This window comes from Zeugodacus cucurbitae, chromosome Y, assembly GCF_028554725.1.
Source record: "Zeugodacus cucurbitae isolate PBARC_wt_2022May chromosome Y, idZeuCucr1.2, whole genome shotgun sequence".
NCBI classification, from domain to species: Eukaryota; Metazoa; Arthropoda; class Insecta; order Diptera; family Tephritidae; genus Zeugodacus; species Zeugodacus cucurbitae.
The window spans coordinates 8,033,834-8,105,922 of record NC_071673.1 but is presented as its reverse complement, the minus strand read 5'-3'; the positions used below and the strand labels follow the sequence as shown (position 1 = coordinate 8,105,922).

Genomic DNA, 72,089 nt, shown 5'->3' with positions numbered 1-72,089 from the left:
TCCGGATTTCAAATCCACTCGTTATCCTGATCATTTATATATATATAACCCCATATCTAGCTCTTTTATTTTTTGGTGACACAAACAACCGTTATGTGAACAAAACTATTATACTCTGTGCAACATGTTGCGAGAGTATAAAAACTTGCTATCCTCGGATACTAAAATAAGTTTTTATCGTGAAAGAGATGCAGAATTACGGCATTATTTTTCCAAAGAAACGGCATTACGTTTTATTTAGATATCAAAAACTTGTTGATAAAAATGGGCTTGAAGCGATACGAACTAAACGACTGGCGTTTATTCATTGACAGCTCAAAACGTAGCCTTATGTGCTGAACACATAGAAGACGACAAGCGACGAGCGACATCTGTCAAATATTAAAATACACGCGTTCTTATGGGCACAGATTTTTTGACAACAGCACGACTTCACGACAAAAGGGTTGAAGTCTTCGCTGTCGCCAAATTAGAAATGTTTCTAATTTTGCCGACGACAATGGCCGCTGTAGAGCTGCCACTAATATGTGAAATGTAAAATTATTCAAAGTTCTAATAAGTATGACGTTATTTTGCCAGCAGAAACCTAAAATAACTTTGATATATCATTTATAATAACAATCGATTATTTAAAACAAATAAATCGACCATTTTTACATTTTTTGCACAAATAACTTCACTTTAACCTAAATATGTAAATTCTATTGAAGTGAAAGATTTTAATACGGCAACAATGAAATTGCTGTTTGATATGTCGCTGCCGTCTTCAAAATGTTCAAGACGCTACTTCAAAGCGACATTTGTGATCAGCCGTCGTCAATATAAGTATAAAACTCCACTTCCTCCATAGTCACCTAGAGAGGTTTCCGGAAAATTTAGGAGATATGAGCGAAGAGCAGGGAGAGCGTATGCATCAAGACTTACGCGTCAATGAAGAGCGCTATCAGGGTTTCTGGAATACATATATGATGTCTGACTATTGTTAACTTAATGATTAATTATATTTATACTCTCGCAACAAAGTTGCTAGAGAGTATTATAGTTTTGTTCAGTGTTCAGTGTTAGTGTTATAATAGGGCAACGGAGGACTGAAGTCTGTTTCCGCCAAACTTTTCTGTCGCAAAAAATAAGGCCATTTCAGTATTCCATTGGCCTAGTAACATCAACTATAGCTAATTTTCAATAGCAATAGATGCTATTGGCATATAGCGGTGGTATTTTCCTGGATACATGGGACGAGTACTGGGGAAGATTCAACACTATTCTCACTTCTTGATGGTTACTGTTGTTGTTGTAATATGTTTTTATATTTTCATCCATCACATTCAAACAAATTTTTGGGGTTTTTATCTACTTATTGTAATATTTTAGAAACATCCCAAAATGAAAGCTTTGAAAGTTTGCGTCCAGATCAATTAGTAGCAATTAGATCTGCGCTTTTCGAAACATGAATATATGCCAGAATATTCCCAGAAGAACACTTGTTGACTTTATTTTGAAAAAATGTTCCGTTCATTTCTCATGAATTCGTTCTGCGAATTGTGCTTGCATTTTGCAAAGTGGTTTCGTAAGTGGCAAACTCACCTGAGGGTCCGTAGAAAACTTTTTTTTATTAAAAGAAAACGCAATTGAACTTATTTTACTCACAAAGTTATGATTTGATTTTATTTATAATTCTTTCTTATTACTTTATTATTTACCACTTTTACGAAAGATCGTATACACCATTCGGCGGCGGAAAAGTTTGAAAAAAGGTATGGTAGTAGAACAGAGATGCTGTGTTAAGCGTACACACGTGTGTCTTTATCTTGACTCGTACGAGAATAATAACAAAGAAAAAATGGATCGTATTGGCCGTCCCTTTTGTTAAAATTGTTGGGCTGGTTGGGTTTATGGTGTAGTATCCTCGGGTGTGGTGATGAGTGGTGAGCGTGGTAGTTGGGCCATGGCAGTGTTGTGCGTTTGGGATGATTTTGTCTGTCAATGTGGGGTGTTGAAACGTTGTGTGGTTGTGTTATGCTGAGGGAGGTTGGTGCTCATTTAGACATCCCGGGCCCCCTTGGCAAGTAGTTAGCCTAGTAACCGTTGTAATTGTTGCAATGTGTCCACCACGCTACTAAGCCCAGTGGGGTGGCGAGACCGCGGCCTAGTTTGACGGCGTCGAGTGGGTGTATTACGTTGTTGGCGTCGAATACGTGTCCGTGGTTCCAGTGGTGGATCAGCTCTTCCAGCGGTACCTTCCGTAGATGTCTTTTAAATAATCTTCTTTCCATCGAATACTGAATTCATGATGGAAAATTTTAATGCTTTCCCATCTGTTTAATTAGGAAAGCCACGCCACGTCTATCTCAGGTGTGACCAATATGGGCGCTCCTTTAAGAAAATGCCCAGGAGTGAGGGCTGTAAAGTCTGATGAATCTTGCGAGAGGCCGTGAGTTGAGAACGGCTTCAATGCGAATAAGCAATGTCGTAAATTCTTCATAATTAAATTTGTAGAGCGCTTGGAGGAATAAACTGCCAATTGATGCCTTGTTGAGCATATTTCTGTACAATGTCAGGTGAGACTTGTTTTATGAAGTCCACAAACTGTTTTTCTGTGGCTCTTTATTACGTGTCACCAAGTGGCTGATCCGACTAGTTCCAGAATTTGAGACGTTCGATTAGAAATATATGTATGTTTATCACGCGTTTGGTGGTTTTTCTAACCAGGCCAGAACTATTTCAGAATCGGACCAGAGATATAATTTGTATTTGGCCATGTTTAAGTGGATCTGCACCATGGAACCTAATTTAGCTAATTTATGATATCGTCCACATATGTTTGTGCGTTTAACACTTGTGTTGACAGAGGAAATTCTGAATTTGTGTCTTCTGCCAATTCGTGAAGTGTACGAATGGCTAAGTATAGTGCACAGTTTATGCTAAAGGTAACTGTTTAATTTAAAATTCGGAAAATAATTCTTGATCATCTTTATGTATGACTAATGGCCGATACCTTTTTTCGACGTCCCCATTGAGTACGTATTTGTATATACGCCAATTTATTATGAGGAGCATTAAATCTGGTTGGAGTGTGGGTCCCGTGAATAGAATATCATCGAGGTAATTCTCTGAGCTAGTGGCCCTTGAGGCATTGAAAACAACTCTAACCCTTGTAGTTTTATTGTCTGGCTTCACTACTGCATGATGTGGCAAGTAGAATGAGTGGTATTTGCCGTTAATGATTTTTTCGCATGGGCATACTTCCTCTATGTGATCAAAATGGATATATTCTTTTAAGACCCAATCATATTCTTGTTTGAGCTCACCTTTTCTAAGTTGGTTTTTTTCCATGCTAGTCGTACGCCGTACCGACCATTTTCTGATCTAGTAGTTGTAGCTTTGTAAAAGTCTTCACAATACAGATCTTCTGGTGTTGTAATTGAAATGGGAGAGAGTTCTTCTAACTCCCAAAATTTACTTAATTGTGTATTAAGGTATTCATTGGATATTTCTTCAACTTCAGTTGTCAAGGTGATAACTGTTTCGGTAACTGGTCCACTTAGTATCCAACCCTATAGTATTTTGTGCTAGAAAGGTGTTTGAAATTTTTTCAACACCTTCTATTATAATTTGTGGTATAAGGTCGCTGCCTAATAGAATATCAATTGGAGCTGGGGTGTTGCAGTTGGGATCTATTAGATTCAGATGTGAAACCTTATCCAAATGCTTGTTCTTTATTTGGTAGCTAGGAAGCATGTTTGTAAGTTGCGGTAAGACTATAGCTTCTGCATGAATGCGCTAGTGGTATAAATAAAATAATGTCGCAGATTTTATTTGAGTTTTGGACTACTTTTCCGCCCATTCCCGAAATTTGGATATTGGAATGTTTTGTTGGCAATTTTATCCGATTTTAAACTTTTGCTGATATAAAGAATTTTTGAGAGCCTTGGTCTATTAGTGCTCTTAGTTTGAATATATCACTTTTATGTTCAATGGCGCTTGAATTTTTGCTTATTTAGAGCAACATGGTTTTTCGTCCCTTATTTTGGGATTTGTGATTTCGGGATTATCTGATGTGGTTGTAGCGACTAACCCCGTAGTTTTGTGAAACTGATTTTGCTTCATATTTTGAATATTGGTAATGTGAAGCAGTGAGTGATGTCTTAGTTGACAATATACACAATTGAATTTACTTTCACATATGATAGTTCAACAGACAGTTTATGCAAAGTTTGCGTTGACGGACAACATTGTTTCTATCTGAAACGGATAATTTTTTGAATCTCTCGCAAGATCTTACTTTATGACCTCCCTTACAGAGTTCACACAACGATTGCCGTTGAATACTTTGATTGGAAACGAATGTGTGACTTTTATTGACGTGCTATTTGCATATTATTGCTGGCTTGAGGTTTAAGCAAGGTTTTACTTGACTCATTTTGATGACTTGTTAGATCTATATTTTGTCTGTCCATTCGCTAAGCTATCTCGTATTGAGCAGTGAGGAAAGTTTTCATTTGCTGCCATGTGGGCATTACTCTTCTATCCGCTAGAGATTGTTCCATCGTAGTAACGCAGCATCAGGGAGTTTTTCTGCACAAATAGTTACTATCATATGGTCCCACGATTCTACGGGGGCGTTTTGTGTTTTTAATACTGACAATTAGTCACTGTCGAGTAAAATTTTTGAAATTCCTGGCTGGTTTCTTGTTTAATTTTCGGGTAATGCAATATAGTTTTTATAGGGTTTTCTATCATTACTCTTTGTTTTCATATCTTTCGACTAGTGCTTCCTAAGCCAGCTTAAAATTTTCGCCATTTAAAGCGAGTTGCTTGACGATAATGCCTGCTTCCCCTTGTGTTTTGAATCTTAGTTGGAATAGCTTTTGGGCTTCTGCGAGTTTAGGATGGTTTATATAAAGGGCTGTGAACATGTCCCGGAAGGACGACATCCATTAAAAACTTCAGTATCACAAGCTGGTACATTCATATACATGCCTTTATCTAGGTCTTCTTTTGTTGTTGTGAGTACTCTGGGAGGGAGAGTAGTGGCGCTAATTGCCCTTAATACATCTAATTGTTCGCTTATCACTCCCATTATTAGTTCGTTCGGATCACGGTAGTTAACATATTTGGCTGTCGCCGAAGTTTTTATGTTTTCTGGGAGTTCAGCGTCGTCAGTATCAATTACAGTATCGTACGCTGCCAGAAGTCGTAACCATAATTCGTTAACACTTTCGAGTTTTACCTTTAAAACCGATTCCGTGATGTCAGCAATAGGGGAAGCTTTGAATCTTGTGCAATAGTTTATAAAAGTATCACTTTCAGTGATGAATCTTGATATTAAATGATGTTTTGATCTTTTTTGTTTTATACTCTGCTTTGAGCGTGTAGCTTCTGCAGGTGTGCCTTGTTTAACGTCATCAGCCACTTTTGGAACTTATAAAAATTGAGTAGCTTTGCAGCCCTATTCTCATGCCCTCACAAAAATCACCACACTCACTACTGTGAGGTTTTTGGATTTTGTGATGATTACCTTATGCTGGAGAAAATTCAAAAGCTCAAATGCTCAAAATTTTCTCAAATATCTGTGACGTGTGAAATCAGCCATCACAATACAAAAATATTTGTATTTGTTTTGGTTTTTAGCAATATTTGGAAACAAATGTGTAAATATTTGGGTGCTATAACGAGCATGGAGGAATTGTTCTTTGAAAAAAAGGCCTCTATAAAATTTCAGTTATCGAATAATTGTGTTTAACCGAATCTGGAGCAATATGGACGTACCTTGCATTTTCATTTGTTGAGCTATTTGCTGCCAAACACATCTACGATCCGATAAGGACGCATTGTTTTTGTAAAGCAAAGGACACTGACGCACAGCCTCTATAAGACGATGATTTACATTCATATTATTTTTATACTCTAGCAACAAAGTTGCTACGAGAGTATTATAGTTTTGTCCACATAACGGTTGGTTAGAAGTCCTAAAACTAAACGAGTTAGATATAGGGTTATGTATATCAAAATAATCAGGGTCACGAAAAAATTTCAAATCCGGATGTCTGTCTGTCCGTCCGTCCGTGCAAGCTGAGTAAAAATTGAGATATCTTGATGAAACTTGAAAAACGTATTTCTTGGCACCATAAGAAGGCTAAGTTCGAAAATGGGCGTAATCGGACCACTGCCACGCCCACAAAATGTCGAAAACCGAAAACACATAAAGTGCTATAACTAAGCCAGAAATAAAGCTATTGAAATAAAATTTGGTATGAAGAATCTTGCAAACTAATTAAGCTATATCAAGGAAACTTTCTAGAGTCGTTTCTTTTAGGTACTACTTATACAGTCCAAAAATGAAGGAAATCGGGTCATAACCACGCCCACCTCCCATACAAAGGTTATGTTGAAAATTACTAAAAATGCTTTAATTCAGTAAGGAAAACCACCAGAAACCTTAAATTTCATTGTAAAGATGGTACACAAGAGCTGCTCAAAAAATTTTAAATAGGCGCGGTTCCGCCCACTTATGGGTCAAAAACCATATCTTCCTTACTTGTTTTATAATTCTTTTGTTTTTTAACTTTCTACTGTAAATACGCAATTGTGATGTTTTTCATTTGTTTACAAATTTTACAGCAATTTGTATTTATTTTGAATTTATTTCTGTTGAAACAACTGTTTGACAGCAAAATGCTTTTCACCTCAATTGGTGACTTTTTTAAGCTTTTTTCTTATGAGGTTCGAGCCAGAATAGACTCAGAAAATATACGTCACAAGAAACCTCACAATTTTTTCCAAAACCTTACAAATTATTTGGAATCTGTGTTCATTTAGAAAGTGTTAAATTTTAAAACATTGGAAACATTAAATTGGAATCTGTGTTCATTTAGAAAGTGTTAAATTTTAAAATATATGTTTCAGTGAAAACTGATATGGATAAATGGCCGAAAACTGTTTTTAGTATATAAGGTTTTTTTTTTCGATCAAATTAATAAAATGCGCGCAATTTTTTAATAGCGGCCGGTTTTTATTTATTCACGTTTTATTATTGTTTGTTGATTTGGTATAATTAATTTTATTGAAGTTATACTTCTTATACGAGTTCGGAACAGTTGCGCAATTGTTGCATTATTACATTATGCATAAACATACATACATACATGTACATGTATGTACATTAAATACTTACTTTGCCTACCCACGAGTTCTTCTGCTTTAAATAATAGTTCGACAGGCCTTTAATTTTTTTAAAAAGTAAGTTAATTTTTAATTCGATTAGTTTCTGGTTTATACGTTGTTTCTATACTTTGAATTTTGGTTTACATTTTACTTTAATTTATAATTTCACTTTAATCCACTTTTATAATTCGGTACGATTTTAAATTTATTTAAACGATGGTTGTTCTCGGGGGGAACTCGGCGGGATACTCACTCACGTTGATCGATGCTGCGACGGGACGGAAATCTCGATGAAAAAAGGGGCGTTTTCTTCGCGTGAGGATCCTTTTAAAGTTTGTTGCGTGGTGAATATGCGTGGGTGGTGTGATGTGTTTGATGATTGTATTGTGTATTTAGTTGGTGGATGGTATGGTGAGTATGGTAGAATAGACTGTAGGGATGCCACATGATCACTTGTTCTAACTCATGTGAACATCCCGGCATCCCTAGGCGAATTAATTGCCTAGAAGACGCTGCAACTGTTGTAATGTGTCGACGACGGCGCTCAATCCCGTTGATCGTCTAAGCTGCCGATGACGAAGAGGCCCATATGACATCGGAAGTGGCCGAGAACGTGATGAATAGATTTGCTTATTACGATGAACTGGATCTCTTCGCCGCTGGGCAAATTCGTTCTTTGGTCTGCGCCTAATGCTCGAGGGAATCGAAGGTGTGTTAGCTCGTCTAGGGAAGCGATGGAATAGTGTATGATGTGGCCTTTGGCAGTACTGACATGAGCCGTCGATGAGACCCTCGATAGTGGCGTGAGTGTCTTCCAGGCAATTCATGCAATGCCCGTGTGCTCTGGCAATCTGCTGCCGTTGCGTGGGCTTCATGCTCTTAAAGGTTGAGCATCTCTTCAGTGCGTGGGCTCGATGGCACAAACTGCATCGGGAAGGTCCCAGTTCGATAAATGGCTGCTCTTCATTGGTATCCACTGCTACTGTGGCGGACGACATTACGGATGTGCTGGTATGAATGTGTTGGCTGGACATCCTCGTTCCTCTTTGAGTTCTTGGAGCGGCCACGGGTGTAGCTGATATCCTTGGGGCGTTAACAGTGGATCTCACTAGTTTTGGAGTATTAGCGATATCTTCTCCGTCCATTGCTATGGGAATAAGGATATATGTTAAAAACGTGGCTTTGTTCTTAATTTTGGTTATGATATTTGTTTGTGGTTATTAGTATATCATACATAGTCCTATTTACATATTTTCATTCAGTTTTATTTGCATTTAATTTCGTCGGTTTACTTGCGATTACGGTTTTGAGTTACACGAGTATGTTAGCTTTTGAGTTTATTTATGCGCTTGATGTCGCGGTTTTGGTGTTATCGGTTCTTCAGTGTTAGGAAGAAAACACAATTTAACGAGTGGTCGCGTTAATATGCCGGTTTGCGTTCTTACATATGATTACCTGCCGTTTTCTTCAAATGGGACTTAAAGCTTTTCACTGCTGATTCCCAGAGTCCGCCCATGTGTGGAGAACATGGGGGTATAAATTGCCAATCGATCCCTTGGGGTGCATATTTATTGATAATCTCAGGGGAGACTTCTTTCAAGAAGTTTATAAACTCCTTCTCTATGGTTCTTTGGGCTCCGACAAAGGTTTTTCCATTGTCGCTCATTATCTTTGAAGGAAATCCGCGTCGTCCGACAAAGCGTGCAAATGCTGCAAGAAAAGCCGCAGTAGTCAGATCTGAACATAGCTCGAGGTGTACTGCCTTTGTCGTAAAGTATACAAAAACAGCCACATACCCTTTTCTGAAAGAGGACGACCTTAACATTGAGGTCTTTATCGGGAAAGGTCCAGCAAAATCAACCCCAGTGATGGTAAAGGGTAGAGCATAATTGCAGCGTTCGGGTAGTAAGGCTGCCATTATCTGAGTACGCATCTTGTGTTTGTACATAGTACACTGTTTACACGTGAAGATCGTTCTTTTTATACTCTCGCAACCTGTTGCACAGAGTATCATAGTTTTGTTCACATAACGGTTGCTTGTGTCACCAAGAAATAAAAGAGTTAGATATGGGGTTATCCATATTAATATTATAAATGCGAAAGTAACTCTATCTGTCTGTTACTCTTTCACGCCTAAACGGCTGAACGGATTTTGATGAAATTTGGTACGGTGATAGATGATAACCTAGAAATGGTCATAGGCTATAAATAATCACGACATGGTTTTTAGGGGGTAGGCAGTAGGCAGATAACTAAATTGAGTTAGTGATTTTTAGTCGTTTTTGTTGGGACTTTTGCTCTTTCACGTCTAAACGGCTGAACGAATTTTGACGAAATTTAGTAAGGTAATTGATGCAATTATCCGCTTGAAGAACAATAAGGCGGCGGGGGCCGATGGATTACCGGCCGAGCTATTCAAATACGGCGGCGAAGAGCTGATAAGGTGTATGCATCAGCTTCTTTGCAGAATATGGTAGGAAGAAAGCATGCCTGACGATTGGAATCTCAGTGTACTCTGCCCCATACACAAAAAGGGAGACCCCACATTTTGCGCCAATGAATTTGGTATCCCCGCAAAACTAATACGGCTGTGTAAGCTGACGTTGAGCAACACCAAAAGCTCCGTCAGGATCGGGAAGGACCTCTCCGAGCCGTTCGATACCAGACGAGGTTTCAGACAAGGTGACTCACTCTCGTGTGATTTCTTTAATCTGATGCTGGAGAAAATAATACGAGCTGCAGAGCTAAATAGAGAAGGTACAATCTTCTATAAGAGTGTACAGCTTCTGGCGTACGCCGATGATATCGATATCATCGGAAACAACACCCGCGCCGTTAGTTCTGCTTTTTCAAGACAGGATAAGGAAGCGAAGCGTATGGGTCTGGTGGTGAACGAGGACAAGACGAAATATCTCCTGTCATTAAACAAACAGTCAGCGCATTCGCGTCTTGGCTCCCACGTCACTTGCAAATAATTAAATATATACGGATAACTTGAGTAAAAATTGAGATATCTTGATGAAACTTGGAACACATGTTCCTTGGGACCATGAAAGGGTTGCTTTCGAAAATGAGCAAAATTGGACCACTGCCACGCCCACAGAATGGCGAAAACCTAAAACACATAAAGTGTCATAACTTAGACTTTATGACTTAGAGAAAGTTATAAAAGTAAAATTTGGAAGAAAGGATCGCCCTAGCAAGGGGCATATGCGGATGTAACTTTTTTGGGAAAGTGGGCGTGGCCCACCCCAAATCGGTTTTTTGTATATATCTCGCAAACCAATAAAGCTATATAAACCAAACTTTCTGCAGTCTTTTTTTTAGCCATTTATTAATACAGTTCAAAAATGAAAGAAATCGGATAATAACTGCGCCCACCTCCCATACAAAGGTTAGGTTGAAAATTACTTAAAGTGAGTTAACTCACTAACTAAAAACGTCAGAAACACTAAATTTTACATAGGAAATGATAGATAGAAGGTGCACTTAGATTTTTTTTACAAAATGGAAAATGGGCGTGGCATCGCCCACTTATGGGTCAATAACCATATCTCAGGAAGTATTCGACAGATTTCAATGAAATTCGGTATATAATATTTTCTTGACATCCTGATGACACGTATGAAAAATGAGTGAAATCGGTTCACAACCACGACAACTTCCCATATAACTCAATTTTGAATTCCATCTGATTCCTTCACGTTATAATATATACATACGGAACCAATGAAGATAGCGGAATAAAACTTTATACAAATACTGTATATGATCTGTGGCATCACTTGTAAAAAAATTGTCGAAAATGGACTATTACTTTTCAAGACCCCGGATATCGAAAATTAAGTAATCAGTGGGTAAGGGAAATTTTTGACCGAAAATATCGGTAAATCTCTCAGATATTTTAATTTAATTTAGAGGGAATGGTTGTCTTATAATAGTGTGTATCTGTATCAAAAATCGTTAAAATCGTGTCATAACTTCTCTCAGGTCTCATAAACCTAATTATAGATTTTTCAAAACTTTTTACTTTTTTCAGCACGATTTTGTTAAATGCCTAAAACTCCTAATGTAACGATGTCCGCTCATCTAGTATATATATAAATGATCAGGATGACGAGTGGAGTTGAAATCCGGATGTCTGTTCGTCCGTCTGTCCGTCTGTCCGTGCAAGCTGTTCCTTGGCACCCTGATGAGGTTGCTTTCGAAAATGGGCAAAATCGGTCCACTGCCACGCCCACAAAATGGCGAAAACCATACATAAAGTGTCATACTAAGCCATAAATAAAGTTATAATAGTAAAATTTGGAATAAAGGATCGCACCAGGAAGGGGCATATTTGGATGTAATTTTTTTGGGGAAGTGGGCGTGGTCCCGCCCCCAAATCGGTTATTTATAAATATCTCGCAAATCAATGAAGCTATATAAACCAAACTTTCTGCAGTAGTTTTTTTTAGCCACTTCTTAATACAGTCCAAAAACGAAAGAAATCGGATAATAACCACGCCCACCTCCCATACAAAGGTTAGGTTACAAATTACTAAAAGTGGGTTAACTCATTAACGAAAAACGTCAGAAACACTAAATTTCACATAAGAAATGGCAGATGGAAGCTGCACTCAGATTTTTTTACAAAATGGAAAATGGGCGTGGCGTCGCCCACTTATGGGTCAAAAACAATATCTCAGGAACTACTCGACCGATTTCAATGAGACTTGGTTTGTAATAGTTTCCTTACCTCCCAAAAATATGTTGTGAAAATTGGCCAAATCGCTTCACAACCACGCCTACTTTCTATATACCAGAACTTAGAAGATGATCTGAATCGTTTACTTTACAATATATAAAGTAAGCACTTGTGAAGATATCGGTGCAAAACTTTGCACAAATACTATGTTAATAGTGTGGCAGCCCCCTTCTAAAAATCGTCGAAATCGGACCATAAGTTTTCAAGGCCCCATATATCGAACACGAGGACCTCGGTGCTTCTAGTCTAATATTATGGTTTCCAACTTTCAATGGACTTTATCTATACTAATATTATAAAGCTGAAGAGTTTGTTTGTTTGTTTGTTTGAACGCGTTAATCTCCGAAACTATTGGTTCGAATTGAATAATTCTTTTTGTGTTGGATATAGGCTATATAGCATCACGCTGCGACCAAAGCGAAGAAACAGTGGTAAATGTGTAAAAACTGGGGGAAATTATTTATCTTTGAGGGCTTCCGTTCCTTGCGCTGCGAAAGCGGAGCCGGAGGGGGTGTAGTTATTTTATAATAATTAATTTTTTTTTTATTCTAAATAATTATATTTTTTCTCTTTCTTTCTCATTTCAGGTAATAATTTAACTGAATTTAGATGCATTTACTTACGAATAAACTAACTATGGAATATTGTGTTTAAAATCACATGAGATCACATCGGATGAGGTGTGACATACATATATATATATGTACGTATGTATATAAATACAAGTACTTTGGCAGTTATAAATGAGGTACATTAAACGTAACAGAGACAAGCTCAATTTTGGAGTTAGCACCGCATCAGATCTGTATCTTAAGGTGTCAGAATATATTTAACTAAATTACTGACTTATTGAAGTGCGCCGTAAATGAGGTTAAGTGCTTTCTGTTGTCTGTCAATATTATATTTTCCAAGTTAAATAAATATATATTTTTTTTGTTATTCAGTATTATATTTTTAGAAGTGAGGGTTGCTTAGACACTTGAAGTTCACATTTTTTAATAGAAAAAATCCAAAATTCACACGAAAACCGTGCTAAAACGCTTTCGCAACTAAATAATGCCAAGTTTAATAACTATAGAAATCGGCAATGCTCTTGGCCACAAATCGCAAATCACGCAGATTGCAATAATTTTCTAATTAAGCAGAAAATGCGCACGCGGCGCTTAAAGCGAAATTCAGACACAGCAAATGCATTAGAAATATACGAAAACAAGTAAGGAAGGGCTAAGTTCGGGTGTAACCGAACATTTTATACTCTCGCAATTTATTTATTTAAATTTATTTATATTATATATGGAGGATGGGATCATGTGTAGAAGTTCACGCAAGTGAGGAAAGTTTTTGATTGCCACTCACTTGGGAGTGGCCAGAAACGATTCTTCTCCACATGGTTCAAGCAGCTCACGACTTCCGGTTTTAGACCAAGTATCCTCTGGGTAGCCAACAGACATCCGTTTGAAGGCGAGCTAAAGTGAGAAGGCGAAGCCCGCTTATGCGGTTGTGCGTAGGGTTTGGGACCCACCACATAAAAACACCCCCCAATGAAAAATCTACGAAAGCCTCGGATGAGACACCCCCCTTTTGATGACGACCCCTGCAAACGTTTTAAGGATAATGATATAAGGGCATGCACCTGGAATGTCCGGACCCTTAATTGGGAAGGTGCCTCTGCCCAGCTGGTTGATGTCCTCATACGACTTAAGGCTGACATCACCGCCATCCAAGAAGTGCGATGGTCGGGACAAGGACGGAAGAAGGTGGGTCCTTGTGACATCTACTACAGCGGCCATATAAAGGAGCGCAAATTTGGTGTTGGATTTGTGGTGGGAGAGAGACTCCGTCGCAGAGTCCTGGCATTCACCCCGGTGGATGAACGTCTAGCCACAATCCGCATCAAAGCGAGGTTCTTCAACATATCGCTGATTTGCGCCCACGCCCCAACGGAAGAGAAGGACGATGTGACCAAAGATGCTTTCTATGAGCGCCTAGAACGCACCTATGAGCGCTGCCCCCGCCACGATGTAAAAGTCGTGCTTGGTGATTTTAACGCCAGGGTGGGTAAAGAAGGTGTCTTTGGCACAACAGTCGGAAAATTCAGCCTCCATGACGAAACATCGCCAAACGGCCTGAGGCTGATCGACTTCGCTGGGGCCCGAAATATGGTCGTCTGTAGTACCAGATTCCAGCATAAGAAAATACATCAAGCTACTTGGCTGTCTCCTGATCGAAACACGCGGAACCAAATCGATCACGTTGTGATAGACGGAAGACATGTCTCCTGTGTTTTAGACGTGCGTACGCTCCGAGGACCAAATATAGACTCGGACCATTATCTGGTCGCAGCGAAGATACGCACCCGCCTCTGTGCAGCAAAGAATGCCCGTCAACAAACACAAGGAAGGTTCGACGTCGAAAAGCTGCAATCGCAACAGACAGCCACGAAATACTCTACTCGACTTGCACTCCTGCTCTCTGAGAGCACTCATCAGCATCTCGGTATAAGGGAACTGTGGAACGGCATCTCAAACTCACTGCGTACCGCTGCAGCCGAAACAATTGGTTTTCGGCAACGACAAAAAACAAGCTGGTACGATGAGGAGTGCCGTCTCGCAGCGGAGAGAAAACAGACTGCCTACCTCGCAACATTGCAAACGACCACAACACGTGCGGGATGGGATAGATACCGAGAGCTGAAGAGGGAAGCGAGACGCATTTGCAGACAAAAAAGAAAGAGGCCGCGTGAGTACGAATAGCTTGAGAAGCTGGCAGACAGAGGGAATGCTCGAAAATTTTATGAAAAAATGAAGCGACTTAACGAAGGTTTCAAGACCGGAGCATCCTCATGTAGAGACCAAGGTGGTAATCTGGTAACCGATGTCCAGGGCATACTGGGATTATGGAGGGAACACTTCTCCGACCTGCTGAATGGCAGTGAGAGTACAACACCAGGAGATGGCGAACCCGATCCCCCAATCGATGACGATGGAACAGATGTTCCATTACCCGACCATGAAGAAATTCGAATAGCAATTACCCGCTTGAAGAACAACAAAGCAGCGGGGGCCGATAGATTACCGGCAGAACTATTCAAATACGGCGGCGAAGAACTGATAAGGTGCATGCATCAGCTTCTTTGCAGAATATGGTCGGAAGAAAGCATGCCTGACGATTGGAATCTCAGTGTGCTCTGCCCAATCCATAAAAAGGGAGATCCCACAATCTGCGCCAATTACCGTGGGATCAGCCTCCTAAATATCGCATACAAGGTTCTATCGAGCGTATTGTGTGAAAGACTAAAGCCCACCGTCAACAAACTGATTGGACCTTATCAGTGTGGCTTTAGACCTGGAAAATCGACAACTGACCAGATATTCACCATGCGCCAAATCTTGGAAAAGACCCGAGAAAAGAGGATCGACACACACCACCTTTTTGTCGATTTTAAAGCTGCTTTCGACAGCACGAAAAGGAGTTGCCTTTACGCCGCGATGTCTGAATTTGGTATCCCCGCAAAACTAATACGGCTGTGTAAATTGACGTTGAGCAACACCAAAAGCTCCGTCATGATTGGGAAGGACCTCTCCGAGCCGTTCGATACCAAACGAGGTTTCAGACAAGGTGACTCACTATCGTGCGACTTCTTTAACCTGATGCTGGAAAAAATTATAAGAGCTGCAGAGCTAAACCGAGAAGGTACAATCTTCTACAAGAGTGTACAGCTTCTGGCGTACGCCGATGATATCGATATCATCGGAAGCAACAACCGCGCCGTTTGTTCTGCTTTTTCCCGCATGGATAAGGAGGCGAAGGGAATGGGTCTGGAGGTGAATGAGGACAAGACGAAATATCTCCTGTCATCAAACAAACAGTCGGCGCATTCGCGTCTTGGCTCCCACGTCACTGTTGACAGTCATAACTTCGAGGTCGTAGATAATTTCGTATACCTGGGAACCAGCATCAACAACACGAACAATGTCAGCCTCGAAATCCAGCGCAGAATAACTCTTGCCAACAGGTGCTACTTTGGACTGAGTAGGCAATTGAACAGTAAAGTCCTCTCTCGACGAACCAAAATCAAGCTCTACAAGTCACTTATGATTCCCGTCCTGCTTTACGGTGCAGAAGCTTGGACGATGTCAACATCAGATGAGACGACACTAGGAGTTTTCGAGAGGAAAATTTTGCGCAAGATTTATGGTCCTCATTGACATAGTTCAGCGAATAAAAAGACAGCGGCTACGCTGGCTAGGTCATGTTGTCCGAATGGACAAAACACTCCAGCCCTGAAAGTGTTCGATGCAGTACCCGCCGGAGGAAGCCGAGGAAGGGGAAGGCCTCCACTCCGTTGGAGGGACCAGGTGGAGAGCGACCTGGTTACACTTGGGATCTCCAACTGGCGCCGAACTGCAAAGGAGAGAGACAGGTGGCGCACTATCGTAGATTCGGCTATAACCGGCTAAACGGTTGCAACGCCAATCACATACATACATATAATACACAATTTGACCCACATATTCGTCATATATATTGTATAAAGTCCATTGAAAGTTGGAAACCATAATATTAGGTTAGAAACACCGAGGTCCTCGTGTTCGATATATGGGGCCTTAAAAATCTATGGTCCGATTTCGGCGATTTTTAGAATGGGGCTGCCACACTATTAACATAGTATTTGTGCAGAGTTCTGCACCGATATCTTCACTAGTACAATATATATAACGAATATGTAGGTCAAATTGTGTATTATATAATATTAATTAAGTTAAATAAATAAATTGCGAGAGTATAAAATGTTCGGTTACACCCGAACTTAGCCCTTCCTTACTTGTTATTTGTGGCTTTAATCGCGGTATATAATATTCTTGTCGGACCATTTGTTGCATCAAGCGATGCTCACCGTGCATTGTAAGCTGGTGGAGATATATTAGGAATACATAAGTAAAACGGGATTTTTCTGGAATAATGATGGGATATCGTTCGTTGTAACTAAGGCTGGAGTTCGCTAGTCTTCCATTTGCCCTGATTAATCCCTTAGCGTCCAAGAATGGGTTTAAGACGAGAAGAGAGCTTCCCTTTTCGAGAGGTTGTCTATCGAGCAACTTAGATTTCTCTCGATTGAAATGGTGAGTTTGGGTGTATGTGATGATACTGACTTTGGCATGTTGCAAGTCGGAATGCGTTAGTTGCACGCAAGGGTCATTTGGTACTCCTTTTATTTTTTGTTTAAGTCTTTGGGTAAATTTGCGCATATAAGCGACTACCCTTAGTGCTCTAGGAAATGATGAAAATCCTCTTCGGGAGTGATATAAAAATTTTCAATTCTCCGACTTTCTGGCGGTTTATATTCCGAGCAGGAGACTTTGGCCAGAATTCTTGTGATTCTGTTAGCCATGTAGGACCGTTCCACCAGAGTGTAGTGCTGGTGAGGTGAAGTGGTTTACTACCTATTGTCCCAAGATCCGCTGGGTTATCTGCACTTGCAACATGTTGCCATTTGGCTGGGCCAACTAAATCTAAGATTTGTGATATGCGATTAGATACATAGGTCTTCCATGTATATGGTGGTTTTTCTAACCATGCTAAAACTATTTCTGAGTCTGACCAAAGATACATTTTGTGATTGTTAAATTTGAGATGGGTTTGAACTATTGAAATTAATTTTGCTAACAGAAGAGCACCATTCAGTTCGAGCCGTGGCAGGCTTAGTGTCTTCAAAGGTGCAACTTTGGCTTTGGCTACCAAGAGATGTGAATTTATTTTGTTATCGTACTGAGTTCGTACGTAGACCGTTGCGCAATATGCCTTTTCAGAGGCGTCACAGAAACCGTGTAATTCTACATTAATGTCAGGGGTGAAGTTAACCCATCGAGGGATTCGAATTTCTGATATGGTGTGTAGGTTGTTAGCAAATTGAACCCATTTAGTTAAACGTACAGGTTTTACCTGTTCATCCCATTCAGTGCCATCTTGCCACAATTCTTGAATGAGGATTTTTGCTTGAATCATTATTGGCGAAAGCCATCCTGCGGGGTCGAAAAGTTTTGCCACCGAGGAAAGTATTTGGCGTTTTGTAATGGCGGACATTGCAGATATTGACTCAATTGTATATGAGAATTGATCTGTTATCGCATTCCATTGAATCCCTAGAGTTTTGGTTGTGCTAGCCTTTTCAAATTTAAGAAAGTCTGTATCTAATAAGTCTTCCTTTTTTATATCTTTTATTATTTCGGGGTGATTTGATGTGATTTTAAAGGAAAACCTGCTGATTTCAGTGCTTCGATCACTTGCGATAGTGATTCGCGTGCTAATGGAATACTGTGGCTACCTGAATGTATATCGTCCACGTATGTTTGTGTTTGCAACACAGAAGATGCTAAAGGCAAGTTTTGTGTACATGTTTTTGCAACTTCATGTAACGTTCTAATGGCCAAATAGGGTGCGCAACTTATGTCAAAGGTTATTGTTTGGAGTTTGTAGTCCTTAATTGGACTATTGTTTTATTTGCGGAGGACTATGCGTTGAAAATCTTGGGCATCTTCGTGTATTAGAATTTGTGTATAAATTTTTTCTACATCCCCATTGAAAACGAATTTAAACATGCGCCAATTTAGAATTAGCAAAATGAGATCAGGTTGTAACGTTGGCCCAATGTATAGTACATCATTGAGTGATTTGCCTGAGCTAGCACTCTTCGAGGCATTGAAAACTTCTCGTACTTTTGTTGTAATTTTAATTGGTCTAATTACCCCGGGATGTGGCAGATAAAAAGATAGATATCTACCTTTATATACTTTTTATATGGTACAGTCTCTTCCATATGATTGAGATCGAGATATTCGTCCATCACATTGTCATATGTGGATTTAAGCTCGCTTTTCTTTATCAGGCTTTTTTCCAGGCTTAGAAATTGCTGGACTGCTGATATTCTAGAGTGGCCTAGAGCTGTGGTTTCTGGAAAAGTTGGTTTGAATAGTAGTCGCACAACATAACGACCATGTTCGTTTCTTGTTGTTGTGGACTTGTAGTAGGCTTCGCATGCTTGGTCTTCTTCTGAAGGTTGGATAGTCTGAGGTAATTCTTCTACTTCTTAACTTATGACCTCCTTTACAGAGTTCACACAACGATTGCCGTTGATTATTTTGATTTGACACGAAGGAATGACTTTTATTAACGTGTCTGTTGTATTGAATATTATTGGTGGCTTGAGGTTTGAACGAGGTTTTACTCGATTCATTTTGAAGACTTGATATAGTCATATTTTGGCTGCCCATTCGCTCAGCTATCTCGTACTGAGCAGCGAGGAATTTTTTCATTTGCTCCCATGTGGGCATTGCTCTTCTATCGTCAAGTGATTATTCCCATCGTAGTAACGCAGCCTAAGGGAATTTTTCTGCACAGAATATTCTACTGGGGAATTTTGTGTTTTTAACACTGACAGGCAATTAGTCACTGTCGAGTAAAATTTTTGAAATTCCTGGCTGGTTTCTTGTTTAATTTTTGGGTAATTTAATATAGTTTTTATGGGGTTTTCTATCATTACCCTTTTAATTTCATACCTTTGAACTAGTGCTTCCCAAGCCAGCTTAAAATTTTCGCCATTTATATCGAATTGCTTGACGATAATGCCTGCTTCCCCTTGTGTCTTGTACCTTAGTTGGAATAGCTTTTGTGCTTCTGCAAGTCTAGTATGGTTTATGTAAAGGGCTGTGAACATGTCCCGGAAAGACGGCCATTGGTCATAACATCCAGTAAAAACTTCAGTATCACAAGTTGGTACATTTAGATACATGCCTTTATCTAGGTTTTCTTTTAGTGTTGTAACTCCTCTTGGTGGAGGAGTAGTGGCTATAATTGGCCTACATAAATTAATGTGATCTATTATCAATCCTTTTGTGTTTTCATATTGTCCGCGACAATTTTCAAACTCGGCTGACGCCGAAGATTTTATATTTTCTGGGAGTTCAGCGTCCTCAGTTTCAAGTACTGTATTGTACGCTGTCAAGACGCGTTTCCAAATTTCGTCAACACTTTGTATTTTTAAATTTAAAACTGTTTCGGTATAATCGCGTAGGGGAGAAGTCGAAGCCTGTGTGCAGTATCTAATGAAACTGTCGGTCTCTATAATGAACCTTGACACTAAATTGTCTTTGGTTCGTTTTTGTTTTGCTCCCTGCTTTGAGCGTGTAGCTTCTGCAGGAGTGCCTTGTGATTTATCCTCATCAGCCATTTTTGGAATTTCTAATAACTGAGGTGTTCTTGGTTTAACCTCTTTAGTCTTACCTGATTGCATTTAATAATATTATATCTTAATATATAAAAATCACGTGTCACGTTGTTTGTTTTCGATGGACTCCTAAACTACTGAACCGATTTTAATGAAATTTTTAACACTGTGTGCAGTTTGGTCCAACTTGAAAGATAGGATAGTTTATAACTCTCCTTATAGTCGCATTATTTATTTATTGCAAATTATTTGTTTATTATTAGCAAAGAGCTATCCACCAGTTGGTGGCGCTAAGTGCGCTATGTTACAGTAGATGGCGCTACATTTCTTTCTAAATTTTCATGGATTTAGGCTGTCATAACAAAAGCTGCTACTTGCTAAACATTAAATGAAAATGCCTTGTTTGAAGTTTATAAAAAAATTAGGTATAGAATTTTGTATGGCTAATGCCCGGTTTCACAGTCCATTCTTAAGTTGTGCCTAAATAAAATCTTAGCTAAGTATTGTTGCAAACTGAGTAGTCGTTTGCGTTTCATAATCAATGCTTAATTTCTATAAAATATTATTATGATATATGGCAACGTTATAGGCAACATATGTTTTACAAATGTCATTCATAAAAATATGTTTGAAATATTTAAATTATAACAGACAATACATAAATTTGCGAGGAAAATTGTATCAAAAATTGATGAAAACAACAAAAGAACCCCAAATTTCATCACTAGCGAGTCGGAGCACCTATGGGAACTGAAGGAAAAGTATAAGCTGTTATTGAGTGCAAACGAACGGACACTTGCCCTACGCTACGAAAGATGTCGCTGAAAATTCAAAGCAAATTCAAAACAAAAATCACCTGTTATTTAAGCATTGCTTAAGCCTCCCATTTTCAGTGCTTAAGCATAACCTAAGTATGAACTATAAAACACTAGTTTCCTGTTTTATCTTAAGCACAACATAAGTATGGAGTAAAGTTATATATAAATGTCCATTTGTGGGTTAGATTTGGATAATCCATGTTTTTCCCATGTGCAATTATATGTTGCATTCTCACGTGTGGGAAAACCATCAAATCTATTTGTGTTAGCTCGAGACAGGTTAACCAAAAATATTGTGCACCAATTAGTGCTAAGTTAAATTAAAATGTTTATAATTCAAAAAAATAAATACTACTATTAAGAATTAAGAATTATCTTTCCTAAGATTATAAATTTAAATGTTACATGTTATCAACTAACAATTTTGTAATTAACTTATTTGTTAAAAACTTGAATATAAAATCAAAAATTAACTATTTTATGAAAATAATTTTAAAAATTTTGACCTCAAGTTCAAATCTCAATCCCGTGGATTTTTATACCAGATATGTATATACTAAGGTTTCCGTCTTTATTCATAAATAATAATTTCACTGTAGTGAATAGTTTACTACAACACAGCAAATCTAAAAGTGAAGAAATGTTCATTCTGAGAATTCGAATGATTCAAACCGATTTATCGTTTAAGTTCAAAATTTTACAGTTTCATATGTACATACATAGGTATGTATGTGTCATGTTAGGGTGTTGGAGAGCCATCTTCTTTATTTGTTTACACGCTACACAACAAAACAAAGAACGAACTTCACCAAAAATATTCATATTGATCAGAGACGTTATTCCCTGAATATATTAACATTCCATACAAATAAATGGCCTTGAACAGAGTTCAAAAAGCGTTTTAACTATTTCAAATAAAAATTGGGCGGGGCGAAGGTCGCCGGGTCAGCTAGTATATATATATATATATATATTTTTTTTTTTTCGAAAAGTGTTTGTTGAGAAATTTTAATTTGTCTCGATGTTCAAAGGAATTTTATTATTGATATATTAAATATTATTATTATGAATAAACCGATTTTACGTATTTTTAAATTCAATTTCAGTTTTTTTTTTGTTTTTTATAACATTAACGCTGAATGTTGTATATTTTGTTTGAATAAGTGTACGCTTTGTAGCGGGCTGAAGAGATTTTGCAACGAAAATTTAAATAAATGATAACATGTATATACATATGTATTTGTTAACCTGTATAAATAAGTAATGTAGGTTGTAAGTATGTGAATACACAAAGAAAATTTTTATAAATAAGCAATGAATATATATGTATGTATTTATTTATGTATATAATTAAATATTCATGTCTATGTTGAAGGAAGTTTAAATAAGTGAGAAATATGTATATATATAAATGTATTGTATTATTCTACATACATATATGTAGGTAATCAATTACTGTACGATGGTAATGCTGAAAATGTGAAATATATCTTTATTTATTATGTTTGTGCATTGTATAACATAAGGTTGACATAGGTTGGATTATGTACGTGGTATTATAAATTTATATACAGTTGATCTCCTTTTTACACGGTTTATTTTTGCACGGTTTTTTTTTACACGGTGTTTTTGAACGCTTCCTAGTTACCATTTTTACACGGTTTTAATTTTTTTACACGGATTTTTTATTTTAATTGTATACTTTTTTGCAATAAAATCAAAATTCCTTACGTCAACACGTCACAAATCTATTGCTGTAATAGAATTTAATAAATTCTAAATTAGGTTTAAACTAAAAAATACAAATCTTAGATTCGAAAGCCAGTGAAAATGTTGCAACAATTTCAATACGTAAACAAAAAAATTAAGCTGTATGAAGAAGTAAGAAAAAAGAAGACACAGCGATTAATGACGAAACTTTGAAATGTATTATTCTCCCTCGTTGCTTGTTGGTGTTGTTTCTGTTAACTCCTGTAAATCTTGTCTCTCCTGTGCCGTAGGTTTTTTGTTTCTGTTTTTCGCGACCGTGATGTTTGCCGAAGTTAAATTGATTTCGCGCCCGCTTGTTTTATTTTATTGTTTTCCCACTTGTATGCATATATAGATATCTTGTGCAAACTGTATGTAATATGTTGTATGTATTTTTTTTTTTTGTTATGTTTATGTTCACTCACTTCACTTTGGATAGCACGTGTATGTAATTTATGATTTGGTTTTTTTTTTCGAAGAAACACTTTTTTAGGTTCACTCACTTCTCTTTGGTAAGTTTGGATTGCACGAGTATGTAATTTTTTTTTTCGAACATACACCTTTTCACATATTTATGTAATTATGCATGTAATAAAAATAATTTTTTTTTTTTGTTATAACTGTTTCACATAACTTATATCATATTATACACGTGTTTTAACTTGTAACGTATTATGTCACTTTTAGACTACATAAAATTTTTACCATAAATGCCTTTCAAGAGTTTCTGGTTTATACGTTGTTTCTATACTTTGAATTTTAGTTTACATTTTACTTTAATTTATAATTTTATTTTAATCCACTTTTCTAATTCGGTACGATTTTAAATTTATTTAAACGATGGTTGTTCTCGGGTGGAACTCGGCGGGATACTCACTCACGTTGATCGATGCTGCGAAGGGACGGAAATCTCGATGAAAAAAGGGGCGTTTTCTTCCCGTGAGGATCCTTTTAAAGTTTGTTGCGTGGTGAATATGCGTGGGTGGTGTGATGTGTTTGATGAGTGTATTGTGGATTTAGTTGGTGGATGGTATGGTGAGTATGGTAGAATAGACTGTAGGGATGCCACATGATCACTTGTTCTAACTCATGTGAACAAACATGTTTATATGTCATTGAACAAACGCACATACTTACATTTGTATATGCGTGCACGTAAATTTGTCAACCACCAAAAATCAAAAGTAATGTACTACAAAAACAACAAGCGCAAAAAATTTATGTCGATATGTTTGCATGCTCATAAATATTTACAACAAGCCGTTTTTCTACCAACAACGCAATGTAGCGTCGCGCAGCCGGCCATCAATTTTTCGACACATCCAGCTTTACAGAGTCCAGTGTGGTTATTAGCCACACATTCTATATTCTACATTCTCTTTCTGGTTGAAACACTCTGCGTTGGCCGATGAAAAGGTAAGACTTCACAGCATCATTTCTGTGGACACTGTTTATTTACTAATTAATTCGTCTTCTATATAATATTGACCTATTTGTAGTATTAGTACACAGTGAATAGTGGTTCAAATGATTCAAACAAACAATAAAATAAGTGACAGTGATAATACGTTATGTGATGGTAAGTTTCTCTTGAATATTTCAATTGTCCGTAATAGATGCACTTTGTGCATTAAACTTGTGCTTGCGAAACTAATATCAATTGGATTGGCAAAATTTTTAATGGTTTGATTTTAAATTGATTTTACAGCGGAAAAAGACAGTGCAGCCCGTGTTTTAAGAGAAGGGAAAAGAGCACAATATTATCGTGAATTCCGAGCACGAAAGAAAACAGAGCGGGAAAAGTAGAAATTCTTCATTGCCAGAAGCGGAACCATTACTGGTATTCCTCAGAGAGAAATTTTCATTAGAAATGATCAATGGAAGAAATGATCCTACGACAAAAGGAGGTACGACTATTGATGCGGTATTCGCGAGAAATATAGATAAAATAGATGTAAGACATTTCATATCGTATTTAAGTTATCATAATCCAATTGTAAATATTATAGATATCAATCCATCGGAACCCAGAAATGATAATTGATTTGGACTTTGGTTTATAAAATGTGCATAATAAATTTATAAAATGTGAATTTAAGAAAGTGTCTCTCGTTAGTCTAGTTTTCTTTCATACAAAATGATATGCATTTCTTGGAATATCACTAAGAAGTATAACTTCATCCGCGCGTAGGTACTCCACGCTCTCGTTTTTTATGGACTTATTGGAATACCCTCGTATGCGCTCGTATGAGAAGTAATTTTTATGGACTTATGCCCTCGTATGTGCTCATATGAGAGGTCAATACTCTTTGTATATACATATTTATATATGTGCCCTTTATGTGCCTATTGTGTGCATATAATATGCTTAATTATTGTTTGTTGCAAACCTGCTTGTTTGTGTTTTTCCAAAATACAAGGGGTGTTGCTCAAGTGTGCCAATGCGAATTTTGAAGGTCTATACTGACTAAAGGTCTTTTTAATACTGACAGACAATCAGTCACTGTCGAGTAAAATTTTTGAAATTCCTGGCTGGTTTCTTGTTTAATTTTAGGGTAATGCATTACAGTTTTTATAGGGTTTTCTATCATTACTCTTTGTTTTCATATCTTTCGACTAGTGCTTCCCAAGCCAGCTTAAAATTTTCGCTATTTAAAGCGAGTTGCTTGACGATAATGCCTGCTTCCCCTTGTGTTTTGAATCTTAGTTGGAATAGCTTTTGGGCTTCTGCGAGTTTAGGATGGTTTATATAAAGGGCTGTGAACATGTCCCGGAAAGACGACATCCATTAAAAACTTCAGTATCACAAGCTGGTACATTCATATACATGCCTTTATCTATGTCTTCTTTTGTTGTTGTGAGTACTCTGGGAGGGAGAGCAGTGGCGCTATTTGGCCTTAATACATCTAGTTGTTCGCTTATCACTCCCATTATTAGTTCGTTCGGATCACGGTAGTTAACTTATTTGGCTGTCGCCGAAGCTTTTATGTTTTCTGGAAGTTCAGCGTCGTCAGTATCAATTACAGTATCGTACGCTGCCAGATGTCGTACCCATAATTCGTTAACACTTTCGAGTTTTACCTTTAAAACCGATTCCGTGATGTCAGCAATAGGGGAAGCTTTGAATCTTGTGCAATAGTTTATAAAAGTATCACTTTCAGTGATGAATCTTGATATTAAATGATGTTTTGATCTTTTTTGTTTTATACTCTGCTTTGAGCGTGTAGCTTCTGCAGGTGTGCCTTATATAACGTCATCAGCCATTTTTGGAACTTATAAAAATTGAGTAGCTTTGCAGCCCTATTCTCATGCCCTCACAAAAATCACCACACTCACTACTGTGAGGTTTTTGGATTTTGTGATGATTACCTTATGCTGGAGAAAATTCAAAAGCTCAAATGCTCACAATTTTCTCAAATATCTGTGACGTGTGAAAGCAGCAATCACAATACAAAAATATTTGTGTTTGTTTTGGTTTTTAGCAATATTTGAAAACAAATGTGTAAATATTTGGATGCTATAACGAGCATGGAGGAATTGTTCTTTGAAAAAAAGGCCTCTATAAAATTTCAGTTATCGAATAATTGTGTTTAACCGAATCTGGAGCAATATGGACGTACCTTGCATTTTCATTTGTTGAGCGATTTGCTGCCAAACACATCTACGATCCGATAAGGACGCATTATTTTTGTAAAGCAAAGGACACTGACGCACAACCTCTATAAGACGATGATTTACATCCATATTATTTTTATACTCTAGCAACAAAGTTGCTACGAGAGTATTATAGTTTTGTCCACATAACGGTTGGTTGTAAGTCCTAAAACTAAACGAGTTAGATATGATCAGGGTGACGAAAAAATTTCAAATCCGGGTGTCTGTCTGTCCGTCCGTCCGTGCAAGCTGAGTAAAAATTGAGATATCTTGATGAAACTTGAAAGACGTATTTCTTGGCACCATAAGAAGGCTAAGTTCGAAAATGGGCGTAATCGGACCACTGCCACGCCCACAAAATGCCGAAAACCGAAAACACATAAAGTGCTATAACTAAGCCAGAAATAAAGCTATTGAAATAAAATTTGGTATGAAGAATCTCGCAAACTAATTAAGCTATATCAAGGAAACTTTCTAGAGTCGTTTCTTTTAGGTACTACTTATACAGTCCAAAAATGAAGGAAATCGGGTCATAACCACGCCCACCTCTCATACAAAGGTTATTTTGAAAATTACTAAAAATGCTTTAATTCAGTAAGGAAAACCACCAGAAACCTTAAATTTCATTGTAAAGATGGTACAGAAGAGCTGCTCAAAAAATTTTAAATGGGCGTGGTTCAGCCCACTTATGGGTCAAAAACCATATCTTCCTTACTTGTTTTATAATTCTTTTGTTTTTTAACTTTCGACTGTAAATACGCAATTGTGATGTTTTTCATTTGTTTACAAATTTTACAGCAATTTGTATTTATTTTGAATTTATTTCTTTTGAAACAACTGTTTGACAGCAAAATGCTTTTCACCTCAATTGGTGACTTTTTTAAGCTTTTTTCTTATGAGATTCGAGCCAGAATAGACTCACAAAATATATGTACGTCACAAGAAACCTCACAAATTTTTCCTCTCAACTCAGTTATGTGGTTTTTTCAGAATAGGGCTGTAAGTCACGAGTGGGGGGTGATATTGTTGAGTTTTTCTCTGTAGACCAGTGTTGTCCAACGTGACTGTGTGCACGTTATGCCTGTGTTGGTTATTAGCGTACATTCGGAAAGCTACGAGCAGACAACACGAATACGGAACAGTGCGTACAAATAAGTAAACGTACTTTTTAAAAATTACGGTCAACTAACTTTCTAGCGTCAACTGATCGCAAAATTCTGCTTTGCTTGCCTACGAAGTTGAATACGGTAGCACAATCGTGCTTTCACAGACAGGCCGACTTCCTAAACGCAAGTTGCGATGCATAACTCGAAAAAATGCGTATGAAATGCAAAGCTGATTTTCAACGCAACTCTGCGTTGCAAATAAATGCTTTGCATATAAATGACGTTTAGGAACGTCATCGTAAAACTCATACATAAAATATATGTCAAATAATGACTGTTATTACAAATAACGAAATTTTGAGTTAATATGGACGAGAGAAGAAATTATTCATTAATTTTATTAGCAAATGCTGAAGAATTAGCTTTAGCTTTAGCTAATTCTTCAAATATTAAGTTAATAAAAAAACTAATTGAAAAGAAAAAAAGAAACGGCAGTTTTTATTAAGGACTTTGAATTTAACCAGAAGAAAGAAAGGTGAAAAATAAACATTTTTGTGAATCTGTTGTATTGATGGAAGACGATATATTTTATTCCCATTTTCGGATGCGAAGAAGCACGTTCAAGGTAGTACACAATTGAATTTCAAATATGGATAACATAAAACGTGTTCGCTGCAATTTCAGAGGTTGATGACAATGCTACAACCAATGTGGACCGAATCATCAACAGGTCGTACTGCAGTTTCCATGGAAAAGGCATTGTATTTGACAATTTGGAAGCTTGCCAATAATACATAATTTCGACAAATTAGTGACAGATTTGATGTAGGAATGGGCGCCACTTATAGAGCATTTATTAAAATCCTCAAACTTATATGTCGTCTAAAATCGACAATAATAAAATTTCCGACTACTACTGCAGCTCAAAAAAAGATCGCTGATGGGTTTTCTCAACGTCGCCACAATATATTTCCTTTTGTATTAGGATGCATTGATGGAACGCACATTCCCATATCACAACCAAAAAACGATGCAATAAGTTTCTATAACAGAAAAGGGACGTTTTCCATCATTGCACAGGTAATTACACATGTATACTCATCTCTGGTCAAATTATAATAAACAATTTCTATAGGCCATTGTTGACAGCGATATGAAATTTCCGGACGTCTTTGTCGGCTGTTCCGGACGATGTCATGACGCATCAGTGTGGCAAAGGAGCCCATTTCGTAGAGCACTAGTAAGCGGTGAATTAAAAATTCCGCCAAATCACCACTTCTTAGGCGACGCAGCTTATCCGCTAGAAACGTTTCTCATGGTGCCATATCGGGATAATGGTTTTTTAACATCGCAGCAGAGCAAATTTAACATTATTTTAAGCACTAACCGAGTTTATGTTGAACATTCGTTCGGGATATTAAAACAAAAGTTCAGAATTTTTAAATTTATTGGTGTACAGCTCGCTCATATTCCAAAAATTATTGTATTAACGTGCATGATAATACTTTTTTTTTATATACATATTTCTTTATTTATTGCATCTGCTTTGTTTAAAGCCTAACAATAAGTAATAAAATCTTAAATCTATTTACAACTAAAAAAGCTCAGGAATGTGGTTGAGCTGTTTTGGTAGAACGGTGCTCTCTAATAGGCTGGTAGATCTCTCCTTTTTAAACGTGTTTGATTGCAGGAATGTACCAAAGCATTAGCCGAAGTGTTTGGATGTTCACGAAGTTTAGAAATATATTTCTTTCTACTGTCCTCTATCTCCTTCTTTACCATAGGAATATCAAGATCTTTATGGATATTTTCGTTACGCATGTACCATGGTGAACCCGTGATTGTTCTAAGCATTTTAGATTGGAATCTCTGAATTATATCAATGTTGGTTGCACAGGTCGTACCCCACAGTTGAATACCATACATCCAAATCGGTTTTATGATTGCATTATAACAGGACTTTGTTGTCTAGGCTAAGTTTAGAATTTTTGTTTAAAAGCCAATTTAAATTGGCTGCTCTTAGCTTCATGCATGTTATTTTACTCGCTATATGTTTCCGCCACGTGAGCCTTCGATCCAGGTGAATCCCAAGATAAGTTACTTCATTCGCTTGGGGTACTAGCACATTGTTTATTTTAACTGTCCGGCATGTTTCCGATCTTAACGGGAATGTAACATGCTTGCATTTTTGCTCATTAATACGCCAGTTGGCTAGCCATTCTTCGACACAAGTTAAGTGCTCCTCTAACACTCTTGATGCTCTTATGTGGCATTTGTTACGGCTTATTAGGGCTGTGTCATCAGCAAAAGTTGATGTCATTACGTTATTAGCTATTGGAATGTCTGCTGTATATATTATGTACAGAGTAGGGCCTAATACACTGCCCTGAGGTACACCGGCCCTTATTGCTCGTTCTTCTGATATGAAATCTGCTACTTTAACTGTAAATTTCCTATTTCTTAAATATGACTCCAATGTTTTATGCAATTCGTAAGGTAAAACGTTTTTGATTTTCTATAAAAGGCCTTCATGCCAGACCTTATCGAACGCCTGAGCTACATCGAGAAAAATAGCTGAACAGTACTCTCTGTGCTCGAATGCTTTCCTGATTTCGTTTGTAATTCTATTCACTTGTTCTACTGTGTCATGTTTAGCACGAAACCCGAATTGGTGGGTTGGTATTATATTATTTTCGTGGAGGAAAGGAGACATTTTTGATAGTAAAACTTTTTCAAATATTTTGGAAAGACAGGGTAAGAGACTTATTGGTCTGTAGGAAGACGGTTGTGTTAAGTCTGTTCCAGGTTTATCTATCTTGATGATCTGCGACTTTTTCCACGAAATTGGATAGTACCCGAAACCAAGAATTGCATTAAAGAGCAAAGAGAGCACTGATATAGCAATATTTGGCAACTCAATTAACATTTTTGGAGTAATATTATCGTGTCCTGAAGACTTTTTCGGATTTAGCTCTTTTAGGATCTTGGTAATTTCATAAGTAGACGTCCTAATAGACACGCTTAACTCGTTTGCGATATTGGACAAAGTTGGCAACTTAAAGTTGTTTTTTGGTCCATTGGGTTGAAATACCTTCTCTAGGTGATTTGCAAAGCAATTTGCCTTTTCCTCATTACTACGCGCCCAATTACCATTCAAATGTCTTATAGGCATGTTGGAATCTACTGGTGGCTTAAAAGACTTTTGGGCTTTCCAAAGAGAGTTTTTTCTTGCTTGAATGTGGACACAGGTGCTTTATATAATTTTCAGTATTGTATTCTTCATCGCGTTTAAGAGCTTTTTTTAACTTACGTACAGCCGATTTCAGTTGCCGCAGAGTTGAAGGGGAACGACTTAACTGCCATTCACGTCTGGCTTGCCTTTTCTCATTTACAAGCTTTTCTATTTCAATATTAGAGATGTTTCTAAAAACCTTACCGTTTCTTTTAGGTGTTGCCAAGACAGCTGCATTAGTTATTACATCATTGAATTCCATTATGCTTTCATCAATATCTCTTCCTGTACTTATTTTTAAATCGATATTAATGTGGCTACTGATATATTTTCTATATTTCAACCAGTTAGTTTTAAAAGATGTTAGAGATACTTTTGGCTCAAATATCATGGGCTGTTCGCATAACTTTATAAGTACAGGAGAATGATCAGAACATAAGTCAATACATGTATCTACTTTTATTAGTGATCTATCTATATTTTTGACTACAGCAAAATCTATTAAGTCTGGTATTTTGTTTCTATCACTGGGCCAGTATGTCGGCTTACCAGGAGATATTATATCAAGGTTATTGTGCTTATTTATAATAGTGTAGTACAGCTGTCGTCCTTTCGGATTAATAAGACGTGAGCCCCAGTACATGTGTTTTGCATTATAATCACCACCTGCTAGAAATCTTGGACCTAGCGTTCCAAAAAAATCTTTAAATTCGCAGTCTGTAATTTTAAAACGAGGTGGACAGTATATAGCCGTCAGATTGAGGTCAGAACCTCGATTTTTCAATGATATTGTTGTAGCTTGTAACTGCGCTGTAGCATGCGGTTCTAAAGCATGGTGGTTTAGCCGATTTCTAACCAATACTGCTGTTCCACCGTGCGCCTTTCCATCTGGATGATTTGTAACAAAAAGTCTATATCCCGGTATAAAGAAATTGTTTTTATTTGTTAAATGAGTTTCTGACAGTAGCATAACATCTATGCTTTTTTCAGTCAGAAATCGTATTAACTCCAGTTTGTGTTGGTTTACACCGTTGGCATTCCATATGCAAATATTTAGAATACTAATTTTTAGATAATAAGGTTTGTAACATTTGGTTTTGAGATTTGATCAAATCTTGGATCATGTTTTGCATGGTAGACATAAATTGTGTCATACATTGAGTAAGATTTAGAATCATATTTTCAATACCTCCATTTGGTGGACTTTGCTGTTGTTGCATTTGCACAGTGTTGCCTCTTACCACATTTGCATAGCTTCCCTGGACAAGGATATTCTTAGAATTACCAGGTTTCGAACTCTGGTCTGCAATTTCTACATTTTCATTACGAGGGATATTCATCATTTGGTTACGACGAGCCTGAATTCCCAGCGATAATTTTGATTTCAAGTCTTTATATACAGGGCAGCCTCTGTAGTTAGCAGTGTGATTTCCTCCACAATTACTGCATTTTTTATTTGTATCCTCTTTTTTAAGAGTACATTTTGATGTTGGGTGTAAATCACCACATACCACACAAACACTGCGTAGAGTGCAATAAGACTTGGTATGCCCATACTCTTGACAGTTGGTGCATTGTACCGGACCGTTTCTTTTATGAGGTTCTTCAACGGTAATTCTACGATGTAACAAATATTTTAAGTTGTATATTGGATGAGTTTCATTCTTTTTAATTGGATTAGAGTTTGGCAGCAATTCTACTTTAAACATTGGTTGTGGTACCTTATTTCTATTGAAGATATTTACCACATTTTTAATTCCAAAGCCGCATTCTTCAAGGGCTTCTTTGATATCATTAGATTCTACCGAAGACTCAATGCCTTTTACAACAACAACTAGGCCTTTAGAGCTCTTCAGTTGATAAGAATAATAATTCTTGTTCTTATTTGTCAAAAATTTCACTATATCCATGAAACTTTTCTCAGTGTAGGACTGTATTTTAGTTTCATCTATATTGCCTTTTTTCAAAGGCACTATATGAAAATTGTTGGTACCTACAACTTCACTTAGTTTATCAACGAGTGCATTTGAGCTACGCTCACGCAAATATATTGGCGGCGGCTTGGCATTCACGACTGTGGTGGCACCCTTCGCATCGTCGCCCAAACCATTGCTTAGTATGGCAAATCTGTTGCCATTTAAATTCCCAGGCTTATTTGTATTAACCGTGGCGGGTTGAAACTTTTTGGCATTAACCGCTGTCTTGAAAGGACTTGATTTCCTTTTTATGTTGACGTAGCGGTCAATGCCAGTTTGTACAGATTGTACTTTTCTTTTTGGTACAAGTTAATGACTTATTAATTACAAAGTCAAAAAAATAAATATTTTATGGTCAAGAGTGACCTTTATTGATTGAAATCAACTTAACAACTAACTCTAATTTACAATTAAACATATTCTTAATATTGCCTAAATCTACCTGCGGCAGCAATTTTGGTTAACGTTATGGCGGATGTTGTTCCCAATTGTTTGATTCTGCTGACTAAACGTCTCGAATATTTCCTATTGGGTGATAGTTGACGTCGGCAGTTATAGGTTTACTTGCAATATTTCTGGTGTTAACTTACATGCTCACCTTGCATTGTTTTTTCCTTTGGTGTCCGCTCGTTTGCTGATACCTGCTTGGTTGATGTTGCCTGCTGATTTGTTGTTGCGTACTTGCTGTTGTTTTCAGCTTCTGCTGATCCCTTCTGCTGCTCGGCTGAGCGCTTCGTTGGCTCATCTTTCTCACCGTTGGATTGTTTATTTGCGAGAGCAGATTTTGCAGGCTCAACAAAGCTGAAGTAGGCGTTCATGTTTGTTTTTTTATTTGTTTGTTTTGTTCACTTTTATATGTTCTTTGTTATTTATTGTTATTTTAAACCAATTTGTTTTGGGAAAATTTTGTGTTTTGAAATTAATTTTTGCTTACACAATTTATTGGTTGTTTAATTGTTTTTTTGTTTTGCTTTTATTATTGTTTGTTTATAAAAGTTTTCACGGAGCGCATTAAACACGTCCGTACTCTCTGAAAGCTGAAATAAATACATAACGTGATTATAATCAATGAAGGTCAGCAAAACATTGATTGGATAGAATTGGACGAAGAGGAGGCCCAAACATCTGAAGTTAGTGTTCCATCATTGCAAAGAGATGAAGCCCAACAAAAACGAAATGCCCTGGCAACGTTGTTTTCAAGCTGAATTAAACGACAATTCTAAAATAAAAAACACAATTTGAATAACATGAACATAAATGTATTTTATTTCATAAGATAGGAACTTTCAAAACTATAATATATATATATATATATTTCTTATAATTATATAATAGTAATAATTTATATTATTTATAAACTATCCTGGGTTTTCAAATAAAGCCCGTAGTTGCTTTAATTCTTTAAGTTTTTCTTTTTCAATTTGAAGTCTTTCACTTTTTATTTTTATAAGCTTATTTATAGCTTCGTTTTCTTTTTCGGATTCTTTGTCTAAGAATTCGATTACGTCATTTCTCTTTCTTTTAACTGATGTTGTAGGTGTTACATCCATTCCGTCAAATGTTGCTGTGGTGGAGGGACTTTCCAATGAAATTAAAGAATACTCGGTCATTTCTAGTGGCACTTCAATACTTGAACGACTCCCAAACACTTCATCGATTTCACTAAAATTTTCCCAATTTGATGCTGCTTCGCCAGAAGTACTGTTTCTTTTTTTTATACGCTTATAAGTCCCCATTATGTTGAGAAAACACCTCGCTATTTCATCTCTTGAAAATGGAAACGAGCTCTCAACGTCCCTCATTTCCCTTAAAATCGACTCCCAAATTGTATTTCTCTTCCTTTTTTTGCCGGAAAATTCTACTTCATGACGAAGCCTTGTTGTCATTAATAACTTCTTCCGCTCGTGTGTCCACTTTTTTTCTCTATAATATAAGATAAAACGAAATGATAACACAATTTAAATTAGTTACAATAAATAAAAATTACTTACTCTGCCATTGTCTGTTCTGCATACGAAATAAAACTGATGCACGCTTTAAACATCTGATGCGTTTAAAACTGAGTTGCCAACTAATTAGGAACATTAGGCGTTGCCAGAAAATTCAAGTATGACTTTAGGAACTATATGCATTGTAAATATGCATTGCAACCTGCGTTTAGGAAGTCGACCACACTTGTCGCGACATCTTGGTGTGAGGTGTCTGGCTTGTCCGTGCGCTATTGTGCGAATAGGCCGTGGACAACGCTGATGTAGACACTGTAATGGATACTGAACAAGTAACATCCTACCCTGTAGAATTTCTTAATTCTTTAGAACTGTCGGGAATACCTTCACACAAACTGAGGCTGAGAGTAGACGTTCCTTTCCTTTTGATGCGGAATTTAGATGCACCAAGACTGTGTAATGGCACACGGTTGCAAGTAACACACCTCGGTCGCAATATTGTAAAAGCAATCATTATGACTGGAATGGCAAAAGGAGAGAATGTTTTAATCCCCCGTATACCCATAATTCCGACAGATTTGCAGTATTCAGTATTTTAAACCGATTTACATTATTTACTTGTTATATTTACTAAGGAAACAATCGGAGCTATCCATTATGTGCTTAGGTTTTCTTTTGAAGAAATTTTGATGTGAAGTTGACGACCGGAACACGATAGTGGGACATTGTTGCAGGGGGACTTACAGCCGGGAGAAAACGAAAAAACGTATGCGGACGAAGTCGCGGGTAAAAGCTAGTATATATATAACCCCATATCTAACGCTTTTATTTCTGGGTGACACAAACAACCGTTATGTGAACAAAACTATAATACTCTGTGTACTCTGTAAAAATGTGTTGAAACTTATGGGGAAAGTGGTTAGGCCTAACTGGCAGGGAAATGTACATAAAGCGGAAAATACTTTTGCAGACTTGTCTGTACCACAAGTATGGCATATCGTCGCTTCGTGTAAAGCCTGGTCTGCATCCCAAATTTTAGGTCTGCATACAAGTATGCAGAAGATTGAAATGTTTAAATTTTTCTGCTCGTTGTTGTCAATTATTACATAAGTGCGCATGTACCTTAATATCAAATATAAACAAAATATTTATAAATTGCATATATATATACTAATATGAAAAGTCGTTTGCGCATTGTATGTATATAAGCGAATCTGTTTGCGTACATTTACTAGTAACATAGAAATTAACACCATTTTTCTCATTTAACACTGAAAAGACTCAAATCTGCTATTTTCGAGTCCACTGATGTTAAGCTGGGGTGAAACATGCTAATAATTTTCTGTGGTGAAACACGCTCATCTTGGCGAGTACCCCTGCGAAAAGAGGACCAACTTGACATTCGGCACACCATGAACCTTCCCTATATTATACGTTCTCTGTTGATACTACCAGTGCAAAGTGGTTCGGCTTGTATGAAGACGCGGTCATAAATACTGAAATATCTCAAGCTTTTTTCAGAAACGAGAAGTTACGAAAAATTAAGGGGGTGCGCGATTAATACTAAAAACACCAAATTGCTTGTGTCGAAAAGTTTATAAAAAATTACCGATTAAAAGAAACACGTCCGTATCGTTCTCCGGTTAAATACAAGAATTTTTTATTCCGTTTTATGGAATCGCTTAGCCTAAATCTTAAAGTAACGGCTTAAACTAGTGGTAATTGTAAGTATATACATATTACAAAAGGGTAAGTATAATTATTTTTCGTTAAACATTGTACTAGATTATGTTAAGGTAAGTATTCAGGTAAGTAGTAGATTAGTGTTATAAATTCATTATTTAGGTAAGTATGTAAACTTTATAATTTAATGCATATAAATTTTGTTGACGCCGCCCCAGCCTAATATCACTGCCACGTCTGTGTCGGAATAGAGATCACTACTTCGAAGCTTTTTCGAAGTCTAATTTGAACGCAACCAAATATTTGAAACTGCGCTCTTGCTTTGCTTCTTCTTGCTCCTTCCTTTGCGACATCTCAGCCGATCCAACGTGGTAAGTGAAATTCCAATATATTAAATAAAATTATAATTATTACAAAGAATATTTGTTTGTTTTTTGGATTACTTTGTGTGGAATCAATTGCGCCCTCTATTTCCCCACGGCCAATCATAACCACGAAACGAAGCACACCTTACTCCACCACCTGAGCTAACATTGGTCGTTTCAGCCGGATAACAGGTAACAAGTTGAATTTTTTAAAGTGAAAGTGCATTGATTCGCAAGAGTTAGCAACACGCAAGGTTTCAGCCAAACATATTTTGGACTTGTGCTCTGCAAGCTATAAGGCAATAAATTAGTTAATTTGTACAATATTACACAATATTATTTGGTGGAATTAACCGGGGAAATTGAAAAGGAAAATTATTTTGATGACATATATAAACATGTACATATGTATGTTTTGTAGTACATTTCATGTAAAATCTTCGTTGCCACGGACAACAAATGACCGCAAATAGTAATTTTTTTGTCACAGACTTGTAATCAGTGTCGCGTTTTCGCAGGCAAAGAGCTCCATGTCCCCAACTCATATTATTATGGATTGTTTTATGCCTTGATTCTTACTAAAATCAATTGTAGTACATTAATATATGGCATCATATATTAGTAGAATATTTAAATACATTTAATTATTTATATTTGCTAATAGTAAGTCAATACTATCCAATAAATATTTTGCGCATTTATAATTACGGAGGGATCACTTGAAACGACTCTGTAAAGCTCGATGTGTCGAAAAATTGCTGGCCGCCTGCGCGACGCTACATTGTGTTGTTGGTAGAAAATCGGCTTGTCGTAAATATGTATGAATATGTACGAGCACGTAAACATATCGGCATAAATTTTTGGCGCTTGTTGTTTTTGTAGAGCATTGCTTTTGATTTTTGGTGGTTAACAAACTTACGTGCACGCATATACAAATGTAAGTTTGTGTGTTTGTTCAATGACATATAAACATGTACATTGTATGCGCGACGCTACATTGCGTTGTTGGTAGAAAATCGGCTTGTCGTAAATATGTATGAATATGTATGAGAACGCAAACATATTAACATAAATTTTTGGCGCTTGTTGTTTTTGTAGAGCATTGCTTTTGATTTTTGGTGGTTGACAAACTTACGTGCACGCATATACAAATGTAAGTTTGTGTGTTTGTTTAATGACATATAAACATGTACATTGTATGCGCGACGCTACATTGCGTTGTTGGTAGAAAATCGGCTTGTCGTAAATATGTATGAATATGTATGAGCATGCAAACATATCGACATAAATTTTTGGCGCTTGTTGTTTTTGTAGAACATTGCTTTTGATTTTTGGTGGTTGACAAACTTACGTGCACGCATATACAAATGTAAATTTGTGTGTATGTTCAATGACATCCCTGCAGAAAATGCGACTACCCTAGATCTTAGAAAGAACTACCTATTGTAACGGCAGTACTAGTTCTAGCTTAATACCTATGCAATGCGTTCAACTGTCCACTTTAACATGGAGATGTCATTGGCGGTGGCAATTATCGTCCAGTGCATTACTTTGCAACTCGGCTTTCACCGGTTCCACAGTGGACAGTTGTTAGGTAGTTCCATTTGATTGGTTCTACGGAATACATTTTTAAGATAGTCCAAAACTAGTGAATTCAAAACTAAAATATTCCTCATTAAAAACTAAAAAACTAGTTGCAATAAAACTCTACTATAACGATTAATTTTGAATTCATTTGTAATTTATTTATTTACGAAAAAACGTCGTAGAAATATTTATACATGCAGGTACATGTACATGTTTTATATGAAAAAAGGTTACATTGTTTTATATGAAGAAGGTTACATTACTTCAATTGAATAAGTACATGTTTTATATGAAAAAAGGTTACATTGTTTTATATGAAAAAGGTTACATTACTTCAATTAGTACATGTTTTATATGAAAAAAGGTTACATTGTTTTATATGAAAAAGGTTACATTACTTCAATTGAATAAGTACATGTTTTATATGAAAAAAGGTTACATTGTTTTATATGAAAAAGGTTACATTACTGCAATTGAATAAGTACATGTTTTATATGAAAAAAGGTTACATTGTTTTATATGAAAAAGGTTACATTACTTCAATTGAATAAATACATGTTTTTATGAAAATGAATGAAAATCAAATTATGGAGTTTTTGAAAGGGACACCATTTTGAAATTTCTCTTTTTCTGCATCCTAATAGCCTTCCGTAGGTGATCCTCCGCATCAATTACATTGGGTAATTGTGAAATTGAATCTATGAATTGTATAGAGAGAGAACATTAATTATATATGCAGATTTAATTAATTTAAAACAAATATTACTTACCTAGCAGGACAGCATAAAACTTTTCATAGAACTTTAACCTTTATTTACCATGTGTCCCATCTACATTGTGGCTTAAAACTATACTATCGCTAAGTATGTTTTTAAAGTTCCGTGTAAAATTTTGGTGAACTAACCTCTTAAGGGTTAGTTTCCAGCTCTCAAGAAAAGCAAAAACTCCATACAAAAAAACACTAAAGAAAAGCTCAAGAAGTTTTCTTGTATTAAATTTTCTTGTGGCAACATCCAGCTCTCAAGAAATTCAGTAAGTATATTTACTACTTTTATTTTATAAATTGTGGATAGGCAACACTGGTTTTGCGAAGAAACATAACAGTTTCTATATATTTCTGAAGTAAATTGAGCGGGAAGAAGAAGCAAGTTTGTGGTTTTATTTGAATTTGATTTGAATTTTATATATTCTTTGGCTTAAACATTAGAAATGGAAGACTTAATACCTACAACAAAGCGGCAAAAGCGAATTGGAAATTTCACGGCAGGTGAAAAACAAAACTTAATTAAAGAAGTGGAAGAATGGCCCCGAATATGGGACATTACTAACGTTTTGCATTCAAATAAAAATGCTGTGGAGCAGGCCTGGGTCCACATAAGCAATTCCCTTGGCAAAACTGGTAAGTGTATATAAATTAAACTTTTATTTTATGAATCTCTTAACTTGTTTTTATTTTGTATTAGTTAGTGAGTGCAAAGCTGGGTGGATTAGCTTACGGGAGAGCTATCGCTATCACGCCAAAGTGGCCCGCAAGCACAAAAGTGGTAGCGCTGGTGGAGAAATGCTGGAGGAGCCTTTGTTTTCAGATACTGTTGATTGGGAGTTTGTTGAAGAAATGGCATTTTTGCCAAATGTATCACAGAAACGAAAGTAAGTAAATTTAATATTATTTTAAAATTTCATGAAGTTATGCATTGTTTTCGCAGAACTTTCACAAGTCCAGTTTTTGAAGATTTCGATTCATCTTCCCCCATAAATAGAGCGGATGTGGAGGAGTTAAATGTTCCGCAATATGATTATGTAAGTGTATATCATGTGTATATAATGCGCATGTAAATGAAAATGTTTTATTTTTTGTTTGTGCATTTTTCAGAATCCAACACCCACCACAAGTAAGCGGAAATTTAGCGGAAGCCAAAATGATGAGGCATGGAGTCGATTCAATAACATCTTGAAGAAACAAGAGGATTTGGTAGCAGGAAAGAAGAACTCACCATATGCACAAGTCCTTGCTGGTTTTGACTGGTTGTTGAATAAGCTTCCACGGTCAGTTGGTGATGATATGTGTATGGAATTTAACAGTATGCTGTTACAGCAAGTAAATGAACTTAAAACAAAAAAATAGAATAAGGAACAGAAATAAAACTAACAATTAACTTTTTATTCACTTTTACCTTATGATTAGTTATGAAATAAATAAACATGAAATTTAGAAACATTAAACTTATTTTTTAATAAAAAAACATATATATTGGTATACATAAAATAAATAGTGAGTATTTTTTTATAAATAAACATGAATAATGGAAAGTTCAAAGAAATGTTGCATTATTTTGCCATGGAACAGATCCAGATGTAGAATTTACATAATCTTTTATGACATTTCGTACATATTTGCCATAATCTGATGCTCTTCCCCGGTAGGCACCTAATTCATTTAAAGGGCCTTCTTGTTGTAGAGTTTCCCATTCTCCTGATTCCCATACCCCATCGATGCCTTCGAATCCAGAGAAGGTAGGAGGATTATAAGCCGGTCGACATTTATTGATCAGGTAGTTATGTAGTAAGCAGCATGCTGAAACAATCGATTGTGCACGATCCGGATGACAAAATAATACCTTTCTCAGGCAAAGCCATTTTGCACTTAAAATTCCAAACGCGTTTTCAATACACCGTCTTGCTCTACTTAAACGATAATTGAAAATTTTTTCCTCTTTGGAAAGGTTTTTGCTATTATAAGGCTTCAGTATACGTTTACACAGTGGAAATGCGTCATCTCCTACAATGAAATATGGTACTTTTTTGCCATCGATAAAGCCGTCGGCTGGAAATTGGCAGCTATCATTAAGAATGCTGATACCGAAACTTGAATTCTTCATAATATTGGAGTCTCCTTCACTTCCGTAAGCGCCAATATCCAAGTATGTGAATTTATAATTGGCATCACATATAGCCATTAACACAATGGAATGGAATCCCTATAATAAAAGCATATTAATAACAAGTAAAGAAAGTCTAAGTTCGGGTGCAACCGAATATTTTATACTCTCGCAATAAATTTTTGTAATTTTATTGAGATAACACACAATTTAACCCAGATATTCTTCATAAAGCCCAATAGAATAACGAAAATCGGCATATATAGTATGTGAGGGCTGAGGTAATTCCTGAACCGATTTTACTCATTTTCATACCCTAGCGTACGAGGGTATTATAATCTATACATATACAGACATATTTACTTACTTTGTAATTATAAAACACGCTTCCACATTTTGGTGGGGCTTTGATAGATATGTGTTTTCCATCGATAGCTCCGACGCAGTTCGGAAAATTCCATTGCGTTCGGAAGCTATTAGATATTTCCAACAACGTGTGTTCAGTCCACTCTGGTATTTAATTTTTCAATACGCAGCATATTGCTTTACACACGTCGGACACGATTCTTCCAAAATGCTGCTTACTAATTCGGTAGCAGGAGGCAATATGGCGTTGTAAATCTCCAGAAGCCAGGTACCTGAAAAAAGAAGGCGGTCAAATCCTATTTGTGCTAATATAATATATTATATATTTTCATAACATACTCTAGTACAATTGCAAACTTGGCTTTAGCTGGGATGAAATCCTTTGGTCTGCCATTTCGCTTTGGAAGCAGATGTGGCTCCAGCATCTCCCAAAGCTCATCAAATATACATGGCGGCATGCGGAAATTTTCCACGAAACGAGCTGGATCATTCCGCAAGTTTTCGAAATCGGTGGCAAACCTCCCCTTCTCATTTCTTGCCTTGAGATAAGGGCTCACTCAATGACACATTTTCCTGCGATTTTTCTTGTTGCTTCATGAAAGCACCACAGTTCATCAATATTATCAAATTTAGCCTAAAATATAAGAAAATATATTTGTATAAAAACTATAATTTGGTGAAATAGTGTATAGAATTTACTCATCGTCTTCCATTCTAGAAACTAAAAACCACCTGAAAAATAAATACAAATAGTTAATCACGATATTTTTAAATAAATTTAAATAACTTACCAATTACTCTTGCTTAAATAAATCTCTTTTTTGTTTGTTTTGAATTTTTCACACTCTTCTTCTTCCATTGTTTAACATTCACGGTGCAATATGAAATGTCAAAATTTCTTGCTTACTACTATTTCATACAAAAGAAACAATACCGATAATTTCTTGAGCTTTTTCTTGAGAGCTGGAAACTAACCTTAATAGTAGAAACCTGTTAAAAAGAGAAAAAATTATGAACATTTACGTTTTGTTAATATCCATTACACTTACAAAACTTTCGCGATTTTCCAAACAAATATGTTCCTCCACATCCCTCAAAGTTTCCTCTGTCTTCAGCGGGGAAAAATCTGTTATGGGGGCACCCACTGACTCTTGTCGAATTAATTTCTGCTGCAATACTTTTTGCTCAGCCAGAGCTTCCATAATGGCCTTATTTTGCCTAAATTGAGAATCTGAAACAAACAACTATAACATACATATCTAGTTATATATTATATAAATTATATTTAATACCTTCCATTTTTTCGGTAAGTTTTTAATTTCAGCCAGATAGCCACAATTAGAACAATTAGAACAATCACTGAGGGGAACTGTTGGAACAGAGTCTGTAAAAAATTACATGTTACAACTGATTAGATTAACATTACATATGTATAAAGTTTACTTACATTGGGGTAAAATATTTTTCTTAGTTTGTTTTAGTTTTTTGAAAGATGACATTATTATCTATGTAACGGAAAAAATAAAAATATAATTTTATTATATCAAGTATTACAAGCAAGTATGCAAAATTGGAATCATAAGCAAACGGTTCTTATGAGGCAAACCAAACAACTTGCATTCTATTTTATCAACAGAAAATGACATTTCCTCTTCTAATGGAGTTGAATCTACTATACATATTCCTAAAGTTGTTGACTCTATAGGCTCCGTGAAAAAATTTGTAATGTTAGTAAACTTTTTTCCTATAACCATACCACCATTCTCAGTTGTAAATCGTTGGATTTCTATTGGCATATACGGCTTTATAACACAATAGTTATTGGGATTTTTAGGGGTAAAAACGCAGTCATTATGAACATTCGTAGTAGTGAAACATTCCGTTTTTAAGTGATTTCAAACCAATGTGCGTTGGCCCTTTAATCAAATTCTCGAATGATATTCTGTTAAAAAGTTGTTGTAATATATGCATTGGTTTCTTGACATACTTTTGTAAAATTTGCAAATAATTTTCAAAATCATAAGCTGAGGAGCTCGATATAATACCAATTGCCTTGATATTCTCTGCTAAATGAAGGAGGTGGTGAACATTTTACGTCACACTGGTTTCTCCAAATATTATAGGAAAATTCTCAACAAATAACGAAAGCATATTTTGTGCTATATTGATATTAGCAACATACGTTTTAGGGCATAGTAATAATCTGCAAGCAGAATGTAAAAGTAAGAACTCATAATACAAATCATTGGATAGATAATCCTTTAAAACAGAAATGCCTGTGTAAAGAAGAAACTGACGGAATTCTGTCGCTTTCCAATTTAATATTTCTTCAAAACCTCTAGGTTTTCTGTCGAATTCTTTAGGAACATGTGACCTTAAATCCTTTAAATCTTTTGAAATACTATCTTTACTTTTTTTATCTACCTTAATGCTAATTTTATCATTTAAAATTCTTAATAAAATTTTACGCATTACTCCTAAGTCAATGAGGTGAATGTAATCTATGGTTACTTGGCTAATCATTTTAACACCTATTGTTTCCAATGGCGTTTGTTTATTTCTGTATTTTGGTAAATGATGACTAACATATTTTCTGTTAGCGAATTCATAGTCCGATATTAATTCTAAACTTTCTACACTGTGTACAAGCGTATGTTGAATTTTCCGACCCACTTGCGTACACATAGAACAACCATTTGCCGACACGTGACCTGGAATTCCGCAAATAAAAGCTATAGCCGGGGCATCACAAACTATACAACGTATTGTAACTTTAATGTTTTTTCCTAAAATTTGTATACCATTTTTAATAATATCCTTCATTTCGTCCACAAATGAAAATAAAAAGTTTTCTAAACTATCTGGCTTTTTTGACCCTACATATGTACATATATTCCTACAAGAAAAACTGAAAGGTTTTTAACGTTATTAACTCTTAATAATATTGGCCAAAGCTGAGTACGTGAACTTTTAAACAAAGGTAAGCCGTCAATATTAATATCCACTGAAATGGAACTGTGTTTTACGAAACGTTTGCTGCTTTTAATAATTGTTTTTTCACACCGATGTGACAATAAAATCCAGACGAGACATTTGTTATTATTGCCCGCTGCTTATGCTTTGCAAGCAACGTTTCCGCACTTTGTGGCACATCTAAATTTTCGCTACGTAAAATTTGCAACAATTCTTCAAAACTTTTCCGCGAAGGTCTATATTTTAAAAGCCACTGCGTTACTTTCTCCTTTAAAGAAGGTTGTGCACTTTCAGATTGTTCACTTGAAGATTGTTCACTTAATACATTTAATACGACATTTGAATCACTCGCCACACCACCTGCCACATTCTCTTCCTCAAACCTTCCTCTACCTAGCCTAGCAATATAAATGTCTCTTTCCTTTTTTATTAATCTTTTAATATGTCTTTTACTCATTTTTATTAATATATTTCCTATTTTTATTCAATTTATACTTACAATTTTCCAGAATGTTGATATTAATATATATTTATATTTATATATATAAACATGTACATATGTATGTTTATGCATAATGTTGCGCAACAATTATCGCAACTGTTCCGAACTCGTATAAGAAGTATAACTTCAAAAAGGTGCTTGGAGTCCCTACGCGCGAAAGAAGTTATACTTCTTAGTGATATTCCAAGAAATGCATATCATTTTGTATGAAAGAAAACTAGCGAGAGGGAAAGGATAAAAATATTTTTTTATTAAAGACTTGGTGCAAATATCTATTGGTGGCGTTACAAGCAAGATTGGACATGGTTTAATATTTTCTCTTGGAACATCCGGTACAATTCTGTAAAGTACTTCCTGATCAATATTCTCAGGAAGTGCGATTAAATCTTGCTTGAACCACAGGCGATCACATATCGAGCAAGCAAATCCAAAACTATTATTCGTAAATTTTGCCATTAGAAACTCATGTGCCTTTTTATGTTGTTGAAAGTAAGCATAAGGAATTTGTGGATTATTTCTCACGTTTTCGGTGCCGGTATTATTGGTGTTTTGCTCTGTATCCTCGGTTGTACTCTCGTTTCTTTGCCGTGATGGTGCGGCCCTTGTTAATTCTCGCTGAGATCTTTTCCGTACTCTATACTCTCGCTGATATTCTGCTGTTGATTTCCTTCGTGGTATATCCCTGAAATGTATACCACTACTTGTAGAGGGTCCTGCATTCGTTGCTTTGCACGTAGAAAGTCCACCAATCATTCATGGATCAACATTGATCGGAGGTCCAGCCATCATTAATCCATTGTGCTGTTTTCCCCCCTCTTGAAGCACGGGCTACACTGCACTGTGGGCCAGAAGGTAGGCAAAAGCGGCCAAAACTCGACTATCTTTTTTTAAATTTTTGTTTTGTTTATAGTAATCTACACATATCAAAGTAGATTTTAGCCAATTTCTGTTACATTTAATAAAATATTTTTAACTCCGCAGTACTTTGAATTTCAATTCGACACTAAAATTTGATTACGTTTTTTGCGCAAAATAATGAATATAGTTTAAAATTGATAAATATTTCATAAAAATTCGAATTAGTTTCTTAGTCTGTATGGCAAAAGAAGTAAGTTGCAAGAAAAAAATATTTAAAAAAATTGTATATAAAGCATAGTACACAAGATTGTTATTCACCGGTGCATATTATTTTTCGACTATGCTCGCTGCCGAATGCAGATTCCCCGAGATTCCCCTGTATATAAAAAAGTCCGAGGTTTTAATCGATTCATTTTTTCATATACTTTAAGTTTATCCTGCCCACTTTTGCCCGTTTTCACTTTTCAATTAGAAATATTGCAAAACACTCGCGTGCGCGCACTTAAAATTTTTCGACACTCATATATAGGCTCGATACTGGCTTGTGGTAACATATATTTACGTATAGTCAATTTTCGACTGACAAAATTAATATTTGGTCTTTCGATGCATTGTGTTCATAATATTTATATGCTACAAACAGATAGATGGCGCCACCGTCGGTTTCCAGTTGAATTTACTTGAAAAACATGTCTTTTCGAATATACTAATCATATATTTTGCTTATGTTGTTTGAAAAAATAAAATCTAAAATACTTATATTCAAATTTAATCATATCCAAATTTAATCATTTAAAAAAAAGGTAAAACTGTAATACTTAAAATGGCGGAGTATACAAAGAAAGATCGTAGAGCTTTCGAAAACCCAGAATTATTGGCTGAGTGTCTTGAACTTGAACTACATAAAATAGTTGTCCACGGAGCTGAAGTTATTAATACAAGTATATTACCTATTGGAATTCTTGGTGAAGAAGCATCTGAAGCTAGAAATAAGGATTACAAAAATTTTAGAAAATGCCGCAGTAGAAAACACGATAGAATATCGAATCTAACTGATGTATTTAATAGAGTAATGGATACTTCAGATGTAATTATATCTAGCATGAGTCTTCAAATGCGACATAATCAAAAGAAGGTATTAACTATTCCAGCAGAAGTTAGAGCGTTGTTTGCAACGCCAGAATCAAACAAGGACGAAGAATTACAATCAGTGTCCACCACTCAAGACAGCGATGATGATGATGATAATGATGGCGAAGACCATATTAATAGAAGTGTGTTCGAAGATTATTCAATATTAGACGAAATTGAATTGACGGATGAAGAATATGAGAATATTCAAAGTGAATTTTAAAATTTCGTTTTTCAAAAATCATATTTATTTTGTGAGAGGCAAGGGGACTCACCAAAAAGCACCCCATGTAAATAAATGTTTCAATTATATTATTTTACAAATTATTATTGTTTGATACGCCATATTGGATCCGCCAATTTGAATTTTTAGAAACTAACTTCAGATTAGTAATCAGCGACCCCGAAAACCCCCTTGTAACTATTTTCAGACGAATACGTTAAGTTTTTTCAAAAGTCATCCGCCATATTGGATCCGCCATTTTGAATTTTGAAAAACACGGATTCGTGTTCAGCGACCCCAAAAACCCCCGACTAACGATTTTCGAGCGAATCCAATGAATTTTTAATTTTTCGTCCGCCATATTGGATCCGCCATTTTAAATTTTCAAAAACTAACTTCAGATTCGTAATCAGCGACCCCAAAAAACCCCGAGTTACCATTTGCAAGTGAACTCGATGATTTTTTAAAAAAGTCGTCCACCATATTGGATCCGCCATTTTGAATTTTTAAAAACTAACTTCAGATTCGTAATCAGCGACCCCGAAAACTCCCGAGTAAGAATTTTCGAACGAATTTGATCAATTTTTTAGTTTTGGCCGCTTTTGCCTACCTTCTGGCCCACTGTGCACTGTATATTTCCGCTGTAAAATCAATTTAAAATCAAACCATTAAAATGTTTGCCAATTCAATTGATATTAGTTTCAAGAGCACAAGTTTAATGCACAAGGTGCATCTATTACGGACAATTCAAATATTCAAGAGAAACTTACCATCACATAACCTGGAATTCGCTGTGATATGCGTATTATCACTGTCACTTATTTTATTGTTTGTTTGAATCATTTGAATCACTATTCACTGTGTAGTAATACTACAAATAGTACGTCAATATTATATAGAACACGAATTAATTAGTAAATAAACACTGTCTACAGAAATTATCCTGTGAAGTCTTAACTTTTCAACTGCTAACGCAGAGTATTTCAACCAAAAGTCACACAAAATATTTGAGAATTCGCAGAAATGAAACAGAAACGAAAGAAAAACATATAATGCGCAAGCATACAATCATACATATGCGTACACATGTGAATATGTCACCAACCAAAAATTTAAACATTGTTCTACAAAAACAAGAATTGCTCAAATATCATAAGCATGGCAAGTGCTTTAAGTTCTCTGCTTTACTCTCATTCACTATCTCTCGCGTTAATTGTTCAACGCTATTCCCTCTCCACTGAAGCGTTAAGCAATTATCGCAACCTTTTCCGAAGTCGTATAAGAAGTATAACTTCAAAAATTCATAATGTAAAACATTAAATTTTTAAGCAAATACAAACTACCAAGGAGGCATAGCTCCTGCGGAAAGATTAATTATAACACTATGTTTTTAATTTATTTATTTTTATACTCTCGCAACAAAGTTGCTAAGAGAGTATTATACTTTTGTCCATATAACGGTTGTTTGTAACACCCACAACTAAACGAGTTAGATATAATGTTATATACATATACCAAAGTGATCAGGGCGACGCACAGTGGGGCCAATGGAGATCATTTCTCGGATTAATTAACTGAAGCTTTATTTTTATAATTTTTGATTATTTTATATTTTATTCAAATCCAGTTAGTCACAACAAATAGTTTTTAAGAAGATTTGGATGCAGCTGTAATATTAAAATAATGGTTTACTATATATGACTATAGAATTGAAGCAATTCCAAAAAGTTCTTATTTAATATCGATGTCATCTGTATCTAAACTCTCATTGTAATAATTGTCACCTTCACTAACATCATCATCGTCATCGTCGACGTCATCATCATCATCATTATCATCATCATCAACATCTTCACTATCATCATCGCTATTTCCATACTCATCACTTATAATTAAATCGACAGCCTCTCCTGGTAAATTTTGCAAGTTCTTTTTTGGCAATCTTCGCATGCTTGAAATTATTGGATCTGAGGTTAAAAAAAAAGAATTGAGAATACCTTGATTAGACTTTTCGCGGCTGCACTTGAATGGAATTCCCGATATTTTTTAAAATCTTTATTGCGAGCTTCTTGTGCTTCTTCTGATAATTGGCCAATAGGCAAAAGTGCGTTATCAATAATTTCAGGTCCGTGTATAAAGTATTTGTGCAAAGTCGGGGGCATGTTGTACCACATATACAACTTAACAAAAAGTTTTGCTGTTTTACGTGAAAAAAATCGAAATTTTTTGTTGTTTATTTCATACCCACTAGATACCACAATTAAAAGAATGTGCATTTGCTTTATCAAATTTAAATTTATAGAGGTTATTTCAGCAGGCTTTTCTGCATTTTGAAAAAAACGTCTGGCGGTATTACCCTCATTTGTGTTTCCAAAGCCAGGTTTTGGTTGGTCCACTATTAATCCTAAAATTTCTTTAAATTGCTTCTGAATTTTTCGCTTCGTCTCAGAAACGATTTGTTTTTCTGAATCGGTTCTAGCTTGTCATTTCTGTATCGGCAATTTGTATGAAATATGTAGGAGGCTTTCAAAACATCTAATCCAGCCGTGAAGAATAGATAAGCCAAATTTCAAGTTTTCTACATTTACAGGTCTTTCGATCATGTCTTCTATATTGTTAAAATCCTTAGTAGTTGCCCCACATAAATAGCACTTTTGTGTTGATGTAGTTCCAGTTAAAGCATTGCACACCTTCCCATCAATCATTGTCAAAATTAATTTGTGATCCACATATACAACTTTGTCATTAACTAGTATACTTGTACAAATTAAATTCTTAATTTCTTGTTCTACCCTTTCCTTTTCCGTAATCGCCACAGATTTGGTTTCCTTCACAAATTCAATTTTTAGGGGCCTACAAAATCTAGTTGATGATGGTCGAGGATTTTTCCAAATTACTTGTTCAGCCAACATAAGTTTTAGAGGCACAATTGTAGTTAAAAATACGGAGGAATCGATACCATCACATCCATGAAAAGCTTGCTTGTACGAACTGTGACCAGAGCTTCCATCAAATCCCCATTTAGTATACAGTTGGAGTTTTTGGTTAATTAACGAGTCAATACGGTTTTCATGAATTTGTATTAATCGTTCTGCTGTGTGGTTTAATAGTGCTTGTAAACTTACTTCAGCGGAAGTTTCGCTTATTGTAATGCACCGATATTCTGGATAGCACTTTTTTTTCTCGTTTTGTATAATTTTATATGACGGAAACTTATCTGGAGCAGATTGTCTAACAACATTGTATTGGTAGCGAGATAGCTTAGCTTCTACGAAGACAGCTAGAGCTTTAAGATTTGACATTTTTGTACTGACTACAGGTTTCTTTAAACTTTCGTTAAACCTTTTGGCTGTTGATGGTGAAAAATGTACGATACTACGTATCGCTTTTGATTTTTCTACGGAGCCGGTTGTTCTTAATTTAGTTTCTGCTACATGAAGTAAAACTGGCAACTCTGTGGTATCTCTTAAAAATTTAGTTTTTTTTAATTTAGACGAATCACTAGAGTCACTAAATGAAATTTCTTTTCGACCTCTTTTACATGCTTGACCTAGTGGAAACCCAATTGACGATTGTACCCAATTCTTATTAATATCAGATAGAAATCTATCTTCCCTTCTATGGGCCTTATTCCATTTTTTCTTGAACTCAAATACAAATTTTTTTATTCGTTCATTGAAAACTTGAGAGTTGTCTTCAGAATAACCAGTACGTTTTTTGAGCTCTTCTTTTAAATGCATGATTTTATCATCCATTGTCCTACAGCTGACACAATTGAAAATATTGTACAAGCTGAGGCGAGTAAAAAAAACGACGTTTGAGCATGTTCCTGCAAAATTTAATCACATGACTCTTAAAATATGGTATATTAAAACAAAACAAAAAATAAAAATAAAAAATAACAACAACAAAAGCAACGAAACTCCAACAATATAAACAACAACAGTAAATGTAACAACAAAAACAACAACAAAACCGGCGCACAAGCTACAGTCCAGAAGCAAATTTAATTTATAAATTGCATACGGAATATTATTACAAATGCGAGGATATCTTCTGAGGCGCACTGATGCGCAACCTAAATTTCTCTAAAATAACATTTAATTGTTCAGGCTTTCCAATGGTGTTTAAATCTTATCTGAACTCAATTGAACTACCAACTCTTTGTCTACTTAAACTAAGAAAATTAATTTTTTTTTGGACTCCATATATATAATCTCAAAAAACATACTTTTGCAATTATAACTTTACACACAATTTAGCAAACTAGTTCAATTATTACCTGAGTTTGATGGTTCCATGGTTAAGTTTTACAAATTTTTAGAATTACTTTACAAAAACACAATTTACGTACAAAAGATCTGCGGCTTTAAAAAACAAAAAATTAGATTTTTGTTTCACAAATATCAAGTTTGTAGCTTCACTACGTAAGCACTATTACGTATTTGACATTTATTTTTTTGCTTACTGATGTAGAATTTTGTGTACTTTAAGCAAGTATACTTAGTTTTGAAGGATCTTCATATATTTTTTTTTAATTAATCCGAGAAATGATCTCCATTGGCCCCACTGTGCGACGAGGCGAATCAAAATCCGAATGTCTGTCTGTCCGTCTGTGCAAGCTGTAACTTGAGTAAAAATTAAAATATCTTGATGAAACTTGGCACACTTATTTCTTGGCACCATAGGAAGGTTGCTTTCGAAGGACAAAATCGGACCACTGCCTAGCCCATAAAATGGCGAAAGCCGAAAACACAAAAAGTGCCATAACTAAGCCACAAATAAAGCTATGAAAATATATGGTACAAAGGATTGCACTAGGAAGGGGCATATTTAGATGTAATTGGCGTGGCCCCGCCCCCGAATAGGTTTGTTGTATTTATCTCGCAAACCAATAATGCTATATAAACAAAACTTTCTGCAGCCACTGCTTTTAGCCACTTCTTAATACAGTCCAAAAATTAAAGAAATCGGTAGCTAAGTACCTCGTGCTTTTCTTTTAAGGAAACACTTACCACTGATAATTCTTTGAATGAAAAGAAATAAAGTTTCTTTCAACTGTATTGTCACAAGACTCGATTGGTTTATTAAAAGATTACAGCGAATTATAAAAAAGGACGCGAAAAATGCGAAAATTCAACGTTTGACTTAAGCGGAAAGGCTTGCGTTTGTTATCGACGGCGTATCGAATAGAGAAAAAAAGGGCGAGATCTCCTCTTGCGATCCCTTTTGTATGAAAATGTGGCCGGTGTGGTGTCCTCGTGTGTGCTGTTATCGGTTTGATGTACGTGTGTGTATTGGTGTATCGGTGTGTAGTATTGATGTGTAGCGCGCTCTTGAGTGTTGTATGATGTGGATGGTAAGTGGTGATGTGGTGAATGTAGCGTGTTAGTGATGTGTGTTTGCATGTGGAAATGGTGTGTGTCCAGGGTGGTTGAGACTCATTTAGCCATCCCGGGCCCGCTAGGAGAATATTCAGTCTAGCAATCGCTGGAGTTGCTGCGACGTAGGAACCCAGATAGCATTGAGTTGATTGTATGGTGATTTACGTATCATTATTGATTGTTCTTGGTGATTGTTTTTTGATAAATTTGCCGTTTACAATAACAAAATGTACAAGTATCAAAAACAGCTCAACAAGTTGATTAAATATCAGTTGTGTTGTTTCGTGATCCCGTTATGAGTATACAGTTAACAACATCAAAATATTTCTTTTTGTGACAAAATAATGCATGCATTTCTCACTTCCATATAGTTCATCTCCAAAGCAACAGCTCTCTATTGCGTGAAATAAATAAAATAAAACATAATTTTAAAGTAATTAATTAAAATAGCTTAATAATTCATTATTTTTGAATTTGCCAATTAAAGTAATAAAAATTAATTATTTTATAATGCCAGCCACTCAAATAAAAAGAAAAGCTAGAAAGGAAGCTAAAAAAACTATAAATTCAAAGTTGTTGCATAGTAATTCAAGTGTTGAAGTTCAATTTCAAGACCATGGTGTTGCAGTGTAAATAATATTATTATTACTAAAGGAAGAAAACAAAATAAAATTGTTGAAGCTGACAGAGGAAGTTATTGCGGTCAAATTGGAAAACAGGGGAAAACACTCTGAAAGTCAAAGCCCACAATTCGACCAACTATTATTTTACCATAAGAAGGATCTTGACGATTTCGAAGCACAGCTTTTACAAAAGCCAGACTTGTTGGAAACATTTGTATGTATAATGCTTGTTATGTTGCTTTTACCATTTACAAATGTATAACAAAGAATTATTTATAGAAACTATATATTAAGAAGACTGGGGGTGAAGCGTCAACCCCTTTTCTAAGAGCAGCAATCAGGCGCATTTTTTCAGACGAATTGGCAATGTCTTTTTCGTGGAGGGGCACGGCAGATAAGCCAAGCGCGGAAAAATGTTTAGTTACAACAATAATAAAAAGTGATATTATTTTATATTGTACTAGCTGACCCGGCGAACTTCGCCCCGCCCAATTTTTATTTGAAATAGTTAAAACGCTTTTTGAACTCTGTTCAAGGCCATTGTTAATATGAATGATATGAAATGAATGTTAATATATTCAGGGAATAACGTCTCTGATCAATTTAAATATTTTTAGGGAAGTTCGTTCTTCGTTTTGTTGTGTAGCGTGTAAACAAATAAAGAAGATGGCTCTCCAACACGCTAACATGACACATACATACCTATGTATGTACATATGAAACTGTAAAATTTTGAACTTAAACGATAAATCGGTTTGAATCATTCGAATTCTCAGAATGAACATTTCCTCACTTTTAGATTTGCTATGTTGAAGTAAACTATTCACTACAGTGAAATTATTATTTATGAATAAAGACGGAAACCTTAGTATATATATGGTATAAAAATCCACGGGATTTTTAAAATTATTGATGAAAATTTTCGTAGAGTTGATAATAAGCACAAATTTTCATAAAATAGTTAATTTTTGATTTTATATTCAAGTTTTTAACAAATAAGTTAATTACAAAGTTGTTAGTTGACAACATGTAACATTTAATTTTATAATCTTAGGATAGATAATTCTTAATTTTTAATAGTAGTATTTATTTTTTTGAATTATGTATAAACATTTTAATTTAACTTAGCACCAATTGGTGCACAATATTTTTGGTTAACCTGTCTCGAGCTAACACAAATAGATTTGATGGTTTTCCCACAAGTGAGCATGCAACATATAATTGCCCATGGGAAAAACATAGATTATCCAAATCTAACCCACAAATGGACATTTATTTATAACTTTACTCCATACTTATGTTGTGCTTAAGATAAAACAGGAAACTAGTGTTTTATAGTTCATACTTAGGTTATGCTTAAGCACTGAAAATGGGAGGCTTAAGCAATGCTTAAATAACAGCTGATTTTTGTTTTGAATTTGCTTTGAATTTTCAGAGACATCTTTCGTAGCGTAGGGTAAGTGTCCGTTCGTTTGCACTCAATAACAGCTTATACTTTTCCTTCAGTTCCCATAGGTGCTCCGACTCGCTAGTGTTGAAATTTGGGGTTCTTTTGTTGTTTTCATCAATTTTTGATATAATTTTCCTCGCAAATTTATGTATTGTCTGTAATAATTTAAATATTTCAAACATATTTTTATCAATCACATTTGTAAAACATATGTTGCCCATAACGTTGCCATATATCATAATAAAATTTTATAGAAATTAAGCATTGACTGTGAAACGCAAACGACTACTCAGTTTGCAACAATACTTAGCTAAGATTTTATTTAGGCACAACTTAAGTATGGACTGTGAAACCGGGCATTAGCCATACAAAATTCTATACCTAAATGCAAATAAATGAACTTTTTTTTTGCATTTAGGAAATACATGCAATACATAAATTCCTCTGAAATCTCCCAAATTCGAGGAAGATTTACTGGAAAAGAGTGGCAGCATTGCTTATTTGTCTGACCATACATATGTACATAACTTTATTTATTTCACAAATTGTATGTGATTTTTTCTTAAATTTAGAATATTGGAAGTCATAGATTCGTATAATTTTACCACAAATAATATAAACTTCAAACAACGCATTTTCATTTAATGTTTTTAGCAAGTGGCAGCTTTTGTTATGACAGCCTAAATCCATGAAAATTTAGAAAGAAATGTAGCGCCATCTACTGTAACATAGCGCACTTAGCGCCACCAACTGGTGGATAGCTCTTTGCTAATAATAAACAAATAATTTGCAATAAATAAATAATGCGACTATAAGGAGAGTTATAAACTATCCTATCTTTCAAGTTGGACCAAACTGCACACAGTGTTAAAAATTTCAATAAAATCGGTTCAGTAGTTTAGGAGTCCATCGAAAACAAACAACGTGACACGTGATTTTTATTTATTAAGATTAATTCTTTTAACAATAACTACATTTCTTTCCTCTTTTTTAGATATTTGCCATGAAATGTTTCAAGTGGACGAAAAAGCCGTTAGATCAACGCTACAAAAACATTTCGTTTATGCAAACGAAAGAGTAAAAAAACGCCGTCTACCTTTGTCTGAAAATAAATGATTGTATTGAGCTGTAAGGAAAAACATGTTAATGAATTAATTAAAAATATAAATAAATTTGAATTTAACAAGTAAGGAAAGGCTAAGTTCGGGTGCAACGGAACATTTTATACTCTCGCAATTTATTTAGATATTTACCTACAGTATGTCAAGAAACAGTTTACACATAGAAAATAAATACGTTTTTTCACTTTCCGCAGCCAAATTTTTTACTTTTTACTTCAATTCAACATATTTTTTGAATCAGGGATGGTTACTTACGGTATTTCAAGAGATGTGATGCAAAAAAAGCTGCGAAAGCAATGCAAAAACCAACCAAGAACAACAAAAAACAAAAATCATTCAATTTTGTTAGTGTCAAGAAAAACTTTACACACTTCGATTATTTGACTTGTTAAGCACGTGTTATACAGCTAACCGTACTTCACCGTTACCTATTCTTCGTAAAGGCATTTACAATGAATTTGTCAGTTAGTTGGTGATTAATTGTTGCTTTTTTTCATATCTGAATTACCCATTATTGTCTTTTTAATCTTCCATGCAAAGGGTTTAGTTTGAAGAGGTCCAATTATTGCCCCATAATCCCCAATGGGGTAAAACGTTTGAGATCTAACAGCAATGTTTTCTTTGACCCTCTAAATAGTGTAAAATGGCTAAAATTGATCGGAAAATATGGAAATACAAGAACCAAAGCCAGAAAAAGGCCCTAAATTATATATAAGTGGACATGTACAGTGCTTAATGTCTCGAAAACTTGACCAAATTCCAAAAATTTCGATCAGTGTTCTTAAGAAAGAGTCCTAGGAAGAGTGCAACATTCAGATTTCTCATGAAACTGCGTGACAAAACATGCTACGACATGAACATGCACGAAGATGTGCCAAAAAAAAAATGTAGAGAAACGTTTTTTGTTTGCTATTACTAAGTATATTTCTGAACCTGGGAACTACTGGGATGATGTCATATAATGGGACGAGAACAAGAAGATGTTATATTTCAACAATTGGCTAACTAGAGTACGACACAAGGCATTATTTTCATTAGAAAGACACAACATCATTTCGATTATTTTTTATAGCACATCTTGATACATATGTATTCATGTCGTAGCATGTTTTGTCGCGCAGTTTCATGAGAAATCTGAATGTTGCACTCTTCCTAGAACTCTTTCGTAAGAACACTGATCGAAATTTTTGGAATTTGGTCAAGTTTTCGAGACATTAAGCACTGTACATGTCCACTTATATATAATTTAGGGCCTTTTTCTGGCTTTGGTTCTTGTATTTCCATATTTTCCGATCAATTTTAGCCATTTTACACTATTTAGAGGGTCAAAGAAAACATTGCTGTTAGATCTCAAACGTTTTTACCCCATTGGGGATTATGGGGCAATAATTGGACCTCTTCAAACTAAACCCTTTGCATGGAATATTAAAAAGACAATAATGGGTAATTCAGATATGAAAAAAAGCAAAAATTAATCACCAACTAATTGACAAATTCATTGTAAATGCCTTTACGAAGAATAGGTAACGGTGAAGTACGGTTAACTGTATAACACGTGCTTAACAAGTCAAATAATCGAAGTGTGTAAAGTTTTTCTTGACACTAAGAAAATTGAATGATTTTTGTTTTTTGTTGTTCTTGGTTGGTTTTTGCATTGCTTTCGCAGCTTTTTTTGCATCACATCTCTTGAAATATTCTAAGTAACCATCCCTGATTCAAAAAATATGTTGAACTGAAGTAAAAGGTAAAAAATTTGACTGCGGAATGTGAAAAAGTGTATTTATTTTCTATGTGTAAACTGTTTCTTGACATACTGTATATATTCGGTGAAAAATTTCCCTTAGGCACTGAGTTCTTCATGTTTGATATCAGGGGCCTTGAAAAGTCATGGTCCGATTTTGACAATTTTTCCACAAGTGATGTCACAGCTCAAATACAATATTTGTGTAAAGTTTTATTTCGCTACCTTTATCGGTTCCTTATGTATACATTATAAAGTGAACGAATCAGAAGGATTCAAAATTGAGTTATATGGGAAGTAGGTGTAGTTGTGAACCGATTTCGCCCGTATTCCACCAGTGTCATAAGTATGTCAAGAGTGTTATATACCGAATTTCATTGAAATCTGTCGAGTAGTTCTTGAGATATGACGCCACGCCCGTTTTCCATTTTGTAAAAAAATCTCAGTGCAGCTTCCTTCTGCTATCATTTCTGTGAAATTTTGTGTTTCTGACGTTTCTCATTAGTGAGTTAACGCACTTTTAGTCATATTCAACCTAACATTTGTATGGGAGGTGGGCGCGGTTATTATCCGATTTCTTTAATTTTTGGACTGTATAAGGAAACGGCTAAAAGAAACGACTGCAGAAAGTTTGGTTTATATAGCTCTATTGGTTTGCAAGATATATACAAAAAACCTATTTGGGGGCGGGGTCACGCCTAGGGATGGCAAAAAATTTTTTTTAATCGATTAAATAATCAAATGATTAATTGCAAGATATAAAAAAATAATTGCAATTAATTGCAATTAATGTAAAAAAATCGATTAATCGATTAATTCCAATGTTTGCAACTTTGCGTAAAAATAAAACCAATAAAATATAGGAGACTATATTCTTATTTCAGACATTCAAATTGTGTTCGTATATACACAAAAACAAAAACGGAAATAAAATTAAAATATCGTATTAAAAATTCATTTGTCTTAGCATAAAGGAAAATATATTCATTGAATATATTCAGAAAATTTAGAAGTCTGTTCAACCAAGTTTGAAGAAAAAGCAATTTCGATAAACTTTGTGTTGTCAAACGATTGCGTTTTTCGGTCGCAGTTGCACCCGCTTTTGAGAAAAGCCGCTTAGCTGGTACTGAGGTACCAAGTAGATGACAATACTTTTTTGAAAGTCCGTATAGTTTGGGTAAACGGTTTTCATTTCTTCCCAAGCATAAATAGTGTTTCGACTTAGTTCTAATACCTGACAATTCAAATAAAAGCTCAATTCATCTTGTGGAGATGTAAAATCGTTGTCCTTCCTCCTTCTTGTGTGCACTAGAGTGCACAAAATGGTGTCAGTGTCATCATCACTTAGGGAAACATTGTCTTTACTCCAAGATTGCAAAGTCTAATTTGTACACATATATTTATATATAACTAGAAGAAATTTAAAATGTAATACCGATTGCTCCGACTTACCACCAATTTGCAGGCTACATTTGCATGTTTTAATTTTAAATCCTGCAACATATTTGAAGTGTTATTAGAAAATTTTAAATTTTTGCAGCAAAGCTGACATTTAACGTAGTTATTGCTTATTTTATTAGAAAAATGTCCACACTTCGCTTTTAACTGGCGCCATTGCTCTTCAAACAGCTGAACGTAAAATGCGTTTGACTTAACTGTAAATGCAGTGTTACCAGACATTCATTTGTTGATATTAAACTACGTTGACATATTAGAATTTAACTATGTTTACACCGTTTGCAATTTCGACACTTGTAGCTAACTTAGATGAACATAAAATGTATTAAATTTCAAAATGCTGTTTGCGATTATTTTGAAATTACTCGAGTAATAGTCGAGTAATTAGAAAAGGTGTTTCGATGCAATTAAATCGTAAATTGAATGAAAATAATCGATTAATTTAATCAAATGATTAATCGTTGCCATCCCTAGTCACGCCCACTTTTCCAAAAAAATTACATTCAAATGCGCCCCTCCCTAATGCGATTCTATGTTTCAAATTTTATTTTCATAACTTTATTTATGGCTTAGTTATAGCTCTTTATGTGTTTTTGGTTATCGCCATTTTGTGGGCGTGGCAGTTGACCGATTATGCCCATTTTCGAAAGCAACACTCTCACTGTCCCAAGGAACATGTGTTCCAAGTTTCATTAAGATATCTCAATTTTTACTCAAGTTACAGCTTGTACGGACGGACGGACGGACAGACATTCGGATTTCAACTCCACTCGTCATCCTGATCATTTATATATATATAACCCCATATCTAACTCTTTTATTTCTTGGTGACACAAACAACCGTTATGTGAACAAAACTATAATACTCTGTGCAACAGGTTGCGAGAGTATAAAAATAAACCAAACAAGTAAGGAAAGACTAAGTTCGGGTGTAACCGAACATTTTATACTCTCGCAATTTATTTATTTAACTTTATTTATATTATATAATACACAATTTGACCCACATATTCATCATATATATTGTATAAAGTCCATTGAAAGTTGGAAACCCTAATATTAGGTTAGAAGACCCCAGGTCCTCATGTTCGATACATGGGGCCTTGAAAACCTATGGTCAGATTTCGGCGATTTTTAGAATGGGGCTTCCACACTATAAAGGTAGTATTTGTGCAAAGTTCTGCATCGATATCTGCACTAGTGCTACCTTTATATATTGTAAAGTTAACGATGCAGATCGTCTTCAAAGTTCTGGTATATAGGAAGTAGGCGTGGTTGTGAAGCGATTTGGCATATTTTCACAACATATCATTGGGATGTAAGAAAACTATTACAAACCAAGTTTCATTGAAATCGGTCGAGTAGTTACTGAGATATGGTTTTTCACCCATAAGTGGTCGATGCCACGCCCATTTTCCATTTTGTAAAAAAATCTGAGTGCAGCTTCTATCTGCCATTTCTTATGTGAAATTTAGTGTTTCTGGCGTTTTTCGTTACTGAGTTAACTCACTTTTAGTAAGTTTCAACCCAACCTTTGTATGGGAGGTGGGCGTGATTATTATCCGATTTCAACTATTTTCATGGTGTGTGGTGGGGTACGTAAGAGAACTGACTGCAGAAAGTTTGGTTTATATAGCTCTATTGGTTTGCGAAGTATATACAAATAACCGATTTGGGGGCGGGGCCACGCCCACTTTCCCAAAAAGATTACATCCAAATATGCCCCTTTCTAGTGCGATCCTCTGTTCCAAATTTTACTTTTATAATTTTATTTGTGGCTTAGTTATGACACTTTAAGTGTATTCGGTTTTCGCCATTTTGTGGGCGTGGCAGTGGTCCGATTTTGCCCATTTTCGAAAGCAACCCTCTCACGGTCCCAAGGAACGTGTGTTCCAAGTTTCATCAAGATATCTCAATTTTTACTCAAGTTATCCGTTGCACGGACGGACGGACAGACAGACATTCGGATTTTGACTCGTCTCGTCACCCTGATCATTTTGAAATATATAACCCTATATCTAACTCGTTTAGTTTTATGACTTACAAACAACCGTTATGTGAACAAAACTATAATACTCTCTTTAGCAACTTTTGTTGCGAGAGTATAAAAATGAATATTGATTAATAAGATGACTGAAAACTGACTGAAAAAAACAATCGAAATTTATAATAAAATGACTGGGAATCAAAATCATTCAATTTTGTTCGACCATTTTCTCCCGAGGAAGCAGTCAATTTACAATGAATGATACTGAAATTGACTGTTTTCTATCACTTTTCTATTGAAAATGAGTAATTTTCCATTAAAAATTGATAGTAAAGGCTGGCTGGTAACTACGGTGCTGAGGCCGCTTTGGCGGCGGGATGGTGACCTAGCTGGGTAACGTCGGGTCTGTGACGTGTTGGGACGGTGCCTCGAACGGGGTTCCCCTATAGGGGATGCTCGGTTTCGCTGCTTCTGTCGCTGCAATCGTACGTTACCCCAGGTAACTCCAGGTACGTGGAGTAGGGTGTCGCCCGGCTTCGTGGTTGGTGATACGGTGTAGCATCGTGTGATGCGGAAGCATACATACTTGGCACAGATGGCGGGCGTACACTCCTGTGTTGTGTATGTAAGTGCGAGGCAACTCAGGCAATGGCCATGGGCCTGGGCGACCCGCTGAGGTTGCGGAGGTGGCATCCCCTTAAAGATGCGACAGTGGGACAAGCGGTGCGGGCAACAGCAGAGAGGACAGCGTATGCGTGGTGCTTCATTCGGTTGAGCTGCCGTAGTGGGGCGTGCTGTATTTCTTGGAACGATTGGCTGCGGTGTCGTGCTGCTTCGGGGAGCTGGAGTAGGATCAGTGCGTGGCACAGTGATTGCCGAACGAATAATTGGCATTGGTACTGCAGGCATATCGGCGTCCATATCAATCTGTATGGAAGAGAGTTATTAATATTATAAATTTCTGGCATGCATATGAATGCGTCGGAATGTGGCATGGATGGGTCGTCATATGGATCGATCACTTATGGTACTTTGCTGGTGTAGGCAGATTTTCAGTCGGTTTTTCTTCGGTTTTTATACTCTCGCAACCTGTTGCACAGAGTATCATAGTTTTGTTCACATAACGGTTGTTTGTGTCACCAAGAAATATAAGAGTTAGGTATGGGGTTATATATACATAAATGATCAGGATGACGAGTAGATTTGAAATCCGGATGTCTGTCCGTCCGTCTGTCCGTCTGTCCGTCTGTCCGTGCAAGCGATAACTTGAGTAAAAATTAAGATATCTTAATGAAACTTGGAACACATGTTCCTTGGCACCCTGAGGAGGTTGCTTTCGAAAATGGGCAAAATCGGTTCACTGCCACGCCCACAAAATGGAGGAAACCGAAAACTTATACAGTGTCATAACTAAGCCATAAATAAAGTTATGAAAATGAAATTTGGAACATAGGATCCCATTAGGGAGGGGCACATTTGGATGTAATTTTTTTGGAAAAGTGGGCGTGACCCCGCCCTCAAATAAGTTTTTTTGTATATAACTCGCAAACCAATAAAGCTATATAAGCCAAACTTTCTGCAGTCGTTTCTTTTAGCCATTTCCTTATACAGTCCAAAAATGAAAGAAATCGGATAATAACCACGCCCACCTCCCATACAAAGGTTAGGTTGAAAATTACTAAAAGTGGGTTAACTCCCTAACGAAAAACGTCAGAAACACCAAATTTTACATAAGAAATGGCAGAAGAAAGCTGCACTGAGATTTTTCTACAAAATGGAAAATGGGCGTGGCGTCGCCCACTTATGGGTCAAAAACCATATCTCAAGAACTATTCGACCGATTTCAATGAAATTCGGTATATAACACTTTCTTGACACCCTGATGGCACGAATATGGGCGAAATCGGTTCACAACTACGTCTACTTCCCATATAACCCAATTTTGAATTCCATCTGATTCGTTCACTTTATAATGTATTCATAAGGAACCAATGAAGCTAGCGGAATAAAACTTTACACAAATACTGTATTTGAGTTGTGACATCACTTGTGGAAATATTGTCAAAATCGGACCATGACTTTTCAAGGCCCCTGATATCAAACATGAAGAACTCAGTGCCTAAGGTTAATTTTTCACCGAAAATATAGGTAAATCCCTCAGATATTTTAATGTAATTCATTCCCTATGAATTTTTTTTTCTTATAACAGTTTCTCTCTGTACCTGAAATGGTAAAAATCGGGTCATAACTTCCCCCAGATCCTATATACCTATTTCTAAGTAATATTAAATTAAGTGATCGTATAATCTTCGATATATTGTATCTTGGTAGTGAAAACGAGTGAAATCGGTTTAGGAATTACGTCAGTCCCCATATACTATTTACGATGATTTTCGTTATTCTATTGAACTTTATGCCGAATATATGGGTCGAATTGTGTTGTCTTTATAAAATTACATCAATAAATTGCGAGAGTATAAAATGTTCGGTTACACCCGAACTTAGCCCTTCCTTACTTGTTTTTTTTTAGTTTTGTGCGGTTTATTTGCTGCGGTTTTACGTTTTGGTGTTATCGGCGGTCGGCAAAAAGCATAGTTTAATGAGCGGTCTCGTTAGTATTCCAGTTTGTGTACGCAGATCGACTACGCGAATATGACCGTCAGAGCCGTAGTGAAGCTTCTCTATGCGACCAATCCGCCATTCTGTGGGGGGAAGACAATCATCATTGATCAAGACACAATCTCCAAGCTGAGGCGCCTTTTGTGGCGTTTTCCACCGGTACCTTCTGTGGAGATCCTTTAAATAATCTTCTTTCCACTTCGACTTAATTCATGATGGAGAATTTTGATTCTTTCCCATCTGTTTAATAAGGAGAGTGTCTCCACGCCTGGCTCAGGTATGGTCAGGATGGGCGCTCCTTTAAGAAAATGCCCAGGAGTGAGGGCAGGAAAGTCTGAGGCATCTTGCGAGAGTGCAGCGAGAGTCCGCTCATGATTTTTTAGGGGAAGCCACGTCGTCCGACGAAGCGAGCAAATGCCGCGAGAAAAGCGTCCGTCGTCAGATTAGTACATAGCTCAAGGTGGACTGCTTTTGTCGTGAAACAGACAAAGACAGCCACATAGCCTTTCATGAGTGTGGGTGATCGTAGCATGGACGCCTTTATCTGAAAAGGCCCAGCAAAATCCACACCGGTAGTGGTGAAAGGCAGAGCGAAATTGCAGCGTGCAGGTGGAAGTGCTGCCATAATTTGCGTTCGCATCGCATAGTGCAGATCTTGCACATGAAAATGCACTTCTCTATTTGGGGCTTAAGTCGGGGTATGTAGAATTCTTGGCGAACCATATGCTGCATGAGGCGATGTTCAGCGTGCAGCATGAGTATATGAATATATGCGATGAATAAGGTATCAAATGGAGACTTTTCTGGTATAATTATAGGATGGCGTTCATTATAAGTCAGACTTGAATTAGCAAGCCGACCATTCGCATGAAGCAGACCTTTCGTATCTAGAAAGGGGTTTAGAACTAAAAGTGAGCTCCTTTAATCAATCGGCTTCGATTCTTTTAGCAAGGGTATGTCGCGGCTGAAGTAGCGCGTTTGTGTAGATGTGATAAGAACGACCTTTGCCTTTTGTAGGTTTTTGTACGTCAATGTATCGCATAAGGGATAAGTTAATCCTTTGACTTTCAATTTGAGGCGCTCTATGAATTTGAGCATATAGGCGACTACTCTGAGTGCCCGGGGGAACGATGAAAACCGTTGAAGGATGTCAGTATCATCCAGTGTTGCAAGATAAGTGTCGATTTTTCGACTTTCATGGGCGATTGTGGCCAAGAATCGGGAGATTCTGTTAACTATCTGGGACCATTCCACCATAGGGAGATGCAGAGGTTTGCATCCTCTTGTATCTAGATCAACAGGGTTGTCAGCACTGGCTACGTGTCGCCAAGTGGCTGATCCCACTAGGTCAAGTATTCGAGACGTTCTGTTAGAAATATACGTTTTCCACACATGTGGTGGTTTTTCTAACCATGCTAGAACTATTTCGGAATCAGACCAAAGATATAATTTGTATCTTGCCATGTTTAAATGGGTCTGCACCATGGATACTAGCTTGGCTAGTAGCAGTGCGCAGCAGAGTTCAAGCCGTGGTAGACTTAGCGTTTTTAAAGGAGCAACTTTCGCCTTTGCTACTAGTAGGTGACTTGTTGCTATATCGCTTTGTGTGCGCACATAGACAGAATGCCTTCTCAGAGGTGTCACAAAAGCGTGTAGTTCTACTTTGTATTCGAGGGGATAGTTTACCCACCGAGGAATTTGTATCTGAGAAATGTCGTTCAGATTAGTAGCAAACTGGGACCATTTCTCTAAATGAAGAGGCTTTACTTGTTCGTCCCAGTCAGTTCCGTCTAGCCATAATTCTTGGATCAGGATTTTCGCTTGTATCATAATTGGCGAAAGCCATCCTGCGGGGTTTTCCCACAGAAGATAAAATTTGTCTCTTTGTTATGGCCGATAATGCGAAAATTGACTCTGTAGTATATGAAAACTGGTCAGATATCGCATTCCATTGGATGCCTAGTGTTTTGGTTGTACTTTCCTTTTCGAATACAAGGAAATTAGTATCCAACAAATGATCTTTTGGAATATTTTTTAAGATATTTGGGTGATTGGCTGTAATATTTTTTAACGGAAATCCTGCGGTGTTGAGGGCATTTATTACCTGTGATAAGAACTCGTATGCTAATGGAAGACTGTGGCTTCCAGACAGGATATGGTCTACATATGTTTGTATTTTTAACACTTGTGTTGCCAGAGGGAATTCTGACTTTGTGTCTTCTGTCAGTTCGTGGAGAGTACGAATGGCTAAGTATGGAGCACAGTTTACGCCAAAGGTGACTGTTTTTAATTTGAAGTCTCGTAGTGGACTATTGTCAGATTTCCGAAAAATAATTCGCTGAAAATATTGATAATCTTTATGTACGGCTATTTGTCGATACATTTTTTTGACATCCCCATTGAATACGTATTTGAATATACGCCAATTTAGTATGAGGAGCATTAAATCTGGTTGGAGTGTAGGTCCCGTAAATAAAATATCATTCAATTCCCCGAGTTAGTGTATCTCGATGCATTAAATACAGCTCTAACTTTTGTTGTTTTTTTATCAGGCTTTACTACTGCGTGATTTGGCAAGTAGAATGAGTGATATTTGCCTTTTATGATTTTTTCGCATGGGCTTATTTCCTCCATGTGATCTAAATGGAGGTATTATTCTAAGACATTATCTCTTGTTTGAGTTCACCTTTTCTAAGTAGGTTTTTTTCCAAACTGCTGTATTGTTTTAGTGGTAGTCGTACGACATACCGACCATTATCTGATCGAGTAGTTGTGGCTTTTGTAAAAGTCTTCACAATACTGATCTTCTAGTGTTGTAACCGAAATGGGGGAGAGCTCTTCTAACTCCCAAAATTTCCTTAATTGTGAATTAAGACATTCGTTGGATATTTCTTCAACTTCAGTTGTCATGGTGGAAAGGGTGTTTGAGATTTTTTCAACACCTTCTAGTATAATTTGTGGTATAAGGTCACTGCCTAGTTGAATGTCTATCTGAGCTGGGGCGTTGCAGTTGGGATCTGCTAGACTTAGGTGTGAAACCTTATCCCAATGCTTGCTATTTATTTGATAGCTTGGAAGCATGTTTGTTAGTTGTGGTAAGACTAAAGCTTCTGCTAGAATGCGCTTATTTGATCGTATGATATTTCCCTTGTGTATTCGGCACTGTTAGTTAAATCTGAGTTAGTAGTATTAGCTGGCATCGGCAGCCCAAAATCCTTGATCGATTTACCCGAAAGTAATTGCAGTACTTTATTCAATTCAAATAATGCTTCGTCAAATATGTGTTGATCATATCATCTGAGTTTAACTCTCGCCGTCGTCGATTCAAAATATCACTGGCCATGTTTTCTTGAAATTTAGTGCATAGATTAACAGAATCAGTTACTTGACAAAACGCTACTATGACAGCAAATAAATATCTTAATGATGTAGCTGAACTACAAACAGCTACTTCTGATAATGTATTTTCCAAGTGAGAATCATCTTCCAAGATCCCCATAGTTTTGAATGCTGCTTGTATTGTAAAGTATTGTAAACAACACCTTGTACAGTCCTTAGGCGTGCAAAGGTTGTCGGGCCTTTTAAAATATGCAGTAACATTCTCAGATAAAAGCATTAACTGTTGTTGGGATGAATCGTGTAGACTCTCCCAAGAGCATCCGTTTTTCTTACTCCGGGAAAACCATCAACCGCATTACCTTGTTTTCGCCGTTGAAAAGTTTTAGAAATCTGGTTCCATGTATAGTAACTTGGAACTCTGTCATATGTCAATGTTTTCGCGAAATCATCTTGAGCACATAACTTGAAAAATGCTGTCAATGTTGTATCCCGCGGATTACTAACAACTTCTTGTATATTGTTCTCCATGAAATATACCCTTTGTCCATTTTCTAAATGAACTGCAAGGTGGACAATTGTGGGAGCCCGGTCGTGCACTTCGAATGATAATATCCTCCATACAGCTTCAGAGCTGCAGAAGTAACGTCCAGACTGATATTTTTCCACTTCATTTGGTGATTGTATGCTGAAAGTGGCTTGATCACTACCTTTATTAATGTACTTAGTAACATATTGGATTGACTTTATCGAATTGCACAACTCTACGTTGATGTGGGCATCAAAAATGTTCAAAAGAAGCCGATTATAGGGAACGATCCATCGGTTATCAATGTCACGGTTTCGGACGGTAGCACTTTTCCCGCCTTGTTCTGGCGATCGTCGACGATATTTGGGATATCCGTCATCGCTAGTGATTGCTTGAGTTTGGAATGACTTCGGAAATTTTTTGCTTTATTTAGAATCTCGCATACATGGAGAATCCGGATTTAAAGTCCCGCAAGGGCCGTGTACCATATTTGTCTTTACGATTTCGTACAGGATAGGATCTTCATCTTTATCCGGCAACTCAGCTGAAATGACCTTGTCAATTTGGTTTGGTCTAATTTTGTTCACTAACCACACCAACAGGTGCACATGTGGCAACCCACGTTTTTGACATTCTATTGTGTACATATGACAGCGCGGAGTTTCTGAATCGACTATTACTCGAGTAATTGCAAAATAATCGCAAACAGCATTTTGAAATTTAATACATTTTATGTTCATCTAAGTTAGCTACAAGGGTCGAAATTGCAAACGGTGTAAACATAGTTAAATTCTAATATGTCAACGTAGTTTAATATCAACAAATGAATGTCTGGTAACACTGCATTTACAGTTAAGTCAAACGCATTTTACGTTCAGTTGTTTGAAGAGCAATGGCGCCAGTTAAAAGCGAAGTGTGGACATTTTTCTAATAAAATAAGCAATAACTACGTTAAATGTCAGCTTTGCTGCAAAAATTTAAAATTTTCTAATAACACTTCAAATATGTTGCAGGATTTAAAATTAAAACATGCAAATGTAGCCTGCAAATTGGTGGTAAGTCGGAGCAATCGGTATTACATTTTAAATTTCTTCTAGTTATATATAAATATATGTGTACAAATTAGACTTTGCAATCTTGGAGTAAAGACAATGTTTCCCTAAGTGATGATGACACTGACACCATTTTGTGCACTCTAGTGCACACAAGAAGGAGGAAGGACAACGATTTTACATCTCCACAAGATGAATTGAGCTTTTATTTGAATTGTCAGGTATTAGAACTAAGTCGAAACACTATTTATGCTTGGGAAGAAATGAAAACCGTTTACCCAAACTATACGGACTTTCAAAAAAGTATTGTCATCTACTTGGTACCTCAGTACCAGCTAAGCGGCTTTTCTCAAAAGCGGGTGCAACTGCGACCGAAAAACGCAATCGTTTGACAACACAAAGTTTATCGAAATTGCTTTTTCTTCAAACTTGGTTGAACAGACTTCTAAATTTTCTGAATATATTCAATGAATATATTTTCCTTTATGCTAAGACAAATGAATTTTTAATACGATATTTTAATTTTATTTCCGTTTTTGTTTTTGTGTATATACGAACACAATTTGAATGTCTGAAATAAGAATATAGTCTCCTATATTTTATTGGTTTTATTTTTACGCAAAGTTGCAAACATTGGAATTAATCGATTAATCGATTTTTTTACATTAATTGCAATTAATTGCAATTATTTTTTTATATCTTGCAATTAATCATTTGATTATTTAATCGATTAAAAAAAATTGTTTGCCATCCCTAGTCATGGCGTCTTGCGATTTTTCGTGTAAATATCGAGGTCCACCTGTGAATGATGAAGGTAGTATAACCAACTGACCAATGCCGTTGACATGTTCATTCGCCTGTAACGCATCCTGAAGATGAACGTAATTTTCGGCTCTCAATTTAGTTTGATTATTACGGATGTAGGCCAATCTCTCAGATTCAATTTTCGCATATTGATCGACCACGTATTGGTTTGTTAACATTCCATATCTAAGCAAAGTGTTGAAATTGTTACGTCTTGTCATTATACGGTAGCAATAGTAGTTCATACATGACACTGTTTTACGCAGAGGTGTTCCACCGATTTGATCAACTTGAGAAATATTAATGACATAACGATTTTCTCCATGACATAGCATCAAAGGATATTGTAAGCTGTCATAAGATCTGTGTAACTCTGAAATTTTTTTTGCAAATTATCATCACGACTATGCAATACAATATCTCTTTTATCAAATTACTGTCCAGCTATCACCACTGCTACCTCACTCGTAGAAGGCGCGTTATATCGTCCTCTGTGTTCTCCAACAGGAACTTTATTTGCATGGATTACGACTTTAAAGTCAGGAGTATCTGCTGGAATACTCTCAATCGCAATTTTGAAAGACTGTATATAGTAATTATGAGAATGTAACATATCTTGCAGAGATCTTGGTTGTGCAACACTTGAACACCGCGTAGATGCTTGTGTGTCTGGATCTGCAATAAAATATATTTGCAGAAATTTGTGATCATCGGGTCGAAGTGGTAGCAAACTCCCAGCTAAGTGGTACACTTGCCCTTGAATTTTAAATGTAGGCATGAACCCACGCTCAACGACTTGCTTACTCTTAAAAGAGGTCATTTGAAATGCGTTATTATAACGGCGTATATTGCGCATGAATTGTTTGGATTTCTGATGATCACCCGTAAGAAGAGAGTGGAGTGGTTCAGGTGGAGGGAGAATTTCTTCTAATTTGACTTTTCCTTGTAAGCAACACATGGCTTTTGATTCGTCCTTGAATTTCAATGCCAAGCAATATTCACATACTACTGACATAGTACCTATTGATACTATACGAACGTCCTTGTAAGAAATCGAAGTATCGTAATTCATGTCTGAATTTTCTTTATTTACCCAAGAATTAGTAACTTGTGCTGATGATTCTCTGGCTCTCTGTATTCAATGTCTATCCTTAAATCTTTAAAGCTACGCAACGGACTTTGATGCGGTTTTTTCCAATAGAAAGAGTGATTCAAGAGGAAGGTTTATATGTATAATACATGCATCATATACTAAGGCAACATTGCTAATTTTAGAGGTTTCTAACGTGATGTCGTAAATTAACCTATTTTTTTTTGGGCTTATTTAGCAATTTAGCAAAAACGCTGCCTAAACCCTACGAGTTAGATCAAATTAATAATGTACTACTGTATTGTACACCATAAAAAGGTCTACAAAAAAGTCCGCGATGGTATATGTTTATCTTTTAGAGATAACCCACATTAACCATTTTTATTGTTTACTTTTTACATGAAAAAATGGCTTATTTAAAGCAATACGGCATTAATTCTTATCGAATTAAGTACCTTAAATACAGTGTGCAATTAATATAGATCAATATGGTTCCTTATAGCATGTAAATTAAACAAATATTTTCGGAGATATTACAAATTTACAAGTTGCGTTTGCGGCATGTAAATTAAACAAATATTTTCGGAGATATTACAAATTTAAAATTTGCGTTTGCGGCGGGTGGTACCGGTCCGGTCGGACGGGGAGGCATGCTTATAAATAGCGCGTCAGAGGCCGCGGTTCCCCCTATAGCACTTTGAATTTAGCAGCAATCGGACGCGTTTAGCGAGGAAAATAACAGTACTTGATAAAAACGTGCTTTTCAGCGCGGCAACGTATCAGTTAATAATTATAAGTTACGATAAATAATAATCAATTAATTTAATAATAAGGAAATTATTTTCAAAAATCTTAAGTAAGTTGAGAAAAAAAAACTTAATAGAATATAGCTATCTTTTGTTCTTGATGATTGCAGATTATCATTTGTGTCTAAATGGTAAGTATTTAGATGTTTTTACTGCGGCACATTGGTACCAATAATATGGCAATTTGTTCATAGGTAGGGAATCATACATAAGTCTAGAACTGAGTCAACTTTGTTCAGAAATTATAAAGTCATGTCTGGAAGACGTCGTCGTTCGAACATAGGTCGTAGTTCAGTGAATGCTAGAAGAGTACGTTCACAAAGGGATGAAGAATCGTCAACAGAATGTGAAGCTCGACTCAGTCCGCTTAGGGATAGATATAGAGCTGAGAGAGAGAGAATCTTCAATAGAGCGTGAGGTTCGCCGCAGCCGCAGTGAATGCTAGAAGAGTACGTTCACAAAGAGATGAAGAATCGTCAACAGAACGTGAAGCTCGACTCAGACCGCTTAGGGATAGATATAGAGCTGAGAGAGAGAGAATCTTCAATAGAGCGTGAGGTTCGCCGCAGCCGGGATCGAGATAGGCATTCGGTTCAGAGAGATAGAGAATCGTAGAGCGTGAGGCTCGACTCAGTCAGCTTAGGGATAGATATAGAGCTGATAGAGAGAGACAATCTTCAGTAGAGCGTGAGGTTCGCCGCAGTCGAGATAGGGATAGACATTGAATACAGAGAGCCAGAGAATCATCAGTTACTAATTCATGGGTAAATAAAGAAAATTCTGCCATGAATTACGATCCTTCGATTTCTTACAAGGACGATCGAATAGTATCTATAGGTACTATGTCAGTAGTATGTGAATATTGCTTGGCATTGAAATTTAAGGACGAATCAAAAGCCATGTGTT

At 36.2% G+C, this 72,089-nt stretch overlaps 2 protein-coding genes across 2 annotated transcripts; one reads left to right on the top strand and one right to left on the bottom strand.

Moving 5' to 3' along the window:
- The first annotated feature begins 39,224 nt into the window (after positions 1–39,224).
- On the top strand, positions 39,225–40,407 carry LOC128923539 (uncharacterized). Its single transcript, XM_054235808.1, has 4 exons — positions 39,225–39,650; positions 39,715–39,901; positions 39,958–40,051; positions 40,125–40,407. Exons 1-4 carry the CDS (start codon positions 39,461–39,463, stop codon positions 40,374–40,376), a joined length of 723 nt encoding a protein of 240 aa, XP_054091783.1. The 5' UTR covers positions 39,225–39,460; the 3' UTR covers positions 40,377–40,407.
- A 120-nt stretch (positions 40,408–40,527) lies between these two features.
- LOC105220153 (putative nuclease HARBI1) lies at positions 40,528–42,375 on the bottom strand. The gene is given in 5 exon segments (XM_054235807.1): positions 40,528–41,229; positions 41,498–41,768; positions 41,836–42,130; positions 42,196–42,228; positions 42,288–42,375. Coding segments are annotated over 3 exon segments (1,056 nt in total). The 5' UTR covers positions 41,955–42,130; positions 42,196–42,228; positions 42,288–42,375; the 3' UTR covers positions 40,528–40,563.
- Positions 42,376–72,089: the final 29,714 nt, after the last annotated feature.

Coding starts and splice junctions, on each gene's coding strand:
- LOC128923539 (XM_054235808.1), top strand. CDS start 39,461: ATGGAAGACTTAATACCTACAACAAAGCGGCAAAAGCGAATTGGAAAT. Junction 39,651..39,714: donor CAATTCCCTTGGCAAAACTG/GTAAGTGTATAT, acceptor ATTTTGTATTAG/TTAGTGAGTGCAAAGCTGGG. Junction 40,052..40,124: donor ATGTTCCGCAATATGATTAT/GTAAGTGTATAT, acceptor TGCATTTTTCAG/AATCCAACACCCACCACAAG.